General features: G+C 36.2%; 2 protein-coding genes across 3 annotated transcripts; one reads left to right on the forward strand and one right to left on the reverse strand.

Annotated features, from left to right (window-relative positions):
* Positions 1-4,734: 4,734 nt before the first annotated feature.
* On the reverse strand, positions 4,735-33,019 carry LOC121416244 (E3 ubiquitin-protein ligase RNF115-like). 2 transcript variants are annotated; one of them, XM_041609752.1, is made up of 9 exons: positions 32,835-33,019; positions 14,912-14,991; positions 14,467-14,536; positions 12,381-12,649; positions 11,619-11,684; positions 9,395-9,470; positions 8,810-8,903; positions 6,084-6,199; positions 4,735-5,386 (listed from the first exon to the last, which is right to left on the reverse strand). In XM_041609752.1, the coding sequence occupies exons 1-9, from the start codon at positions 32,907-32,909 to the stop codon at positions 5,303-5,305; spliced, it is 930 nt and encodes a 309-aa protein (XP_041465686.1). In that variant the 5' UTR covers positions 32,910-33,019; the 3' UTR covers positions 4,735-5,302. The 2 variants fall into 2 exon arrangements, with proteins under 2 accessions (XP_041465686.1, XP_041465687.1); XM_041609753.1 differs by lacking the exon at positions 32,835-33,019 and adding an exon at positions 17,352-17,412.
* A 4,871-nt stretch (positions 33,020-37,890) lies between these two features.
* Positions 37,891-71,626, forward strand: LOC121416245 (tyrosine-protein kinase CSK-like). Its single transcript, XM_041609755.1, has 11 exons — positions 37,891-38,117; positions 47,158-47,271; positions 59,167-59,410; positions 61,236-61,407; positions 62,202-62,267; positions 64,900-65,002; positions 65,663-65,753; positions 66,524-66,597; positions 67,271-67,469; positions 68,074-68,160; positions 70,379-71,626. Exons 2-11 carry the CDS (start codon positions 47,255-47,257, stop codon positions 70,556-70,558), a joined length of 1,233 nt encoding a protein of 410 aa, XP_041465689.1. The 5' UTR covers positions 37,891-38,117; positions 47,158-47,254; the 3' UTR covers positions 70,559-71,626.
* Positions 71,627-72,089: the final 463 nt, after the last annotated feature.

Genomic DNA, 72,089 nt, shown 5'->3' on the forward strand with positions numbered 1-72,089 from the left:
CATCTGCTTAGACAAATATTTCTTTGTACTTGCAATCCTTGAGCATATTCTTGATTGTCATGAAGGTTTAAATCAATTCAATAGGATGATGATCAATTAATGGTTGTGGGTGACATGGACCTAATGGTTCTTTAGAAAACATTAAAACTAATATGATAATATTCATTATCAATTTGACAGTCAGCTGATTTTACACTCAATTCTGTATAAATAACAATTTTATCATGGATCTCCATTAAGATATAAATATACAAACTACAGGAATAAGAACTGATGAAATGGGTTTATTCCTGAGATGTTTACTAGCATTCCACACCTGTACTCAACATCATTAGTTCATATTGTGGATAATGGTAAATCTAACTCTAAATGTCCCATACAAATTGCCGCTATGAGAATCAGGAGTATTATACCAATCAGTGACAGTGTCATGTAAAGGGTCAATACAATTGCATAACCAAAGAAACAAAGGTTCGTAAGATCAACAATGGTAAGATAGCATTTTAAATTTGCCATGTCGTCTGCTTATCTAAATTCCTTAATAAATAACATTCAAATTGATGAGATATCTATTTGGCTTGCCATACATTCCAGCAATTTGTAACATTTTACCATGAATACGGAACACTTTGTTGCTTTTTGTAGGTCATTTTGATACCTTGATGCTTTCAAGCATCATCGTCTATTTATTGTACATGCCAACATCCTGCTTCCAGGAAGAGCTTTACTCTTTTAGTACAGATGGCAAATTAACCTGAACATGCAAAGGACACATCTATGAAACAGTGCATTCATTCTAAAAACAAACTTCCAGGAGATCAAATGAATTGCTTACATCATGCTGTACATTCCGTGTACAAACTTAAATGTTTGTAGGCTTCAGATGTTCAATGCAGTCATGAAGGAACGTTCAATATCAAAATACATTCACTGCAATGAAAATATGAGAAATACAAGCAAAAAATAATTCAACTGTATTTCATTCTTAAAATGAGAAACAGCTCATTTGATATTGACATAGCTAAGGTTCCTTCATGACAGATCAACTTGCATCCATCAAAGCTGCATTCTACTAAATAGGAGTATCTCAGTACGAGAAACAATACCCTTTTATTCTTAGTTATTCTACATTTAGCCATCCCAATGATGAACTAAGCATTACAAGCTACTACAGTGTAAAATAAAGAGGGGGCCACTTCATCAAGACATAATTATACCTACTATGGAAACCTTGCTTTTAATTGGCTATTGAGTCCCTTTACCATGGTAATAACTAATAATTACCACAAAGGTAATTTCATGAAAAGGGCATAAGTGTTACAAATTTGATGCATTAGGCCCGAGTTTGCTATTTTTCATCAGAGGGAAAAAGATTCAGTCTACAGTGTTAATTCACCCTTTGCATCATATGGACATAAAAACTGGAAAAGAATATTTTGATACAAAGAAAAAGAAATCAACAAGCTACAAACTACAATACAGCTTAAACCCGTAAAAGGTTTCTTGTTTATTTAAAGTTACACACATTTTTGGCATGATTTTAAACATACCCTTTGCTAATGTTATAAGTCACCCGTATGATACCAACATACTACAGGTATATGAATCTATTTCAATACAACTCAAACAAAGGGAACGTAAAGAAGAAAAAAGCTGAAATATGGCAAACATGTATCATATCTACAGTTATTATGGCCGACATGACTTATTATCATAAATAGAATACTATATTTGTCTTTGGGGTTATAGATACCAGCCACATACCAATTCATTTGTTTGACATCATATTAAGTTTTATGACCTCTTACAATGCAGCCTTTTCATATTTCATTTTACATGTAGTTCTGATATCGATGTTTTATATAATCTATATATAAAAATAATTGTACTATAGCGAATCATTTATGCAAACATCGACTGTTTTGAGGGGCATAATTGAAACCAGTTGCACTAAAATCATCGAGTCAGAAGTATATTCTAAACACTCCACTATAACATATAGTTTCATTCTTCATATAATGATCTATCAGCGGAACAAGGGCCCAAATTGAGACAATTTTTTTAGACTGGAATATGGAAAGCAGGTGGGTTTTTAAATCTTTTTTTTTCTACCAACTCTATTATCATTCTGTTATGAATTTCATAACTTCAGTTATATGGACATAAAATTGACTTTAATTTCTATTATGTATGTAATCGGGTGGACATAAGGTTGTCCTCCACATAAATGTCTATGAAATAGCTTCTAGTGCCTGTTTGCATGCTTGAGTACCCATCTTAAGGTTGCATGGTTCCACTGCATTAGGCAAATTCTGTTTCATGAAGTGATCTTTGTGTTAAGTACCATACCATGGGTGCTCATGTATGCAAACAGGGTATATTTGTATATTCATATTTACATGTAGGTATTATTTTGATATATTTTTTTGTGATATACTTTTTCTCATGCACTTCTGTTATGACAATTATGTGGGTTTTTTTAGATTAAAATGACAAGACCATAAAAAGAATTGAATTGAATAACTTGAGAGGTAGTCAATGATGTAAGCATTCATTCTGACCTGTTGTGATAAAGCTCAGTAATCACCCCATTTATAAAAATAATGGAACTTAATGCATATCACTCTTCAAGTTACTAAAATTGTCTTCAGCCAAATGGCTAGGCTCTTAATATCAAAGGCATTTTATTATGATGGCATGGGCATGCTATACAGCAAAACCTGCAAAACTTCAGATGAAGTTTATTTAATGCAAACTTTTATTAAGAAAATCTGTTTGGACCGTTTTGTCGTCTTGCACCCTACCCCCCTCCAACTCCTATTTTTTTCAATTGCCTTTATCCTATTGTCTTCAAACACTAAATATTGGTAAGCTTCGTTTCTAAACAGGGTCTTATATTACTAATATAGGTATCTCACATTTCACTGTCACTGGATTGCATCTGGATTCATTTCATCTTGAACTAGACCAAAGAATTCACACTATAAAGAGACTCTTTACACAAAGGCCTAGAACATATACATGGGTTGATATCTTCTCTGCTATACCATAGACTCTAGTGTTAAATCAGAAAAATAAAATAATTCAAATACAGTACATTACTCTTGTATTTATAAGCTCATGTCACATTTGAATCATAGTCTTTCATCCATACTTACTATATGCATTCTCCCTGATGTGATATGACACTATAATTTATAACAGACTGAATATTTAACCTCTGTAAATGAATATAATACATGGTGAATAAATACAGCAAGCAAACAAGTATTGTAATGTAATTTCATACAGTAAACATCATCCTTGGATATCAATTAACAAGCTGGTTTTGGTTCTTGCAACTGCATCTCTGTCCATTCATAGAATTAAAAATAAAAGCCAAGTGTGGTAACAATCTTAACAGTGAGTTCAAACAGAATACAGTAAAAGGAAGGTAAAAATATAAGCCAATTTTTTGAAGAAAATGTGTCATTGCTAAGAAAAAGAAAAAAAAGTGTGGAATTCCAGTCAGATGTATAGTCTTTTCCCGCAACATGTAAGTGATCTTCTGTGTGATCAATTTTCAGCTTAGATTTCATGATTTCAGAGTTAGATTGAAGTTTATGAGCCAGATCTAGATCGACCTTGATTTCAAAGACTTTCTCATGAACAGGTCAGGTGACTGCCTGTGTGTCATGTGACTGTCTCATAGCGTGCATGTAAGGCAAACCTTTGCACCAATTCTCTACATGTGTTCAATAATAGATTTACCAGATAAGTTTGGGAGGGGAAAGGGGGTCACTTATTTTCAGCATCATGGTTTGTAGTTGCTTTTCTTTCCTACCATTTTTCCCACACGTCATCTGCCTACCTCACATATTCCATCCCCAATTACCACATATATTGATAAAATATGTCAAGCAATAATATCGACAATCAGAAACAAACCATGAAAGTTATGTACAGGATCTGTATGAACCCTTATACTGTAAAATCCCTGTGAACTGAGCCTTTGGCTCATGACTCTAAATATAATTGCAACTTTAATACTTAACCATTGAAGCAAAAATAAAATTCCTAAATGCAGTGGCGAATGTCTGGCTTTCAAGTCAGACCAATAAACTTAAAATCATTCTATCAAGGTCATCTAATGGAAACATTGGTCAGTCAATACAAACAGTTGACCATTGAGGACAGGTTTGATGATACACATATCCTTTATCATAGGAGAAAAAGATACAGAGCCACAAGATATTCTAGGTGGGTTTTATGTTGGTCAACAGGTGAAAATAAAGACTGTGGTGCTTTACGCACCACAGGCCTATACCTACATCATAGTGTGTGAAAAAACTTAAATGGGCACAATATCTGTGATTACTGCTGCCTCTATTGAGGTATCCAGCATTATTTAGAAATAATACACTGCAGTTAAACTTGCAAACAAGAGTAGATGGATAGTGGTTCGGAACATTTCAAAGACTTGGCAAGAACAAACTTGAATACACATATCTGATTTTTTATTCAAATCCTGGAAAGGTGTTTCACAAAGATTAAAGTGTGACTATTCAAAACCTGCACTTTATAAATTCACAGTTGAATGGTGTAATGACGCAAAATTAACTTTGCTCAGAGGACATGCGCTACTGTGTATAAATTAATGAGAATGCACATAAATATCATGTGCAATTTGACATTAAGCAGGATACTAAGTTCCACTATAAATCTTTGTGAAAAAACCCTTAAAACTAGCTTGTATTCATCTAGCCTGCCTATTCTTATCACAAAGACAAATTGTGTTGAACTACATGTACCATCAAATACAACTGCACATGGCCTATCCAGTCATAAACATGTATGTATCTCACTGTAAAAACAGAACAATGACGATTACCCCAATATTCAAAATGTTTGAATTAAAGAATCAATGTAGTGCGCAAACTTGAATAATAGTAAAATGAACAGGAAATAGTTATTGGGTGTATTTCTGATTTTGCAGTACTACTGGCAATGAAGGATAACAACATTTGCTCATTAGCTAGGTCTCACAAATTCCATAAAGATAATGACTTCACCAAGAATTATGCCTTGAATATTCATTAAAAAAATGAATCCATTCGGTCACTAGGTTCCTCTCTATTGCACCTTTTGGATGTCAATATCTGCATACATGTAGTCATTCTCATGAAATCCACTCTTCAGAACACTTCGCCTTCCATCACGCACTGGTTGCAAGTACTATATATATATTTATATAATATTTTCAATGAGAAATATCCTATTAAAATTTCAAAAAAGGGATATATACATGCAGTCTTCAATGTTTTTATCTCACATTAGAACTCGATGCAGAATCATTCGCTACTGATTCACCGTTGATAGGTTTTCTGCATACAGGACATGTGTTGTGCTGCAAAGAGATAAACAGAATCAAACTTGATCACTGTAGAGAGAGTAGGAGGACAATAACAATGTTGTGAATTTATTTTGTTTATAATAAACCCAAATTATAAGACCCATATAAATGAAAAGGTAGTAAATGCATACGTAGAAGGATGGTTGTTAGAATAGTTGTGTTCAAACACCATGTATTTATCACCTTATAAATTTGGTGCCGAAACTCTCCACTTACTTTTTTATTTCATTTTCAATTTATACTGAAAAAAATTTATGTTGTTTCATTTACATGCAAGGGAACAAGGACATAGCTATGTTTTACTATTTTCATCATTATTCATTGTATATAAACCAAAGTTAAAAGGACCCTATACGTCTAATTGAAATGTCTGTGCCATAATTAATAAACTGATCTACAAGAATAACATGAGACAATCACGGTTGACTCCCTCCCTCTTTTCAGCTTTGCTCTTCTCCAGATATAACTTTTCCATTATCTGTCATCGCCTTACATGTACTTTATAACAATCTCTTTATACACTCTATATTCAAGATCTTGAAAAATTAAACTGAACTTCTCCATTCATAATTAGTGCTCTATGTTTGTATCAGTCTACAGAATGATTTTAAACCCAAGGATTTCCACTTTTCTTCGAGAAAGGGAAAGAAGAAGAGAAGAGATGGATAATTTCAGTATTTTATATACATACCATTTCTAGCCATGTTTTTATACACTTTGGATGAAAGAAATGAGAGCATGGTAAACGTTTGGCCTTTTCATCACATTTAAAGGCTTCCATACAAACTGGACAATCTGCTGATTGTTCTGTTCACAGAGAGAGAGAGAGAAAGGGAAAAAATCAATTAATTATACTAAAAAGCTTGAATACATGATTTTTTAAGGCCCCAATCATGAGAATTCCCATGCTACAACATTTCAAATTTAAAGTTTAACATCACTCTTGAAACAGAAATCATCAAATTGTAAAATACTTGCTGTAACTTTAATTTTCCATGCTATCAATTTGAGCTACATTGCGTTTGTTTGCTACAGGTCAGATGTTAATTACCACCCTTTTCTGTTTCCACCAAATCTCCTTAGATTTATTAATATTCACACTTATATTTTGTAACATAATGCTTTATATAAGATGGGTTGTATGAGAGAAGGCTTCTGGGGAGCGTTTCATGAAAGGACTTGTCAGACGTTTTATCCGACAAGTCCCATTTTATCCGACAGTTACCATAGTAACATTGCTTATCAGCCAATCAAAATCAAGGAAAGATGTCAGATCTGACAACATGTCGGAAAAAATGTTGATGAAACGGTACACCGATTGGTCATTTGCCCTCTTTTTTCAATAACAAAATCCTGTATATGGCCATGATCGTGGCATATACCAGCAATTGCTGCACGGTAGCTTGTGTACAAAACCGCATCGATACCTTGGAGAAAATGATTCTGCAATATTTTTTCATTAAAATAAATAAATTTTGCGTAAACATGAAAAAAAATCAAATTTTCCCTGCATTAACAATTTTAACATATAATTAATCTATGAAAAAGGAACAAAAAATATTGAAAGCGAAAGCAAATCCCACAAGCGCATGATATCTAGGGCAGCTGCAGTGCGCAGCTAGCCAGCAGGCCACAAGCGTATTACACCTTCCATTTTATACTGAGCGCAATTAATTGAATCGCCGTGCACATAACTACAATGCATAGTACATGGCGCTAATTGTCATTCAATATATTAAAAGCAATATCATTCTTATACATAAATTTCTCTTGTGCGTTTATATCTGAACTGTACGCAAGATATTTGAAATCTATGGACACTCATATTGTGGTATATTGAACTCCTAAGCATGCACTATATGTATAATAGAATACAGGTTTAGTCTTACTTTATTCATGTCTGTTTCTGCAGTTATATGAGTATTTACTTTGTATTTCTATAAATAGCCTAAATTTACATCAGTGTCTCTGCTTATTGGGCTACCCAACATAAAAATGAATGATTGAAAAAAAAACAAAGAAAGGAAAGAACAAAAGAATGAATCATTGAATTAGGAACCCATTCTCATTACACTTTCTAAAACTCACTTCACGTATAGCGATCTTGTTGCTATGGGAACGCTCTCGGTGGAGTGACACGTTTCATGCGAAATTCAAATGCGCAGCATAGGCATTCTACGCATAGTGTGTGGAGTAGCACGCTCAAAATGTGCGAAGATCGCTTCCCGAAGAACGGTTGAATTCTCGCTTACGCTAGAGCCAGTTTAACGAGGCAAAGCGATCTTGAAAAGTACACCGTCAGGTGGTTTTCTGAACCGGTATGGAAGATCATTTCCAAGATCTCTTCGACCATTCTCATTACATGTTAAACTAGTTTTTAGGGAAGGTAGTGAGAACAGTGTCTAAGTTAGAACATTAATAAACCATGATCTAAAAGATGTGACTGTCACAGCATTCTCAGAGAGGCTTATTCAGTCAAGCCTGACACCACCATATCACCAACATGTTGAACTGAGTGTCTTTCAAGAAGAGTGATATTGGTTAAAATTGCCAAAACTCAGTTCCAGATGTCTTTTGAAACAGCAATTTTTTTTCCCCTTTTATGTAGACTGACCAATATTTTGATTCCAAAGTCCATATTTTGACTGTGATATTGGACCTTCAATTATTTCACAACATCACAAAATTTGCCTTGCTTTAATCTTCCCAAAATTTAAGACAGTTAATACTGAAAGTCATACTCTCCATAACAATAAACAGGATGTGCCCAATTAGAATGCAAACATTCACAGGGCAATTTGATGACCCCTTTTCACGAAATTCTATTCAATTTTAATCTTCTTTTTGTAATCATTGAATAGTGGGAGTCAGAGACTCAGAATGCTTCTATAGATGGCTAAATCCCACCACTCAGCTATCAAAAGTATGATTGTTTGGCAGTGAACAGTCTTTTCTTAGTACAGTGATAATGAGTTGTAATTCATTATAAAACTGTGAATGCAGGGCTAGAATTAATCCTTGGCCTTGGCTTGGATACCCTATTGACTGGTCTCAATGCCCCTCTAATTTTTACAGAATGTTGACTTTCCCTTTAAGATATTGATATGGTAAGGCCTGATCATCCTCTCTTCTCAACCCTTACAGAACATGATCAAAATGGTCTCAAAATAAGTGATAGGAAAGAGTAATGAATTATCAGCAGAAAGGACATTGAAGTTACAAAAAAAAGAAACACCACCCCTACTAACTAATTATCTATTTCTGGTGACTTTGGGGTGGTTGTGTGGTTTATGGATTCATTAAAATAAAATAGCATATTACTAATGCTGACAAGTTGATAGTTTTGATGATTCCTTATGTAAGTCTACTAATATTCTGATGAGACCAGAATGAATCAAATGGGAAAATTCTATTTACCAATATGAATGTTGTTTATTGTTATTTCTTCTAGTCGAGTGATGTCATCATGTGAGGCAGGGGGTGGACCATGGCCTTCTGCATTATTTAATAACTGAAAAAAAAAGGGGAGAAATATTCAATAATAATATCTGCAAAATAAAGCCTTTGAAGGATGCAATGATGCATTTATTGCAGGAAAAGTAAAATACTGTCAGAAACAGAAATAATTCAACATTCACAGGAATGATTTTTAGAGTTAGAAAGAAACCGAAGGAAAAGAAATTTATCAGTGTTAAAAGCAGGCCTAGATCTCTTAAAGTGACAGATACTCAAAAGAGGTAATCACGCCCGAATCAACTAACACTGAACCCTTTCTACACAATTTGATTTCATTGTAATACATATTTTTCATCGACCCAAGAACAATGCATCTTGGGAAAGGGGTTTAATGTGTTAAGAGTAGTGAAACTACATGTATAAACAAAGCAGACTTGGCTCTCAAATGAATTCAAAAACGTGTTTTCCCCCAAGCTGATAATTTTGCCCAAAATAGAAATGAAATGGGTAACTTATTGAATCGCATATAAAGATGAGGGGTATTACCTGTGTTATAATAGCATCTAAACCACCTTCGCCCCAAGCATAATCCCTTGGACTACCGTGCATGTTGAACATCTGACTGTAAACAAAACATATAATCACTTCATTAATACAAGTGATGTCTGGATTGTTACTTGAAGGTCAAGTCCACCCCAGATATTAAATGTTTATTTGAAAAATAAAGAAAAATAAAACTAGCATATTGCTGAAAATTTCATACAAATCGCATGTAAAGTATTAAAGTTATGACATTTGAAAGTTATGCTTATTTTCACAAAACAGTGATATGCACAATTCAGTGACATGCAAATTAGACAGCTGATGTCTTTCAGTCACTATTTTGTTTGTTTTTTATCGTTTGAATGATACAATATTTCATTTTTTACATATTTGACAATAAGGACCAACTTGACTGAATCATATAGCAATGCTAATTCCACATATTCAGGGAGGAATGAATTATTGTATCATTAACGAGGAGAAATTAGGATATTTCATATAATACAATAAAAGCATTAGTGAGTGGAGGACAGCGTCATTCTCCTCATTTGCATACCGACCACGGTGTGCATATAACCGTTTTGTGAAATTAAGCATAACTTTCTAATTTTACATCAGATTTTGATGAAATTTTCAGTGTTATGCTTGTTGGATTTTTCTCTTTTTATTCAAACCAAGTCTCTGTTGGGCTGGACTTGTCCTTTAATTAGTGCATTGAATTTATTTTCAGCAAGGTACTCTAATTTCCACTTATCATCAAGCAGTTCATCAAGGAATTAATTCCCAATTTGATTGGGCACCAAAGTAAAATTACACAAAGAGGCAATATCAATGTTTTGTCCCATGACCACCATACTATTTTGTTAGTGCACAGTGGTGAACCCGTCCAAAATCTTGTGTCTGATCTAGCTGGACCTGCTAAACTATCTCATGCAATGTTGACACTTATGATCAATGGCAAGTCTATTGTGGTTATTAAAATCAATCATAAGTCTTGCAATTAATTACAAATTTACACTTCATTGCTTCTCCAGCTTCTTGCAACAAGGTTGAACTGTGTGCTATATCTAAATTGATTTATCAGTTGTAAAATTGTAACAGAAATTTGTAAAATTGATTGCAAATATTTCTTTCAACACCTTAATAGATTTATTGCTAAGAGTATCTCTTTATGAGACAAGGCATTAATCTGTGACTTCTGGACCCCCGTCTTACAAAGAGTTCACATCTCAGTCAACATCTGTTATGCATGTTTGTTCAAAACATTTTCCAGACATGATGGATATTCATGTATTCATTGTTTTCTTGAAAATCCACTGTGCTTCTCTTTGCATACAAAGGACACTGCAAACTTTTTGTAGAAAAAAATTATGACACTGATGGATTTCCATAGAGTTCCAACTGATCAGATCGATCGTAACTCTTTGCAAGACGGGCCCCTGAAATAAAGATCATCCTTGCACCCATACCCAGTTTCATAAAGGTTACCATTATGGTAACTTTTCAAAGCAATGGTAACTTGCATGGAATCTTTGACTTTGACTCTTAGCTGTTGATCAGCATTACCATGGTAGTTACCATTGGATAGCAAAGTTACCATAATAGTAACTTTTATGCAACTGTGCCCAGATGTACGCTTGAACATGTTGAATGCTAGGTCTTTATGTGGTTCATTTTGGCAAGGGTAATGATTGTCAACATCACAATGTGAGTGACCTTTATCAATATCATTGTTATCATTATTTTAAATGTTCTAAAGCATCAGAGCCAGTCTTACAAAGATTCAAGATTTCAAGTTCATTGTCATGTATAAATAAAAAAATACACAAAGAATACCGATGGATCTGGGCCTGTTCATAAAGGACTTGCAACTATTGCAACTTTGCCATTATGGCAACTACCGTGGAAACCTTGATCGTGATTGGCTGCTGACCCCTGTTACAATGGTAGTTGCCATAATGGCAAAGTAACAACAGTTGCAAGTCCTTTATGAAACGGGCCCCTGATCACTCACATCTATGGAATGCAAGCAACACCAACACCTAGAACACGCATGTCAGTTCACAGTTTCCTCAATCCGATGAATACTTGCACAAGCAACATAAGAATCGGTGTGCAATTCATTGTTTTAAAAGGGATATGATTTCCTACACCAAAAATGTGACAATGGTGGATTTGCATAGTGAGAGTGATCATAAAAACTCTTTGTAAGATGATTGGTACTCACACTGGGAAATGAACACCACCAGGTCCTGGAGGAGGGGGAGCCAGTCCTAGAAACTGCTGTAGAAAACTAAAAAAAAGGAACAAATTTGAGAAATATAATTAATCACACAAGTTACAGTGTCATAATCATCAATAACCATTTCAAGTTCATGCAAAATATCAAAGAGGTCATTTTTTTTCTTATCATTACATTTTTTTCTTCATTTTTTTTCTATCACATGAAGAGATGGTAAGATTTCTATTTGACATCACAATGACCTTGCTTGTACAAGATTTGTACAGATAAGCATATTTACCAGCAGTAAAACAGTGACTCAAGTGCAATTTTTAAAGGAAACCTTCATAGTGTATTCTTCCTTTATAGCTAAATGATTTCAGATGCAGTATATATAACAATCACCTATTGATTTTGGCTGACAAGGGAAACAATCACTTCCCTGGAGACCTAGATGTAAATGCGATCTTTCCTCAGCATTGCTTGGAAAAATAGCTCTCCAGCTTGCCCCAAAAGTGACAATTCACATCACATTCTCAACGGTGATTATTTGCATATTACTTTTAACCCAAATAAGCCATTTTTTCACATGAAATGATAATGCAAATCTCTCTAAATAATGTTTGCAGGTAGAAACAGTGAAGGCCGGAATACCCGCTGCAACAATCTGATACAACACCTTCACTTCAACCACAACTTTAGCCCAGAGTTTAAATGAAGCCCAAGTTCAGAATACAGGCAAGGAAGTTGGATCTGTTGGATACTAACGCTATCATATCAGGTGGAGGAGCACCCCTAGGTCCCCCATGAATCCTTAACATTGTCCTACTGCCAGGTGAATGCATAGCAAACGTTCTATTGCTATCAGATACTCCAGGATTCCTACTGGACTGGTTAGATGAAGGTCCTCCTCCCGATGATGATGAGGAGGAAGAGGACGATGAAGGAGATGATGATGACGACGATGATGGACTTCCCAAGTTTGTTCTTCTTGATGAATTGTTTCCTGGTGTATCACTCATCATGTCGCTGAATAGCTGTCAATTCAAGATTAAAATAAAATGCATTAATATTTATATTAATACATACGATTATATAACAAACTTTCCATTAGAACCTTACATGTACAAATATTTGAGGAATAAAAAAAAAGTTTTGGGCCTAATTAGAGTAAACTTTTATTTTTTTAAACAATAGTGTAATATGTGATAAGACATATCTCACACATTCAATAACATATCAATACATAATCAATTCTTAATCAAAGCTTTTACAGGAAGTATAACAGGAAACTATATGTTTACCAATTACAACTTTCTCAAGAAAGTATTGAATTCTTCTTCCAGCTAAACTTCTGTTGAACACACATTTTATGGGTTTCTTATTCATTACATTTCATGTTCTCCCTATAAGGTCAACTCCCCAATTCAGAGTAAAGTTATGACATACATGTTCTTTCGGTCAAGCGTCCAAGGTTGACCAACACCTGTTTGGCTGTAAAGAGTCTTGAACAGACCAATATAAAAGGGATTCACTTCTGAACCCAAATCAGATTGCAGTATAAAGAATAATTCAGAGCTGCCAACCAGAAAAACAACATTTCAGTATTTTCAAAGCTGATAATCAGTATTTCGGTGAGGAAATCAGTATTTTCAAAGAATACCACAGGACCACATGTAAAGCTGAAACTTAAGAAATCAGTATTTTACATGAAACAATCAGTATTCTTCTCATTTTTCAGTACTAAATACTGAAAATCAGTACTACTTGGCAGCTCTGGAATATACCATTCACAAATCTAACTCCAATCTTTATTCAATAAAGAGAATGATTTAGAGAAAGAGCTACAGAAGAGTTTACTTTGTATACTTCATCAGTTTACAGAGCCTACTTTATATTCTTCAGAGTACAGTCACCATCAGACTTACTCATGTATTTATCATCATCATCAATTTATCATCTTCAATAAATATATATGAACTCTACATCTTGCATTGATTCATCTCATTTAAGTCTGGTTGGAAGCAAGAGTGCAGCGACAACATAACAATAGCATATTTAATGGCAAGTTTTTTGTGCAATGAGCAATTATGCAGTAACTGCAAATACAATTATTCCGCTGTATGTATAGAATATTTATTTTCTAAATATTCTTTTGAGTATTGTTTGTGGCAGATCTTGGGGCGAATCTTAAAAAGACAGTCGCTCCAAAGGCTTTTAATCTGGGGAATGTTAAGAGTGATTTGGGATGTCAGGAGGGCAAAATCACCCGTCTCTCATGTATTTAATAATTTATACACTAATATGCTTTTCACACTGCATTTCCTTAACCCCATACTATCCTTCACCCGGACTATCCTTAATCCCATGCTATCTTTTCAATTCATACTGTCTTTCTTAACCCCATACTATCTGCTCAGCCGGGGTTAATGCCTTAACCCCGGACTATCCCTCAGCTCATGAATATTGATGATTTTACCATACAGAGCGTGATTAACGTGCAATTCGACTTCTGTGATTGGCTAATGCTTAGACCCACTTTCCTTAGCCCTGTTTCGTTTTCACACTGCATCTCTTAGCACCGCAATTGCTATAACCACAATAAGCCGGCTAACCCTGCATCTTTGCAGGGCCAGATAGTACCATACTATTTACCATGCTAGCCCACTTTGCTAAAACGTAGTGCGAAAACGAAGTGGGCTAAGCTTAACCCCAGGAAATTGGTGGGGCTAAGACCCCCCCTTAGCCCCACCAATTTCCCCAGGTTAAGGGAAAAGAGTGCAGTGCAGTGTCAAGATGTTTTCCAACCACCATCATAAAGGATCTGTCCATAGTGATTTGAAGACTGACTTACTGTTGAAAAGACCAAAGTTTGTAAGGGATCGTCTCCTTCGAAGGAAAGCCTTCGTTCATCACTTGAATGGCTGCACGAGGAAAATACAGAAATGATTTATTATCACAACAAAAGGACACCTTGTGGCGTTAATTTTGACATACTTCTAATCATTACAATTTTTTAACAAATCCATGTAAATATATGCATATTTTTACCAATACATTATACCACAGTGCATATTAAACAGATGTGACGATAAAGCCATTTTGTAATTAGCTCTAGAGCAACTTTTTCAAAAGCCCATTCCATTTTTTTCACAGTTTTTTCACAGTTTAGACTAATTTAAATGTTTCTACAGCAAATGAATTCAAAAGGATTACAAATAAAGCTCCAAAACTTTCATTGCCAGTAATCAAGAAAGCATTAGGCCTATGTTTTTAGTGCAGGAATGAACTTGACAAACCTTGATCCGTCTGAGTGGTCAGTGCTGTCACTATCTAATGCTTCAATGAATCCTCCGTTGCACTGTGGACATACATAATCCTGCAGAAAAAAATAAAGAAAATAATACACAGGGTTGAAGGAAAGTGGTGGTTTATATTTACAGTACCTTCGAACTGCGAATGCTTGGAAAGCAAGCAATCAGAGGAACTGAAGGATTAAAAACACAGACTGGAGTGAAATTTGACAAATGGGAGATATACATGTAGCTGAGTACATGGCCCTCAGAAGCAGGGGTGAAGCATCCCCCAAAATTTGCCTTGGGTGATGTGTGTACACCCCCAGTAGCATGAATAATTTTCTAGTCAAACTCTCTAAACTCTGTGTAGAACCTTGGTGAACCTTGTGTAGCTCTCAGATGGAACAAAAATAATCAAAATCAATCAACAGATAAATAAGTAATTTTTGTGATTTTTGAAAATATATGAATAAATTATGAGTTTCAAAAATTCTGTGTTGAAATTTTGTATCACCACCTACAATGTAGAGCTACATGTATCATATAAAGCAAACAATATTGAAATTGATCAACAAATGAAAGAGAATTTTTTTGTGTGATTTATGAATAAATTTTGCATAAATTAGTATATACTTTATATACAAAATTTCAAAATTTTGTGTACAAGTTTGGTTCTAAGCCTTATGCAGCTCTACCAGATGGGAAAAAAAATCAATATCGGTCAACAAATATAGAAGAGGCATTTCAGTGATTTATGAATAAATTTTGCATAAATTAACATTTATAATTTTCTACTGAAAATTTCAAAATTCTGTGTACATGTAGAAGTTTGGTGAACCTCATGAAGTTTCACCAGATGGAAGAAAAAAAAAATCAAAATCGGTCAACAATTGAAGAAGAAGCATCATCATTTTATGTGAATTTTTAACAATGCGCATAAATTGGCATACAAATTTTCATAGTCAAAGGTTTAAAATTCTGTGTAGAAATTTGGTGAACCTCATAAAGTGCTACCAGACGGAAGCCAAAAAACATCAAAATTGGTCAAGAAATAACGAGGGAGAAACATTTCTTTGTGAATTTTGAAAAATGTGCATAAATTAACACATTTAATGAGTTTCAAAATTCTGTAGAGAATTTTTTAATTCCCCACCTAATGCTATCATATAAAGCAAACAGATTTGAAATCAGACTTGAAAAGAAGAAGCATTTTGAAATTCGGTCAACAAATAAAGAGACATTTTCTGTGATTTATGAATTTTGCATAAATTAGCATAAATAACTTTCTACTCCAAACTTCGAAATTCTGTGTAAAAAATTTGGTGAACCTCATGAAGCTCAACCAGATGGAAGAAAAAAAAATCAAAATCGGTCAACAAATAAAGAAGCATTTTATGTAAATTTTTTAAAATATGCATAAATTAGCATAAAAATTGTTCTAGTCAAAATTTCAAAATTCTGTGTAGAAGTTTGGTGAACCTCACGAAGCTCTACCAGATGGAAGCAAAAAATTTGAATAGAGAATTTTTTTAATTCCCCACCTAATGCTATCATATAAAGCAAACAGATTTGAAATCAGACTTGAAAAGAAGAAGCATTTTGAAATTCGGTCAACAAATAAAGAAACATTTTTTGTGAATTTTGAAAAATATGCATAAATTAGCATATTTAATGAGTTTCAAAGTTCTGTGTAGAAGTTTTGAATCCCCACCTAGTGCTATCATATAAAACAAATAAAATTAAAATCGGACTTGAAATGATGAAGTATTTTGAAATTGTGGACGGATGACAGACAACGGACGCCACGCCACGGCATAAGCTCATCTGGCCCTTCGGGTGGGATGAGCTAAAAACCAAAAAGCTGCAAGGAGCTTAAAAGGGGTTATCCCAGTTACAGAATACGATTGCGGATACATAAAAAAAACATACAAAGAAGCACAATTATAATGTAATAATCTGAATGCAGATAGAATAGGAATTTTAGGAAAGCTGCCCCAAATAAACAGGAAATTAAATATGGTAACAATAAAACCTAAAAATTTCATGAATTCAAGTTTGCAAAAATAGATGTGATTTCTCTACATGATAGTGAATATTAAAATATTCATGTACATGTATGTACATGTATATCAAATATTGTGTAGGCATATATATGTAAAATGCATGGACTATAGATCCATACATTAATTTAGTTTACACAGTAGGCCTACATGTTCATGTGTACATGTACATGTACATGTATGTGCTAAATACAATATGGCAGATACATGTACTATCTGAGTTCCATGTATTCTTTTTATGTAAAAACTCACACAAGTCACAAAGTATCACGGAAAAGATTGAGACATGTATCTGAATAAAACTCCTTAAACATTATCTAAGAAATTGTTGCAATCATGAGTACAATATAAGTTTACACTTTGTTACTTACATGTATATGTACCGTGAGTCTTCTTGTCAATGAGGAAATGCAATAAAATGCATGCAATGTATACATGTACATGTACACTCCCTACTTTCAATACAAACTTTAATCACAAAGGAATAGACACTACGTATAATGGGAATTCCCCTACTGATTGTACATGCATGATGTAATTCCTATTCAAACATGTGGGGAATTTGACAGTGCCCATTGCAATGCAAGTGCACTCATATAGTTAATGTAGTCCAATGGCCAAATGCAGTCAAGGTCAAGCCTTGAAATAAGTGGGCGCTGAGCGCAAATTCGCGCTCATAACGCCATCAATTGCGCCCATGAAGCCCCAAAATCATCAAAGTTTGACAACCGGGCGCAAATATTTTCCAGGTAATTGCGCCCGCCGTGAGTGAGCAGTGAAGCCATATCATACATGTAATTTAAATATCTGTAAAGCCAAAATCAAATAAATTTCAATTTACGATAAACACAGTTTAAAATTGCCAAGTGCGTCTTTTTTTCTGTACCATAAAAAGTGAGCTACGTCCGTCTTTTTTTTTCCTGTAATACATGTGCGCGCGTTCTTCCGGTAGCGGTTTTTCTATACTTCACCATGTGCAATTTCTAATGCACACATTTCCAGTCGGGATATCACAATTCTGTGATATAGTAATTCGAATTGCACAGGAGATAAATCCCTGTTCACAGCACATACGATGTGCAAGTCTTTTATCCTCACAGTCGCCGACCTTGCTTGTCAAAACGGAGCCTTAATAATCCAAAATAACTTAGCTTATAGTTGTGAATTGTAGCTTTTTAATTTCTTTCCTGGAGAGGGGTAAATATCAGACAATAAATAATCTAACAAGGCTCCATCTAAAAAAAATAGGAGGACGCCGCGTGCACTTGAGTGTGGTGTTAGCAAGCCAGTTTTGAGCTCATGTCTGCCAGAGCTCTGGGTGAGAATTCTATCAGTAATGGCCTAAGTGATGGTGATTTTCCGTTTGAGATAGAGTTTAGATTTCATGTTAATTTTTGAAAACTGTCAAAAAATTTATGATTTCTTCATTGTGATGAATATTTAAGTTATTAATGAATACATTTTCACCGAATTCAGACTCTCCCAGAATGAAAGGCATTTTCTGTGGAGATCTGCGTTTTCAAATAACTTGTGAAAAACTTAAGGTACGTGAACCTACAATGCATGTACATAGCCTGTGGCTATGTGCTGGAATTTGAATAGACTGAGTTATTCATTGATTTCGTTTAATTTCTTTAACATAATTTATATGCAATCCAAGTGCACCTCACAGTCACAATCACACACAAACACTCACCCACTCCCATGATTCAAACCATAAAAAAAACCGTTAAAATTATTTTTTTTTTCTAAATGTATTATTTAATCTGAATTCTCTCTTTCTCCATCTCTCTCTCTTTTTTTAATTTTTATTTTATTCATTTATTTAGTTTTTTTTTTTTGGGGGGGTTCATTGATCATGGTTCATTAAAGACGAAAAATAAATAAGCCCATGTGTGTGTGGTTGTAAAGGGGATGTGGAGTGAGGGTGTCAAAACACTTAAACATTTAAATCTGATTTCTTGAATGTTTGAATAAGCCTAATACTTAGCATATGCTATTCATTTACTAATTAAAAAATTGCAGGAGCTGCGCTTACTATAAACAAATTTGCGGTGTGGTTCACCGTTATATATATATTTTTTTAAATTGCCCCTGGTTCCAGAAAATTGCCCCCGGTTCCTGTAAAAAGCCCGTGAGCCGGGGGCAATTTAAAAAAAAAATTGCTCCCGGCTCACAGGTGCTTATTTCAAGGCTTGCTCAACGTACATGTATGAAGTCATAACAAAGAACCCTAAACAGAGCCATAAAACAAAAGTGCATCTAATTTCCTTTAAAGAGAAATGCCAGTAGTTGCAGTAAACACTGATTTCATGAGAAAGTCTGTAAAACCAGGCTTAATTGTCAGTATATCATCGAGGATCTAGATCTGGTACAGTTACATAAATTGAACTTTGTGAAATCTTGAAATCTACGCTGAAAAATGTTCACACTGAAGATCACTAACACAGATAGGCACACGTGGGACAGTGTATTATTATTGCTGGAATAAAGACACGACGGAAGTGACCGAATCCGCTCTTATTTGGCTTATTTCTCAGCAATTACACAATTTCTTCCAGAATCCTTTGGCACATATTTTTTATTCATACAAACAGACACCTGGGTGGTCATTATATTAGATTCTGTGAAAAGTCATTTTGAGATCGTTACCAATACTGGAATTTATCTTTTAAAAAAGGGTTGGGCACAATTACAGGGTAATAATTCCATTCTTCTGGATAATAGTAAAATTTGTAATTGACTTTTTGAAAAGGAATTGTAATTGAAATTTTTTGGGGAAAAAAGGTGACTGACTACAATTACTTTTTTATTTACTTTTCATAACATTAAATTCCTTTACAATAAACTTACTTCGTATTGTATTTTATTTAAGCCTGAGTCGAATCGATTTTAAAATCGGTGTTCGATCGATGTCATCGAACACCGGTGCAGATTTTGCAAAATCGGTGCATCGAAAAAAAAAAAAATATGTCGGCCGGCCGATTCGTTTGGTTTACACAATCAATCATCAAAATAATATCAGTAATGTCCAACTTTACTACTACTTACTTGATTTCTATTGCCCCCAAAATGAAAGTATGTAATTATGATGCTATTCACCATTAATTTGAAGTTTATTTCGATCATAGTTCGAGTCTTACTTGTCTGCTCGTGCCGAGATAATTTATGCACGATGAATTCATGAATGGAAGTCATGGCCATCGATCGTGCATGCGCAGTACTGTTCTTTAATCAAACCAGAAAATGGCCGGAAATTGACGCGATCAACGTAAAATAAATCTTGCTTTCATGAACAATAATAATCATGACCATAGAACATTATTTAATCGTAATATTTAACAATAATTTGCATATGATAATCATTAATATGAATTTAGAGCTTGATGTGAAACGTTTGTATTTCGTTTCAATTTTCAATGGCGGACATCTCATGACGATCGACTTGACTTCGAGCTAGTGCACTTGTCTAAAAAAAATAATCATCACATCAGGATTGATTCTCGAACATTGTCTACATGCAAAAACTCTGTTCAAGTTTGTAATATCACCATATAATAACATTTTACATGGCAAAACAGAGAAAATTGCGTTTGATTTTTTCCCCCATCAATTTGAAGCTAGTTTGTGCCCAACTTTGGGCTCTGATTTCATGAATGGGAAAATATGTCATACGTCATCAAACACGCATGCGCATTGTGCTTATTTTCTCGGAGCTTGGAGGAGACGTCCAGAGATGGAATACAATAGAAATAATCCGGTCAATATTAATTCTTCCATATGAACACAACATACTTTGCTGACATCGTCAATATTCTTAGTATGACCATAAAATCTCGTTAAATCGTAATAATTTAGATGAATTTAGGGCTCGATTCGAAACATTCGTATTTATTTTGATCGCTTGCTCAATTGCGTCTAAAAAAATGGATTGTCATTATCAGGATTAATTCTCGAACATCGTCATAACTCATATTCCACAATCTTTCCTCACAATCGTTATATCAGCATTGAATAGCAATTCAAATGACCATCTAGAGAAAATTACGTATTTATTCCCATAAATTTATTTGGAGCTCATTTTGGATCCAACTACACAATCTCAGGCAAGTTACAGCGCTCTCCGTTGATTGCACTTGTTTGCTGGCACTGACGTCAAGCACGCCTGTCGTTTCGGGAGAGTGAGTGTACGGAGCTAGCTGCGGACGGGGCTGGTGAAAGGACTACGAATGCTAGTTGACCGAAAATCATTCGGATCGACTCTGCGTGATTCATGTCTTTATTATTGTTTCATTTTAAACTTATATGTTGTCATCTGCAAATATCATTGTTGAAGATATTTTGGGAAGAATTCTGCTTTGGTCCCCGGCCTTTTTTTGTGTGTTTTGTGATCATGGAAAATACAAACGAACTTTGCTGTCATCTGCTTGTGCAACGCTCACGATCACCCGGCCAACGCCAGCGCATACCATCAGTGCGTAGTGCATATGCAAAGCGCATCGCATCGACGCAAAAACAAAAGATTAAATTTCCCCGCCTTCAATATTCGATGCATCGATGTTCGATCGAATTAGAGCTGTCGAACACCGGTTTTCAAAATAATCGATATGACTCAGGCTTAATTTTATTCATATAAAAATTGAACTAGTCTTACATGTACAGCAGACTTGAAAGTAGATTGTGGTACACATGTCCATGTAATGAAGTCACAACTCTAATCCCTCAAAATTGTATTACCAATAGGATACAAAATGAATTAAGTACAATTTTTTGTGTATGAAAATGGAAAATGTACAGAACGACACATACATGTAATACATATTGTCACGAAATGGGTTTTATTTCGTGTGTAGAAAATTAGTTGTGGTTGATTTATGTTTTTGTCATAGCTGGCGATAATACAGGCCTCGAAATAGAATTTTTGGGGGGCAAGGCCACTTTTTCACTGAGCCAGGCAGCAGAGGGCACCAAGGCCATACAGAGGGGCACCAAGGCCACTTTTTAAGGGGCATGTAATAAATTATTTGTTGGTGTTACAGTTTCGCGGCATGGGGGGGGGGCTTTCCATAGTCGATGTTATACATCAGATTCATTACCAAACCACATTATTTACTTAAGAAAAAATGAACTTTAATAGTCTGACAACACTCAATGTATAAGGTTTTAAAAGAAAGTTTCATTACACAATTCTAAACATGTACTTGTACGGATATATCGGAGGGAGGGGGGTGTTTCATAAAGCTGTTCGTAAGTTACGAACGACTTTACGCACGACTGGTGATACCTTCTTGAGCTACATGTAATTAAATGTGAATCTGATTAGCACCCAAGAAAGTATCACCAGTCTTAACTGACGAACAGCTTTATGAAACACTCCCATTCAAAGTACTGTACTTACTGTACAAAGTACTGTACGCTCGCCAGGACAGTACAGCGCGCGCGACATTTGTGTAGTACACATACGGAGCTCGCGCTCGTCCATTCTTATGCTGCAGCTTACATAGCATATGTAAAGCGCGCTAGCGGCCGGCTGGCCAGCTGTGTATAGCTAGCTCATCATTCGGCGCGGCTTCGGACTAGACTGCATACATGCACTGGACGTCGCTGGTAAAGCTAAGGTATTGAATACTTTTTGAGATTGGAGAAAAGTTTTCCTCGCTCAGAAAAAAAGGTGCAGACTTTCAAAAGGGGCACATTATATATCAGAAAAAGGGCACATTTATGAGAAAAAGGGCACCACGGCCATATAAAAAAGGGCACATTTTTAGTGGCCGTAACTTTTAGCAAAAAGAAGAAGGGCATGACGGCCAGTAATGGGGGCATCGACGGCCATGGCCGTCGATGGCCGTCGATTATTTCGAGGCCTGTAATACATGCATGTTTTTGATGACCTAGATACATGTAGGAACATGCATGTTTTTAACAGTTTTTGTGGAATAACTATTTCCTGGAGATGTTTAACTGGTTAATTTGGTTATCACTAGCTTGAACTAAATAAATGCTTTAATTTGATATGTCACTGATGCATATCCGATTTCGGAGAGCAAAGTTACATGTATAGTTGATTTAAGATTGTACCAGAGGCTAACTAGGAGTGGGCTATACATGGGCCGAAAATACTTTTTGTCACTTTATTATGGTAATACTAGTTTTTAATTATTCCTTGTAATGTACATGTACATGTATTTCAACTTGAAATGACAATATTTTTTGTCTCGGGTCCGAGGAAAAAGTGTGCCGGGCCAAAATCCAAAATGGCCGCCAAAATCACCCAAAATCACAGTTTTAGCCATAACCTCTTTATTTGGTGGTCTTTTTCTCTGGTTTTGGTGTCTATTCATATGTTTTGGGGGCAGGCAATTTGTTTTACCTGAAATGAGTACTTAAAAACCATTATTTGTAGAGTTAAAATGTAATTTTACCTAAATTTATACATTTTTAGACCTGTTTTACAGCCAAAAGGTAGGTTTCATCGTCTTCTGGTTCTTGGATATTGGACGATACGAGTTTTTTGCCAAGATTATATCAATCAACCTTTAATTAGCGAAAAAACAAAGAATTTGACCTTTATTGAAACTAGATTTTAACACATTTTCAATCATTTCTGGCGAATGAAATTTCGAATGTGGTCGGTAGAATATTGTTGTTCATTATTGTATGCCAGATGAGTGCCTGGCTGCCCGCACATGCCCAGTCGAGAAAATTTGAGTCATATTTCAGGACATATTGCATAGTTTATTTTCGCATGCCTCCGAATTATGTACTACACATATAACCAGACCAGATGCGGCGAAAAAGTAATCATCATCATAATAGCATATTTCCCTTTATATATGACCTATAGCTGCGGAGTCACGTTGGAATCATTTGTCTACACAATTGCAAGAGATGTTGAGCAAAGTGCATGCCTGTCATACTTTCTGCTGGCGGCTTCGAAGCTTGTTCAAAAGGATTTTGTTTGCTGTTACTCCATCTCATTTAAACCTCCTTGGTTAGACCACCAAGTAAAAACAAGCCTCCAAATGAAGAAGATATGGCTAAAAATCTGAGGTAAGTACATGTATGTACACGTACATGATGCTTATGTGCAATTTTTGTTTATCATCGGGTTTAATACATCATGTACAGTGTACATGACTAACAAGCAACATCAGCTAACAAGCAATCAAATTCACAAGTCACAATCTAATTCTAAACCTCAGGAGCTCACTACTATGACACTATATGTCAGGACTTGTTACATGTATGTCATGGTGGTCAATGCATGAATGTGCAGTGTACAGTAGTATGTACAGTGCATCGTATACTGTACAGCCCCTATGGATAAATGACATTTCATTTTATTTGATAAGATGTAGGCCATATTTCGCAAATACACGCCAACCCAATTTAGAGGAATAAAAGCAATATAGCTATAAAGCTGCTTACTACTGGTCAACTAGTATTGTCTGATATCCAAGAACCACAAGACGATGAAACCTAATTTTGGGCTGAAAAAAGGGTCTAAAAATTTGTAAATTTAAAGGACAAGTCCGACCCGACAAAGACTTGATTTTAATAAAATGAGAAAAATTCAACAAGCATAACACTGAAAATTTCATCAAAATCGGATGTAAAATAAGAAAGTTATGGCATCTTAAAGTTTCACTTATTTTCAACAAAATAGTTATATGAACGAGCCAGTTACATCCAAATGAGAGAGTTGATGACATCACTCACTCACTATTTCTTTTGTATTTTATGATATGAAATATTTTTATTTTCTCGTCATTGTCATGTGAAATGAATTTTCATTCCTCCCTGAACACGTGGAATTCCATTATTTTAACATTTTTGTGCTTCAGGCAAGGAGGTCCTAATCGTCAAATTTGTAAAAATTGAAATATTGTATAATTCAAACAATAACAAACAAAAGAAATAGTGAGTGACATCGACTCTCTCATTTGGATGCAACTGGCTCGTTCATATAACTATTATGTTGAAAATAAGCGAAACTTTGAAATGTCATAACTTTCTTATTTTACATCCGATTTTGATGAAATTTTCAGCATTGTGCTTGTCTAATTTTTCTCTATTGATTCAAATCAACATTTTTCTGAGGTGGACTTGACCTTTAAGTAAAATCACAACTTAACTCTACAAATAATGGTTTAAAAGTATTAATTTTAGGAAAAACAAATTGCCTGCCCCCCAAAAAAACATGATTAGACACCAAAACCAGAGAAAAAGACCATGAAATAAAGAAGTTGTGGCCAAAACTGTGATGGGGGGGGGGGGGTTGGGGCGGCCATTTTGGATTTTGGCCTGGCACACTTTTTTCTCGGACCCGACACAAATAATATTGTCATTTCATGTTGAGATAAGGTAAAAGGAATACAAAAATACTGTTGTCACAGTAAAACAAAAAATCACCCATTTATAGCCCAAAATGTATTTATAATTAATGCACAAGTATGTTAAGTTTGTCAACTTGTGAAGCTTTGCTGTTGAAATGCGGTGCCCACGGGGTAAATTGCACGTAAAGTATGCAGATTGATATGAATTCGCTATCAAATAAATAAAGCTGGATGTGATCGAAATGATTTATATGATCGTTCGCATGTCTTTCCATGGGGAAACCTAGGATGGATTTCTAGTCCTAGGCAACGACTGTGGTTAGATGTATGTTGGGTCTTTTGCATGCCGGCAAGAAACTATACCAGGGCTTGCTCTTTTGGTAGTCTGGTTGGTCTGGAAGCGGACGGTTTGGAGTCTTGAGCAGACCGCTGGTGGTCTGGAGCAGACGGGTTGGTCTGAAGCGGATGGTCTGGAGCAGACAACGGTGGAAACTACAAGTGGAGTAGAGCCAATGGGTATGGTCGTGAGAGCCTGACTGCAGAAGGACCCATACATATGGTCGAAGAACCACACGTAGTTTCCGGTACTAAACAGATGTCAGTGGTTGCAGTACAGACTCAGACGTGGTCGCGGTACTGAACAGACGTGGTCGCGGTACTGAACAGACGTGGTTGCAGTGCTGAACAGATGTTGTTGCAGTACGATATCAGACGGGGTCGCCGTACTGAACAGAGGTGGTTGCAGTACGGAATCAGGCATGGTTGCTGTACTGAACAGACCTGGTTGCAGTACGGAATCAGATGTGCATGATTGCTGTACTGAATTCAGACATGGTTGCAGCACGGAGCAGACGTGGTTGCTGTACTGAACAGACCTGGTTACTGGTCTGAAGCAGACAGAAGGAAGTCTGGAGCAGACGACGGAGGAAATTACACACTGTACATGTATGTAGAGCAGAGCCAATGGGTATGGTCATGGGAGCTTGACTACAGAGAAACCCTTACCTATGGTCGAGAGATTTTAAATTACAGGAATCAGATGCATATGGTCGAGAGAGCTAAACTACACAAGCTAGATGCATATGGTCGGGTGAGCTGTTTGAGCTGACAACAAAGAGTGTAGCTGTCTGGAGGTTGCCTGGTGGTGGTACTGGCAGGATCAAGGCTTGTGCAATAGGAGGATTTCGTACTAAAAAAAGGTCTCCAAGCTCGTCGGGGGGCAGTCTGCCCCCCCCCCCCGTAGGTACGCTAGTGCCTGTTTTGATAGTAGTTACAATGTCTGAGTTGATAGTAAATATCGTCTTTTTTGGCTAATCCACTTCTTTGAAAATTTTGGTATTCTACATCATTTAATTGTGTTCACATAGATTGTTACACATTTTTTAATTTATGGATGCTTCTAACTTTCGTATCAATTTATTTTCATTTTGTGCAGGCGTCTCCCGACCCAGAAAATGTAGGGCACTCGTTAGAACTCCGTCACATGAGTAGGGACAGTGATTTTCCGTTTCAAAAAAATGCCTTTTCCGTTTCAGAAAATCTCAAATTCCGTTTCAGCATGTCAGAAAACGGAAATTCCGTTTCCCCATAGACTTTGTACACACGGAAAAGTGACAATTCCGTTTCCACATTGAATAGCAAAATTACACGTAGATCTACACTTGCACTGGTCAAAATTGTATCTGCTACTGTACCAACAACACAATAGAATCCGTTCTAATCGGATCTATGCGGGTGTATATAATATTTTTACAAAGATATTTAGCATGCATACATCCTCACCTTTCACATTATTAGCATTATTTCACGGTGAAATGATATTTCATCGATAATTTTGGGGTTTTTTTGACATCGTTATCATCAGTCAACGGCGTTTGCCAATCCGCCATCTTGGATTTTAAGACCACGATATCGTGCTGTTACATCTTCAAACGTAGAGGGCAGCAAAACACGACCGTGTAGTTGAAACGATATACATGTATGTGTACAGTGCAGTGAAGCCCAAATTAACCCGGCCGGCCGGGTACGGGTGCGGGGTACAATCGAGTGTGCTGATATGTCGAGTGTAGTCACGATGTGAGAATTATCATGATTGTAGCGAAGTGAGATCGTGTTTTCTGGGGTTTTGTGGCCATTTGATATTCTCATTTTGTTGTGATTTTGAAGTAATTTGTGTTGCTATTCTGTGTATTTTGAGGGAAAATATGTTTTCCGTGATTTTCCGTTTGAAATGCTACTTTCTGTTTCAAAAGGCACTTTCCGTGAATTCCGTCCGTTTTCCGCAATCGCGGAAAATCACTGTCCCTACATGAGCATCTTATTTTCTTGATGACCCTGTTTAGTGTTGTAGGCCTATTTTTTATTCAAAGTGTTCATCTCATTTTTATTTTGAATGATTAATGTCTTTCCGTATTGCATGGAATTTTAAAAAACGAATGTGAAATGAATTTTGCATTTGTTAAACTTCTAAGATATTTTTCTTTTCATACTTTTTGGTTTTGCAATATGCGTTTTGATATTTTTTTTTCATTTTGTAGCAGGCATTGAATAACAATTTTAATTAATTTTCTAGTTTCCTTGATGTATTTGAGTGTTTTCAATCAGAATTGACATTTTGTTGTTCGTAAAGGGATGGTCCAGGCTAGAGATACATCTATAAATAAGAGTAAAATTCACAGAGCAAAATGCTGAAAACTTTATCAAAACCAGATAACTTTGAAACAGAGAGTCATGGGTTCGAGTCCCAGCCATGGCGTAATTTTCTTCAACAAGAAACTCATCCACATGGTGCTGCACTTAACCCAGGTGAGGTGAATGGGTACCTGGCAGGAAAAAATTCATTGAATGAGCGCCTATAGGCAGCTCAGCTATATAAAGCCGGTGTAATAAAAGCAGGGCCCGCTGGTAGAACAGTTTTCGAAACTGAAGTGGCTAAATATGCCAATATTACTATTATTATTATTACAACAAAAAATGAAGTTGTAGAATTTTTACGATTTGCATTATTTCACCTAATGAATATTCATTAGGTGGGCCGATGTCATATCCCACTTGTTCTTTTGTATTTTATGCCCCTGCAGATGAAGTGTTGCCCCTGTCCGTCCGCCCGTCGTTTGTGTAATTGGGAACGCAACAGTAGATGCCTCCTAGGAACAAAAGATAATCATCTGTGCTGAAACCCATGCCTCTATCCTGTACATGTATTTTCATCAGACAATCACAAATCTGACTTTTACCAATTTTAAAGAATAAGCGATTATGTCCTCGTTTACGTTAACAAAAGAACCGTAAGGCGGTATTCACTCAATGAAGAGTCATTGAAATCAAAGGCTTCCAGATCAACGGACAAAGGGAGAGACACAATTACGTAATGAATACATGTAGGTGTGCAAAGGCAAATGCAAAAAGAAAAAAAATATACAGATGAAGGATCATCTATCACCTCAACATGCTGCATGGCATTACACCAAACAGAAAGTGTCAATTTTTTTACGTTTATTTTTTTCATTTTATTTTGTTTTTGCCTCCGAAGAAGATTCTGCTAGGATCGAAAGCCTACATGTAGGCCCCTTTTGACTCTCTTGTTTATTTTTTTTGTATGAAATAATTCATGTGAAAAATAATTATTGTAAGTTTCACTTCGGTTGTAACTCTAATCGCACATACATGTACATTGACTAGATACAATGCAGTATAACCATACCCAAATATTAAAGATGCCTGAACAGGTCAATGTAATTTCATTGGATATACGATATTTGACCCCGTAAATGCTCCAGAAATGTTATAGTACAATATCATGCAAGAACCTATCACTCATTATCGACATTAATCAAATGAATGACATTGTTGATAGTATTCTGCCCTGTATTTGCCTTTTTCTTTCGTTGTTTTTACCAGGATTAATTCTACAGTGCATGGTGTGTGCATTAAAGGGGAAATTCACTCAGACAAAAGTTTATTACAATTATACAATAATGCTTAAAATGGATTGCGGCATATATCCATCAGAGTTTTTTAAAGCTAACATAATTTCATCTGTTTTAATTTCGATGCCACAATAGCAACATGAAAATTAAGCCTGTAATGTGTTTGCTTTCCTAATAGAATGGATTGAATTGAAATAAATATGTACCAGAATTATGAGATTGAGAAATGCATTTTTTTTCTAAAGATAGGGTAATGACGGGTGAATGAAGAAGAGAGAGGGAAAACGGGGAGATTGTGGATTATATAAAGATTAACAACAATTTTAAATACATGTACCTAGTCCCAGACAGTACCCGATATTGCAGCTAAACCAGGAGTTTGATAACACTGACATCAACAAACGGATAAAGTAATGCACATCAAATCTTTTGTATGACATTGTGTTACTCATTTTAAATAGATGATAAATATGTTCAGAATTATTTTGTTTGAAAAAAACCCAGACAGAATGGAATAAATTGAAATTAATATGTATCAGAATTGTGAGAAGAAAACAAGTTTTTTTTCCGGGAGATTTTTAAGATAGGGTCAACCAGTGATAGAGCCTGGAGGACACCTCGAGAATCACCAGACCTCAACCCCATCGAGCAAGTTTGGCACGAAATGAAGCATTTCCTGAGAAAGGCGAGCATGAGATGTGTGCGGGTTTTGATAATTATTTTTTTGCAGAGGGTACATTGTACCATTTGTGATAGGTCCATGATTGTACATCTGCCCTGCCACATCGAGTTGAAGGTTGGAGGCAGATCTTGTATTAACACTATGTTTTTCGGATACTAATTTAAAGTTATCATTCAAGAAATCGGACGATAGATTATATCAATGTACATAGGAAATGGGGATAGGAGAAACATTCCAGTTTTTTAATAATTGATCAGACGGGGTGAGGACGTTAGCTTTGAGTACTATCCTGGTATGTAGCATGTTTCTGAAGTTTTATTATTGGATTCATTTGTGTGTTAAATCGTAAACCCCATATGATATAGAATGAATGGGGGAATAGATTAGAGAGAGAGAGAAGGGGGAATTAAATTTCATATGCACTAATAAAGAGGGGATTGAGACAGATGAAGAACGCTGATAATCCGTGGGAGATGAGTCGGGGATGGACGGGAGATATAGGGGAATCCCCCGGTGTGTAGCTGAATACTTTGTTTGGGCCTACTAAAATATATATTTTGTTTATTAAGAAATCAATGTTTAAAATTGCAATATTTACGCACAATGCCCTCTCACGATCACACACATTTAAGATTTTATTTCTAATATACTGATTGTTATGAAATATATAAGCGTCACGTACTCACGTAACTAGGTTGCATTAACAATGGATCCAAGATGGCGAAGACAACAAATGTGAGTAAACTCTCTTCTACTTTTATTTCTTCATCCCATTTCTGCGATTTTTTATTCCTTTCAGTAATTTTGTTTTTACCAAACGTTGCTAACCGATATTTCTACCCATGTACAGAAGTGTTAACGTCAGATTCAAATTATAAGGCGCAGTTTGATGCATTTGTATAGTTGCATTTTCCCTTCCGACGTGGGACCCTATAGCTACCCGCGCCAGGCGTTAGGGGGTAAAGGTACGATAGTACTATGATTTTTACCCCCGAACGCTTCCAGGCTACCCCTGGCCTGGATTAACACACAGGCAGACAGGGCCTAACAGTCACAGAGAACAAGGTTATATCATTACCCTTTTTCATAGACAGGAATAACCGTCGTTTCTGGGGATTTATTCAACAATTTCTGACATTTTACTACAATCCCCATTCACCGACGGCAATGTGTCAGTACGAACCTTCATGTGTAATCTGGTCCGACAATTCGGCGGACGGGTTTTGTCCAGATTTGTTACTTCTTTTAGATTCTAAATGACATCATATTATCTTGGACGAAGGTCCACTATTTTCGTTAGACTCTAATCTTTCTATTGATACCATATACACTTTATAATATTTTGAAAATATACGTTACCGATGAGTTATTCCCCGAGTTATTCCTTATTTTTTGACTTTCTGCCGGAGAGGAAAATATGGCAGCCGTCAACGAGTTGTGCTTTTATCAAGGCTTTCCGATTAAATTTTCAATACCTTGGCCAATCAATGCGAGCGACAAGTTCCGAACGCACGCACATCAATATGTCCAAGCGCAGCGCAAAGCAGCGGCACAAATCGCGATAGGTAGCGACTGGTAAATACGTCTGTAATGATGATGACGTCATCCAAGATGGCAACTTACGTTGACCAACGAAAGGATCGAAGATGACGATGTTTCGATCATCATTTCAAAAGAATTAGCGGTAGGCCTAACTGAGGTCTAAGCCTAAGGTACGATATTTCTGAATTTTATTTTTAAACATTTTTTCGTAAATATGGATGTGATTTCTTTTTCATAATATGACATTTTATGTGCAAAAAAAACGATCGGAAAATCGGGTTCCAGCTGTTAGATCTAACGTTACTGCTAAAATACGTTGTCTGTAGCCACGGACCCCCAACCTCTTCAGTCCTAGGCCTATTGGCATGATTGGTGAGTAAGCCAACGCAGGTCGCAGTTCAGCGGAACAACAGAGACTGAAGCTTTTGGTCTACCTTTTTCATAGAATGAGTGCAAAAATACAGAGAATCTTTTGGTCTACATGTAGGTCCTAATAACATTTAGGCCTACAAACATGATAAATACAGCCACACGCGTGTGTCTTTACCATCCAGCCACACGCGTGTGGTTATATCCAGAACACCTATCTGTGGATACCGCCACACGCCGCCAGTAAAACACGTATGTAGGTCTGACCGTCTATATCACGATCAAAATAACCTCATTTCTTCATTAAATTCTTACATTCTAAACCCCTTTGATATCCTTAGATCGTTTCAATTTCATTCTCACCGTCTTCTCTCCTTGCTTTTCTTGTCTTGTTACAAACGGTCGTCTGTTTAACAGCAAATTTCTCTTTTTCTACTTGTGTCGATTCTGGCTTCCTTCGCGGTGGCAGACCCATACAGCGTTAGCGCAGCGCAGTAGTAGACATACACAGTTTGGGTAAACCCAAACTGTGTATGTCTAGCTACTACTGCGCTGCGCTAACGCTGTATGATCGACACAAGTAGAAAAAGAGAATTTGCTGTTAAACAGAAAACTGTTTGTTACAAGACAAGAAAAGCAAGGAGAGAAGACGGTGAGAATGAAATTGAAACGATCTAAGGATATCAAAGGGGTTTAGAATGTAAGAATTTAATGAAGAAATGAGGTTATTTTGATCGTGATATAGACGGTCAGACCTACATACGGTACGTGTTTTACTGTTATTACTGGCGGCGTGTGGCGGTATCCACAGATAGGTGTTCTGGATATAACCACACGCGTGTGGCTGGATGGTAAAGACACATGCGTGTGGCTGTATACACTGCATAATAAATATGCTCGGCCTATGGCTATGGCTTGACATAATTAGGCCTAGGGCTAGGCTGCTTATTCAGTATTCAATTGAACATGTTGAAATGAGACTGAGAGCGAAGTTGGGTGTTTACTTACCGGCAAAACAGGACGAATTTCTGCACTGCATTTATGACAGAAAAATCGAGGGTGTTCTACTGAAGCTTCAGCCATCTTATAATTACTAAATCTGTTTCTTTAAAAACATGAAAATTTAATAAACTCTAACTCTAAAGCAAGTCGCCGGGTGCGAGAAAGTCCGTTCCTATGCTTATGAGACAATTACGTACAACTAGAACTCGGCCAAAATAATATCAGCCTACAAATATTCGACCATGCATTCTCGATTTCAGGAGATCCACTTCTTCGATAAGAATGAAGTAGGATCATCCATACTACTACTCAGGGGCCGCGGAAGCGGGGGGGGGGGTGGGGCTGCAGCTCCCCTCCCCCACTTTTTTCCAAAACCGTGTACAAAACGCAAAAATTACCATCGATTGTGAGTTTTTTAATGGTTAGCCCCGGCCCCCCGGGCCCCCGCTTTGAAAACCGTTCCGCTGCCTCTGCCATACTTATACTACCAATAATAATAATAGTAATAATGCTAACAATAAAAGTAATAATAAAACAGGAAATTTTGAATGATCGCTTCAACAAATTAAGGGCTGCAGCAGCTAGTCTTGAAAATTCTAGACAATTATTTAAATAGGGCCTCACCTGCACCGGCTGCATTCTTTAATTTGTCAAAGAAAATGATTTGAAGAAAATCAGTGAAGTAAAATTAGTATTTAAGAGAATTGAATTGAAAAATTTTGTCAAAAACTGATAGTAACCGCCCTCAAAGAAAATTAATTTGAATTAAAAGAAAGAAAAATTCGGACACAGTAATGCTGAAAACTTTAGGCCTATATCGGATACATGGGGATGTATCATACAAAACCCGAACCAAAATGTTATGAAAGTTAATTAGGCCCATACCGGCGGTATATAGGCCTATATCATTTTTAATTTTCCTGTTCAGTCATTTTCCGAAAAATAAGTAGTGCAACTTACTGTTGGCGAGCATTTTGGGGGACTCTGGGCGGATCGAGAGCGGCCGGGGGGGGGGGGCGGATCGGCCTATGATAGTTTGGGGAGGCCAATTAACCATAGCCAACTCTATGAAAACGAACAAAGTGTGCAATAGGTCTTGGCCCCTAAGGCATTGTGTCTAATTCAGTGTTGCGCTCCAAAATAAATTTCCCGAAATTGGATTCCAAATTTCCTGAAATTTTCAAGTTTGATTTTTAACGAAAATCGGGCAATAATACAACGAGTGTAAATTGTTCCAGGTGGCAAAAATCAGGGAATTTAGAAAAAAAAATTGTCCCCGCTCTCTTTAAAAATAGGAACAACATGCATTACAAAATGCGAGCGCGGAGCGCGAGCTAAAAATTTTGAGCTACGTATGGAGGTTGAAATCATGTAAATATAACATGAATATTAATAGTTGCTATATTTAATTGTTGTTTCATTGTAATTTTCGGATTTCCCGGAATTTCCTGGAATTTTTTCATTTCCCGGAAATTACCTGGAAAACGTCTGGATTTCCCGGAATTCGGGTAATATCCTTCAAAGTGGAAACACAGGTCTAACACTGTCTAATTCCGCGAACTTATTATTTTTTTCTTTACTTATTTCATTATTATATAGTTTAAGTTGATCCTGGGGGCGAAGCTACGCCCCCCCCCCATTTGCGGCGTGAAAAAAATGAAAAGAAAGAAAAGGGAAAGGGGAGAAAAGAGGAGGAATAAAACTGAATGAGATAATGGGGAGGGGAGTGGAAAATAGACAAAACCTTTCAGGTCATTAAAAATATAATTTGCTTAATTCCAGTACAGCGACTCCGAGCAACATGCCGCTTAACGGAGATAATTAATATTCTGCTCAAAACATGAGGCTTATAATATCCCATTGTCCATTGAATATATAGGCCCTACACATTTTTTTATTCTGCTCGGCCGGAATTCGAGTTTTCATTATGATAGTTGTGTTTTGGTCAGCGGATCGATTGCACGGGGTCGTGATTAGTGGGATACGCCAACAAACCCTGAAAACTGAAATGCCCTCTTTTAGTTTAAGACTTTTAGGTCAGTAGATTTGTTCGAACTATACCCTTCCTTAGCTCGGTCACGCCCATTATAAAATATAATATTATAAAGTATTAAATCAACAATGATATTCATAAAAAATGTAAGCCTTATTTGCAATATAATTATGTTGAACACAAGTTGCACCCCATGATAGGCCTATATTGTTTTGATACAAGGCTTCCCATTAACATGATTAATACCATACTCGTTCTCACTCTAAATTCCTTTAGCCCGGAGCAGTCAATCAGTCATCACGCGTTTAAAATCATCTGTTCCTCGCGGATATCGAATTCACTCCCTTCCAATATATTTCCAGCACCAATGTTACTGCATTTAAAACCAAACTCGAAAGTTCATTCATAATTTACATAATTATGCCAAATAATCTCATAATTAATTTTCACACTATTTTCCTGAACCCCCCCCCCCCCGCTCCTTTCCCTGTAGATTTAATGTCTCTGCTGTTTTTAAAGGCCATGATGGTCCAGGCTGGAAATATTTATATATCTCAATAAAGAGAGTACTTCCCAGATCAAAATGATGAAGATTTGATCAAAATCGGATAACAAATAACAAAGTTACTGAATTTTAAAGATTTGCATTATTCCGGTGAAACAGTTCTCGGCATGTCTTTATGAATATTCCTTAGATGGACTGATGATGTCACATTCCACTTGTTCTTTGTATTTTACAATAGGAAATTAAGTTTATTAAAAAAATTCTACCAAGAACTAACAAAATCGGATCGACAACTAATTAAGTGATTTATTTATTTATCATAATGGAGACACATCATTTACACATTTGTATGAAAACATTTTTTTAACTCATTGATGTAAGCTCACATAATATCTCACTAATGAAAATGCGAGAGCGGAGATAGGGCCCATAGGGTGGCAATGGGCACCAGATTTGTGCTGTAGACATGTGTCAAAAAAGTCAATAGGTGTTTGCCGGGGGGGGGGGGTGAAATATTTTTTCACCTATATTATCCCCGCTCGGCCGCTCAAAGTTGATTTATTTTTTTGTTTCTTTGAAGGGGTTTTCCCAGTGTCATTATGAGCCAACAATTTTGAGGGGGCTCGATATGGCGTAAAATTAATAAGAAGTTGCGAGCGAAGCGAGCAAGAAAATCTTTTGACATTTTTATTACAAAACTCCAAGTTCATGATAGATTTTGACATGATATATGGAAAATAGTATTATATTTTACCCTTATCCTGTGGAGCGTTGTGGCCCAGTGGATTAGTCTCCGGACTTTGAAACAGAGGGTCGTGGGTTCAAATCCCAGCCATGGCGTAATTTCCTTCAGCAAGAAATTCATCCACTGTGTGCTGCACTCGACCCAGGTGATGTAAATGGGTACCGGCAGGAAGTAATTCCTCAAAAAGCTGCGTGCGCCTTAATCGGTTGCCTATAGCTTAGCCGGGGTAATAATAATAGCAGTGCCTTTTTAAAGCGCCATGAGCACCGCAAGGTGGACCTGTGCGCTATATAAGTAGCCACCATTATTATTATTATTATCCCTTTCCTTTTCTCTTTTTTTCGTGGTCGTGATTTTTTTTTTTTTGGGGGGGGGGGGCAAAACGCCCATTTCCTAACAGACATTTCTTACCTTACATAAAATAAATGTGTATCGATTTCATTAGTACTCTTTAAATAGTGTGAGCGCGAGGTGAACAATTTTGAAATCAAGTTCATGTATTTTGTCCTGAAAATTGAACATTCTGGGCAATGTTTGTGGACCTGAACAAGATGCGTATGTAACAAGATAATTACTGCGAGCATGAATATTTCAATGATTAAATAATGTGAGCTCGATTTTTTTTTTTCAATCATTAACCTTTCTTGATTTCTATTTATTTCCCCCCTTTTATCTCTCTCGTTCTTTCCCCCATATTTCTTTTTTTGAGGGAGGGAGGGGGGGGGGATTTTTTTAGTCCAAAACAGAGTCAGTCTTTTCTCCCCGGTGTCTCCCTACACAATTAATACTCTCTGTTTAATAATACACTGTTAGAAAATTTATCCTTAAAATAAAAGAAGTTCCTGCAGCAGAGTCTCGAGATCATCTGTAATCTTATTGAATTGCGTAATCTTACAGGAATTTGGTATTTGGTGTATGGAATCTTACAAATTTCCTTGAATAAAACACCCTTTTCCCCTTTTTTTAACAGACCTGTTATGTTAAATTGCAGAAAAATTCCTGTTTTATGAATTTACAGAATGATTCTGTTATTGCTTTCTGCAAAATCTTCTGTTTATTTTCTGTAAAATCACGGGTTTTTTAACAGTGTAGGCCGACGTTGACCTCTGATTGACAATCAAAATGTTTTAGACTTCCGGGTATAAACTGATAAGGAAGAGAGAGAGGGGGGGGGGGGGGGAGGGTCCTGGGGTCCCGAGCCCCCTGATAACATAATTCCGATGAGAAGAATGCAATAAAATTAACTCTGAATCTGGTAAGTGGGCCAAGTATGAGCATGCTTCGTCTTGCATTTATGTTGGATCTACTTTATTCAATTAAGTGGCGTATGCAGCATTTTTGAAGGGGGCCGCGAGGGCGCCAATTAAGCTTAGAGAAACTGAAATAAACTCCCCGTCCAAAATAGGTCTTCACCACCGTCTTAGGTCGTTTCGTACCCCCAACAAAATCTGACAAGACAAGAAAAAAATGAAAAAAAAATAAATAAATAAATGAAACAAAGGGTCAACATTTTCTTAGGGGGGGGGGGGGGTTGGGTGTGAAAAATTAATTTAAGGAGGGGGGAGGCTGAACCATTGTTCCACCCCCTTACGCTACTGATTCAATTCAATTACCCAGGACCATACCACTATACCAGTCAGCTAGACAGTAGAGGGGCATGAAAGGGGGATGGGCGGGGAACAAGCTGCCCAGTGTGTACTAAGGAAAAGGGAAAAGGGGGAAAATAATACTACCACTCCAGAGGCCGCTCTATGATCTGACACTCAGAGATACCGCTCCGAGTGTACGTAGACGAGTCGAGTAGTACGCTACGAGAGCTGAGAGAGCGAAACTGTGAAACCGGAAGTTTAGGTTAATATTAATATCGAAGCTAGTAAGAGCAACATTGGGAAAGGCAGGCAGAATTTTACTTCTTCAATCAACTGAACTAAAATTAGTTGTTTCTTCATAATTTGGCATCGTTGATCAACCGGGTTTTCCAGTTTGACTTTACCTGCTTTTCCACTAGACTAGTAGAAGAACCATGCATTTAGCTGGCAATTACTGGTAAGTTTGTGTAGGATATTTACGCCTTACGGTACGTTAGTTGCCTTGATTTTGGACTGGCATTGCAAAGTCTGCACGTCTATTATTAACTTAGCAGTAGCACTGCACTGCGTATGTCACTGAATGTGAGACCCCATCAAAAGTTTACTAAACTATCTCCTGTCTTTAGTGGTACAAGTTAAGTGAAAATATTTTAACGTGTAGATCTAATGGGAAGTGATTTTAACTTATAAGCAAGCTGCAATCTTAAAATGAGTTGTGGATGTGGTCTTCCAAAAAATGAAGCCAAGGGCAAGGCCCAAGGCCAAGCCAAAACCAGTTCAGTTACTTGGTCGGAATGGATCTATTCTATCTACTACTAGTACTACTAGGTAGAGTCTATATATAGATCTCGGTATACTATAGTCCTGAAACTTGAAAGGATGAAAATAAATTGAGCCTGAGGGTTATTGAGGGAAATCGGCATTATCCGCTCATTTACCATGTTTACGAACGAGGTTGTATAGCCAATATAACCTCGTTCTCAGCAGTAGGCCTGTAGCATGGACAAACAAAACATTGACTATTTTCCTCCCCATCCCTTGCCCCAAATATCACGACCTTATCGAACTAGATCAAGTGTGATACTTGACATACCTTTATATTAGAAAGATCATCTAATTGCTGAAAATCATATGAAAAATGATTAAAAACACACTGATTTTTCCACCTCCGGTAACCATCACTACTCTTGGTTCGTTCAATGGTGTTTGATTGTGACTAATTGAAAAAAACAAAATATCACAAAGCCATAGAGGTTCATCCACCGGAATGGACGAAACAATACTCGTGAATGCATTCTGGTTAACATACCTCGATAGCCTGGACAGATTGGCAATTTTATTTCGTCTAGATGAACGTGTTTAAAAAATAAAAAAGTCCAAATGGCTATTTTTTTTGCTTATCTATGTTTCTAGTAGTAAGTATATCCAGAGCATCATTTGTCTGCCTTCTTCTTCCCTTACCCTTTCTTTTTTTCTTCCCAGCGTAATTGAGTTTCTTTTGATTTTTTATTTCTTCCTTTTTTCTCAGTCTTTGTTCTTTGTTTCTTTAATTCTTTATTTCTTTAGGGGGAATTCTCCCCTCCTACTGAAATCTAAGGGGTATTGTATGTGTACCCCCCCCTCCGCCGCCTGTGACATCAATAATTCTTGTGTTAAAAAAAAAAATAGTGATAAAAATATTGAGTGTCAGGTGAGAAAAAGACTACAGTCACTGGATCACGGAGCTTCCCAATATCATGCTTCACCGGAAACAGGTAGGAGCTTATTTTATCCAGCTCTGTGGTCGAGAATAATGAAAAATTTCCTGATTATTTTACATGATTTTGAAAACATTCTCACAATCAAGGACGATATTTCACTCATTGGACATTGGAATCCTGTTTTATAAGTAGAACTAATCTACGTTTGGGTCAACACAAGAATTGGTAAGTCAGACTCTTACTTTGCGTGTTCCTTCTGAAAAAAAAGGAAGCTGGAGGCTGCACTGGTCTCAGAACAGTCCCACCCCGTACCTTTTCCTGTATGGCGAATGGTCGGTGTGCAGCAGTGGCATTATCCTGGTTTAAATCACCAGTCCATTCACTGCCGTTTATTTCGTCAGCGCTGGTAACTTCTCTCATCTCCCATTGACTTTGTACACAATGAGTGTACTCACACCGACACACGAGAAGAGACGTGACTAATTTCACGATAAGGCCGGGAAATCTTGATGGCTTACCTTTAGAATCCAATGTCATGTGTGTGGTAGGCAGCCTAGCTCGGTCGGTTAGAGCGCATGTTTCGGAACGTAGATCTCAACGTGAGGGGTTTGAGTCCTGACACGTGTCTAATAAAAAATCTGATGCTATATAGCGTTGTGTGTAAGCGTGCCTTGCCACTGTATTCAGTGCAGGTGTGAATGCAGTTAGAAAACACTCTGTCCACTGGAAAGGACGCAAATGTTGGTCCAGTGTATTCGAGAGTCGCAACCTATGCACGTTAAAACCAATACACTATTCGTCAAAGAGCAGGGTGTTCATCCGGTATATTGCACCTTCCGGTCCCGGCAAAATTCATGTCAAGACAATATTGACATTCATATGCCATAAAAACAAAACTTTGGTTGCAAAATGACTAATTTCTCTGGTAATTCCGTTACCATAGCACATATCCGTCATTCACATCTGAACGTGTGAGGGAATTTCTAAAAATCTTGGTTCAGTATATAGCACTAGTGGCCATGCATAGTATTAGGTTCAGAAAATGTGAAAATATTGAGATATCTGGATGCTGTGAGCAAAAATAACAGCAAAATTTCTCTGATTTGTAATTACGTTACCATGGAATTGCCCAGAACAGTATTCGTAACTGAAGTGGCTACCCTTGGTAAATACCGGTATACTGTTATATATTTCCATTTTGGAACTACAGGTAGTCTTAGTGGTTGTTGTTTATAGACACTAAGGAAAGGGTGGACACTGGTCCACCGCCATTGGTCTTCGCCAAAGAATTAGGCCCCCCACAAGTAATGACTTTTAATACATACACATGTACAGTAGCCCTAGTATTAAATTAATATTTTTGCTCATGCAACTTCCTTGCATACTTGATGCAATTCAATAGAAATACTTGAATGCATGCACAAAGGTTATCATGGGAAAATGCCGTAAAATTCAGCAAGGTGAAAATGAGGTGATCTTGGCACAGATCTGCATGTAGGTCCTACATATACCCTCTCTTTTTATCAGTCTTCTTTCTTCCTTTTCCTAAGTTTCATTGTCTTCGCACCCCCTCCCCCTTCTAGTGCCCTATCCAAATATGGGCAAGTCCAAGATATTGTGCACCTGATGTATGGGACATTCATAGATTTTCAACATTTAACTTTAATATGTTTTTATGAAATCATAATTGTATCCCCCGACCAGAGTTCGGAGGATACCGGTACTATGGATTTGGCCTCGTCGCGCTGCTGCCGCATCCGCCACAGAGATTTCCTTGTGAGCGATCTACCAGCTGCATTTGTTCTCCGATCATCTTCAAATGTAGCATGAAGGTCCATTTACATGTAGCAAAGCTGTCTATTGGTTTTGGTGTGGGCGGAGACATCGTTGACATGGTAACAAGAGTTTTTGTGGAAATAGCAGAGATTTCCTTGTGAGTGCTCTACTGACTGCATTTCTTCTCTGATCATCTTCAAATGTGGCATGAAGGTCCATTATGGTAAAGCAAAGCCGCGTCTTGATTTTGGTGTGGGCGGAGACTTCGTTGCCATGGTAACGAGAGTTTTTTTAGGAATTAGCAAAGATGTTCTTGTGAGTGCTCTACCAGCTGCATTTGTTCTCCGATCATTTTCAAATGTGGCATGAAGGTCCATTAAGCAAATCTGCCTATTGGTTTTGGTGTGGGCAGAGACATCATTGCCATGGTAACAAGAGTTTTTGCGGAAATAGCAGAGATTTCCTTGTGAGTGCTCTACTGGCTGCATTTCTTCTCCAATTATCTTCAAATTTGTCATGAAGGTCCATTATGGTAAAGCAAAGCCGCCTAATGATTCTGGAGTGGGTGGAGACGTGGTTGCCATTGTAACCATATTTTAGTGGAACATTTTGTAAAACCTGTAGCTTCTGCTTTTTTTCCAGTTTGTCATTACAGTTGTCACACAGAAGCAACATTAGAAAGTGAAGATGCCTATCATTTTTGATGGGGGTCTTAGGGTTAGGTTTAAAAAATATATCCAGATTACTCTATAATTTTATTCCTCAACAGGTGATATTGGACAATACTTTAGGTTCTGCAGAGTCACGCTGCTGCGTCATATTATTGTCATCAAATTTGGTACCCATAGGCAAAATGTGGGCAGGGTCATTGACGCCATGATAATTGTATTTATTTGTCAAATTCTGTGTTAGCTCTGTATATCGCAATGATGGATGACGCGGTGGGTTCGGGGGATACATGTGCTCGGCCGCGCGACCCGCCGAGCATCTCGAGTTATTCCATTGTTTCATACACGTTTATATAATAATACTATGAATGTCTCCCTTATGTTGCATTAATGAATCTAATGTCAATCCGATATTTTTTAGTTCTTGGAGGAAAAAAATTGAATAAACCTAATTTCAAATTGATACAAATCAACAAGTGGGGATATGGTATTGTCAATTTGCTGTGTCTCTTTACAGAGTGTATAGGGACATACTGTCTCAATCAAAGGATTATTATTGTTTAGCGTCACCTGTGCGTAGGAGGTTAATACTTTACCTGATTGGGGGAATGGAGCTGGACCACTGTACACTGGGTTTCCCCCTACTCTTTAGAGCATTGGGTTCTTTTAAAGGTTGGGACTGTCCTTTACACGGGGCCTCTATTTAACATCCTACCCCAAGGAACGGATTGTTTTCCAATGTGGCATAGCTCGCATAGATCTATAGAACAAGGGAGAGACGTAGATAGAGAATTAAGAATCCATTGCATTTGTCGTACAGCAGTTCATCCCAAATTTGCAAATGTCAATCTCTTTCTACGTATTCATGATGTACATGTAAGTTGGCCTAGTGGTACGACTCTGGGTAATGTTATGGTTTTTCTTGGTGATATCTCTCAAAGGGAACCATTTTCACAACACAGTGATCTCTCGCTCCAGGGGTAAGCCGTACAGGTAGTTGGCAACTGGTAGTAAGTGTTGACGTGAATATTTTGACGAGTGTCCATTTGCCCCTTGCTGACACTGTAACCTCAGACAACCGATTCTTTGCTCATTTACATGTATGTAGAAGTCTCAAACATCTGCAGAAGTACAGTACATCTCTTTGATTGACTGGTCCCGTTATCAATGGCTGTAATAGAACACAGAGATAGATTGGTGATCTGAACATTTATACCGCTGTCTTGGCTGGCGAAATCCATGTTGAGAATCAGTACGCCTATGGCTGCTAGATGTACATGTATGCTAGAAAACACATGTACATGTAATGTAGAAATCACCTTGAAAATGCATCAATATCAACTCAAAACAGTCACAAATCCATGGCTAGATGTAACTTCACACACATGACATAATCCAACATAGTAAAACTCAGTATTAAAAATTAGAATACTATAGAGCAAATAAATCGAGATGCAAGAGAAAATTGTATATGTGGGCTATAGCAATAAAGCGCCCTCTATTGAATACACCTTTTGCATGATGTGAAAGCTATAATGAGTAATAGCCTATTAATAATAGGCTATTAAATTGCAATTAGGTGATCTATAAACTGTGGTGAAGAGTTTGTGGATGGTGTCAAGTTTCTTTTTATCTTGACAACCAGTATCAAAGATATGTCATTTATTCCTTGCTTGTCACTGTATGGAACTTTATATAATTATGAATTCCTACATGTAGAGAATATCCTGAGTAATTAAAAAAAATCTGGTGAATCTAGATTTTAAAAGTAGAATGACCCTTATTAGGTTAAAAAACTCAACTTAGAATTTGGTAGAACTTTTACTGTTACATGTGTCATGATTACAATGATAATAGACATGCATATTACCCATTCATGTAGCATAATCTAGAGGGTAAGTCCGAGAATTTGCGTGGTTGGGACTGAGCTTACTGTTAGCGCTCTGTTAGGTTAACGTTTCTTTGCGGTCGGCACTGAAAAAGAGCGTGAAGGGACTTTGATTAGATTTAATACCATCATGAAATAACAGAGTTTTTTTACTTTTAAAAATCATCTATTGCAGGCGCAATAGATTAGTCGTTAGAATGGGGATAAATTTTTGGGATTTCCTGACCCAGGTTTGTTTCCCACTTGGTGCGCTAGCGCCCCTTGATAAGGCATAATTTATCCTCATTAAGTCCCTCAGAGAGGACCTAGAGCCATAGAGCTATTACAGAAGGAGGACTGACTCTCTGGAACGCTTTGCCCCATGTGCTGCACCGCTAATCCCCTCACAGCAGGGTGGTCCATCACTGCACTTTCTCACTTCAGACCCAATGGGTAATATTAATATAAATAAAATTTACAGATCATAATCAATTAAATTATAATAAAAGTTAGGTCTAGATAGATCTATCTCTTCAAATGCGTCAGTTCGAATATTTTTCAAAAATGGTCCGGAGCCCCACCTTTAGAAAAAGATTTTAATTTCCCCAAATGACAATGAAATACATAAATATTATTATAAACATTTGGGACCCCATTTTCATTGTCAAATTCTTCAATTACTCTGTCATCCTCATTGATGTCACTATCTATATCCTTCTTTGTCATACATGTATATCGAGGATATCCTTGTCTCAATGTGCACCAGACGTTCTTTTGAAATTTTGTTGATCTCACTATGACTGATTAAAAAGAGAAGCTATTGTAAAGGGAAACAATGGAGCATGCTCCAAGATTGATTTGTTTACAATAGCTTTCAATCAATATGAATATGACAAACTGTACAAGTTATTTATTTTACATTTCCCATGAAACATTCAGTAGCTAAAGTATGTCAATTATGTTATTGTATTCATTTTATATTTCTTAAAGGAAACAACTTTTGACACCTCTAATGTTGGTAAAAAATCTCTACCTCCATTTGATATGACTGGAGAGTAAATTAGCTGTTTCAACAATGTTTTTTCATGAATTTCTTTGCATGTATTTCTATTATTTTTATCGTTTTCAATATTTTTCCTTTTTCGCCTTGGTATTCTTTTCCTTCTGTACAGTCTTTAGAAGCTCCAGAAAAGGTGATCACATATTCTGGCTCTCTTGAAATTTGTTTGTCTCCATTCACTTTGTATACAGACATTGTGTACAAATGTCCCATATGTAACATCTTGTCCCATTCATATTAACTGAATATTAGCTGTGAATATATTTAAAAAAAATTTAATACAAAATTGACAAGACTTGATTCTTGAAATTTGGGGCTAATGAATTGAGAAGAACTGGTTGGTCTACATACAGTACAGTAGTATGAAAAAGAGTGAAGGGAAATGCTTGGGAGCTGCTGGCAAGGTGTGAGGAGGGTCATAATGGTCAAACATATGTAGCCATACTAACATTATACGAGTATCACCCCCTCCCCCTTCCAAGAAGAAAATTTTTGTTTAGTTTTTTGCATTGTACAATAGTACAGTGATACTCAGTTTCCAATTACTGTTTAGTGTAGGGCAAGTCCAAGAATTTGCGCGCGTTACGTATGGGACATTTCAGAGGCTTTAATGACCTGAAAAATAGTATTGAATGACTTTGATTATATTGAATACCCTTATGATGGTAGACATCTAGAGGAGAAGAATAATCATGCAAAAAATTGTGAAATATGACCTTGACCTTTTAGAGAGAAAAGATGTGCTGTTACGTATGGGACGCAGAAAAAAGACAATTTTTAGAACATTTTTTCAAGTCGAGAATTCTCTGAAAGTATTTCATTCGACAACTTGTAAATTAGTGTGATAGAAGTCAAAAACACTCATATATCTAAGGCAAGTTTCATGTCATAAGCCAAAACCCTCTCATTATTCATGTTCCGTATGGGACATTTTGTCCCCATAGAGAATGTACACAATTTTCCCCAAATTAAAATAATTTGGAAATAACGAGAGTTTTTTTTTCTTTTAAATGTTCTATTGAGACACATTTGATATGATTGAAAAGGAAATTAGCCATTTTAGCAATTTTTGTTCTTGTTTTTCATGGTTTCTTGAATTTCTTATGTATTTCTATTGTTTTTATTTTTTCATGTTTTTGCATTTTCACATTTTTTTCGCTGTGATTGTTTTCATTAATCAGTATTCATAACAAATCAGTCTTTAAAGACTGAAGAAAAGGTAAATAATCACTTTTTAGAGCGTTCTTGAAATTTGTTTCTCCATTCACTTTGTACACAAATCTCCCCATTGACATTGTGTGTAAATGTCCCATACGTAACATGTTGCCCCATACGTAACAATTTTTGAATTAATTTTTAATTAAGAAGTAAACTATATTTTTGAAACTTTTTGTGGTATAACATTCTCATACAAACTAGAATTTCCCAGAGATGCAACCATACAAGTATTGTATTATGAGAAATAACTTTAAAAAACATCCTCAATATGTTACGTATAGGACATTCCATCCTTGGACAAGACCTAATTTGCATATTTAATTAGATGACACCACTTTTTCCCCCAAAAGTAATAAGATGTTAGGGGGTCCATGTCCCACCTATGAATAAATCTCACAATTTTTGTTTTGATTTTCTATGAGTTTTTATAATTGTCCCATATGTAACGCCCATTTAACCAATTTTGCAAATTGGGTGCCCCAAATTAGCATGAATATGCATATTATCAATTTTTTCTTAATGAAATTAAAAAATTCAACATTTGGGCTTTCTTACCCCACCAAAGATAACTTCTTAATTAAAGATGAAATTTTGCCTTCCAGGGTGACCTTTTCTTGGACTTGCCCTGTATATACATGTAAGAACCAAGTAAAAAGCTGTAATGTACCCCTGTATCAGGAAAAGAAATGCAGTGTGGTAGCCTACAAAGTACTCAAAATTTCATTTCAAACTTGTTTTTGACATTACGTTGGATCATTTCACTTCATTCACTCTGCATTGTGTATGAATGTACTTTCAGGTACATGTACATGCATAGAGATTCACATTTCATTGCCTGTCTAGTATAATTTACAATGTCTGAAAAAGCAATGGCAGCAAAAATAAGCCTAGCCTAGTAAAAAAAAATGACTCAACACAAAAGCAAAGTAGTTGGTTGCTTCACATGAAATAGATCATCACTCAATCCATGTACAGCTCAAACCCATAATTCATCCTAATTTATAATTTAAGTGAAAAATCCGGAGACACATAGTACGTCCCTTGCTGCCAGCTTTATGACTGCTCTCAGCTCGGAGTCTCCCCTTTTCCTCTGACGAAGTACAGAGTGAATCAGAAATCCCTATGATTATTTGGAACTGACTGCTGAGTTATGATTCATTCATTTTAATCCTGGCACTGTTTATGTCTTCTCTTTCCAATCCATGCAGGTCTACATTGCAGCATACAAACACCACGTTGTAGCAAGCTATACATTCGTCCATGTCAACTAATTTGTCTTGTCCTGAGTACATGTAGGCGATCATCATGGCACAAGATATGCCGTAAGTGTTTCATTCAGTCTCTTCATAGTATTCAGGGGAAAAACCCTTTCAATTTCATGAGAAAAAAATGTTCTGGTATTTAAATTGAAATTATGAAAATAAAAAGATGAACTTGTGTATTTTATGCTATTGTTTGTGATAATGAATTAGCAACCGGTTAAACACTATGGGATTTTCTATAGGACATTTCCTGTTTTATATTTGCATGATTTCAGCACGAAAACCTTTTGTTAATTATTAGTCTCTATAGATAGTTTCCTGTCTTGAAGTGTTGAATCCAATGACCGGGGTAATAATATGCTGTAAAGCGCTTTGGGCCATTCTGGGAAAAGCGCTATATAAAAATTGGCTATTATTATTGTTTGAATGCACTGACTGTGGGCACATCGCCTAGTGGTTCTGATTCTCATCTTGCAAATAGAGGGTCTCTGGTTCAAATCCTAGTCATGATGTGTTTCCCTTCTTCAGCAAGAAATTTATTCACGCATATGCTGCACTCGACCCAGGTGAGATGAATTGGTTTCTGGAAGGATTGATTTCTTGAATGCACTGAGCGCCATTGAAAAGTGGTAGCTTGTTCCAAGCTAAAGCTGGGGTAGTGATAGCAGCTTTTTATCCTCGGACAAATAGCATTTCTATCATTATCATTATTATTGTTATATTATTAGGTGGTCTGTCATTTATGACAGATCACCTCTTAATTTCGTCAGAATTTTCTTATTTATTTATTTATTTTTACGGATTTTTCTTGTCGCCAAGTTATCTCAAAATAGACTTGATCAATTTCATTGAATTTCATGTCATCTATAGGATCTGTCATGGACACGTGCAGTGAAGCTTTTCAAGGTCATCAGGTCATGATGACGTCATCTAGGCGCCATTTTGTAAAATCACATTATCAATCACATCTCCATTATCAATTATCAAAAATCAATCAAATTAACATCACACTAAGTTCAGGTCAAGGGTCATCAGGTCATGTCATCAAAGGTCACCTGGAGGTCACGACGCGCGCGTACGCGCGCGTCAAAATTTAAAAATGCTCAAAATCACTTTTTGACCAAACGAGAGTACGTTTCAGGTCATTTTAAGCATTTCAAAAATTTGCGCGCGCGCACGCATGCGTGCGCGTTTCCGCGCATAACGCCTTAACGCAACTCAGAAACACCGTTTTTTTTACATCGTTTCATTGATAATAAAATTCTGAACAATTCGATACCTTGATCAACCTTCTACGACCATTAATGACGAAATTAACACCCGTTAAAGTCTGCAGCACGTGTGCGCGCGAGCTCTCACTATAGGCCATATATGGGCAAAAACATGCCTATTGAAAATTCACTGTAGCTCTTTAAATAGTCCGTTGACCCCCAATTTTTTTTTCATATATCGATAGAGTATGAGTTGTAGATTTGATTTCATGTCATCAATGTCCCTAAATTATATCGTGACGTCATCAAAATGGCGCCTAAACTAAAAATTTCATTTTTTCAAAAATGACGTCATCAAATTTATGCAAATTTGGTTGTAACTTCTCGAATATAGATCGTTTTTCGCCCAGATTTCGATATGTTGTAGTTTAGAATGTACTCTTTTTCCTTAGTAAACATGAATATTCGTTTTGAGAAACGCATCATTGCGTAAAACAGCGATGAAAAGAGGCATGTCATTTTTCCTCATTTTGCGTGTAATCTCTATGGGACATGACTTTTTCTCAAAACCAGATTCGACATTCCTCTATTTCGTGAGCCATATCTCCATTTTTTCTTGTCAGTTTTCCTTAAACTTTTAGTATGTTGTAGCTGAGATTCTAAGCTTTCGGAAGTGTGCCCTTTATTTTTTGATCAGATGCCGGGATCATGCCCGTATTTCACTTGCAAAATTGGACTTGTAATTCTCAAAATTGCTTACGTGTATTCTCTATGGGGAATATCGTGGCTTTGACTGCTTTCTAAAGGGCGCGGGTTCGAGTCCTGGGGTGAACAAGATGATTTTTTTTTCAGTTTTTTTTTTCTTTTTGCCACTTCTTACATGATCCTTTATGATATTTAAAAGGTATAAATGTTTAAATTTAGCAAGATAAAACAGATTATAATTGATTTTTTTCATATCACATGTGTTTTGCGTGTAATCTCTATGGGACATGACTTTTTCTCAAAACTAGATTCGACATTCCTCTATTTCGTGAGCCATATCTCCATTTTTTCTTGTCAGTTTTCTTTAGGCTTTTAGTATGTTGTAGCTGAGATTCTAAGCTTTCGCAGGTGTGCCCTTCATTTTTTGATCAGATGCCGGGATCATGCCCGTATTTCACTTGCAAAATTGGACTTGTAATTCTCAAAATTGCTTACGTGTATTCTCTATGGGGAATATCGTGGCTTTGACTGCTTTCTAAAGGGCGCGGGTTCGAGTCCTGGGGTGAACAAGATGATTTTTTTTTCAGTTTTTTTTTTCTTTTTGCCACTTCTTACATGATCCTTTATGATATTTAAAAGGTATAAATGTTTAAATTTAGCAAGATAAAACAGATTATAATTGATTTTTTTCATATCACATGTGTTTTGCGTGTAATCTGTATGGGATATGACTTTCTCAAAACTAGATTCGACATTCCTCTATTTCGTGAGCCAAATCTCCATTGTTTCTTGTCAGTTTTCCCTGAGCTTTTAGTATGTTGTAGCCGAGATTCTAAGCTTTCGAAAATGTGCTCTTCATTTTTGATCAGATGCCGGGATCATGCTCGTATTTCGCTTGCAAAATTGGAATTCTCAAAATTGCTTACGTGTATTCTCTATGGGGAATATCGTGGCTCAATGGATAACGCATTTGAATCGCTTTCACAGGGGCGCAGGTTCGAGTCCTGTGGTAAACAAGATTTTTTTTTCATTTTTTTTCTTTTTACCACCTCGTCCATGATCCTTCGTGATAATTTAATGGTATAAAATTTAAAATTTCGCAAGATAAAACAGATTATAATTACTTTGTTTCATATCACATGTATTGTCATACATGAAAGAGACCCTTTTAACAGTGCTTTATCATCTCCCGTCTTTCACAAGTATTCCATCCATAATGAATATTCCGTCGTCATCATGAAGATCATATTGATCTGCAGTCTGTCTATCTACCTACTCTGTATATGTATCTGTCTATCTCTCTGTCTAATATAACATATTTATCTGTTTAGATATGTATATCTATCTATCGTTCTATATATCCATCAATCTATCTGCCTGTCTCTATCTTTCCATATGTATGTCTGTCTGGCTATCTATCTATATCAATCTATTTGTCTCTATCTATCTATTTATCTATCTATATGTCTGTCTGTCTATCTATGTTTTATTAATATAACCACCTATCATTTATCTCTCAATCGATCACTTGATCCATCCATCGCTCCATCCACCACTCCATCCATCTATATATATAATCATCTATCTTGTATGTATCTGATTGAAGCTGTATGTTTGACGATTGTCATCATCACATCAATAATCACATTTAGCAATGGTCAAAACTTATTCTTAGGATGTCTACGATCAAGATTATCAATGATATCTATATGATTTATTTCATACATCAGCCGACACGGAATGACAAATCATGACAGACCACCTAATTCGTCCGCATGACGAATTAAATTCTAGTTATCATTATTATTGTTATTATCATCAATAGTAGTATTATTATTAGTAGTAGAGGTAGTAGTAGTATCATCATCATTACCATCAGCATCATCATCATCATCACCATCTTTATCATCATCATCATCGTCGTCATTATCATCATCATCACCGTCATCATCACCATCATCGTCATTACTATCACCATCACCATCATCATTACCATCATAATCATCATCACCATCATCTTCATCATCACCATCATCACCATCATCATCATCATCATTATCATCATCATCATATTATAATCACCAGCATCATCATCATCATCATCCATCATCATCATCTCCATCATAATCACCATCATTATCTATCTTCATCATCACGATCATCACCATCATCACTACCACATCACTATCATCATCATCACCATCATCATCATCATCATCTTGTAATCACCATCATCATCATCATCCATCATCATTACCATCATAATCACCATCATTATCCATCATTATCATAATCATAATCATCATCATCATCATCTTCATCATCATCATTACACGTGTACATGTAGCTCCATGGTAGTAGGTACTGTTTTCCCCACTCTTCAAATTTTGAAAAGGGAAATATTTTTTATGCAAAACATTTCATGAATCTTTAATTTTTCACCAAAAAACAAAAGGCTATATGTATAGTTTCATTTTATTCAATTACTGAGATTATTATTTTGAATTTTTCTTAAAAAACAAGACATTAAGGTATCCCCAAATTCATTAAAATAGTACATTATAATTATTCATTATTTTAATGAATTACTGAAAAATGTCCTTGATTTTTTATGAAAATGTGAGATTTGACACAGGATAAAAGTTGTGCCACTATAAATTTCATCAGTGCTTTAACATAGAATTACCAAGAAAAACAAATTCCGGGGGGGGGGGGGGGGGGGCACGGTGGGCACCAACCCTCAAATCATTGCCCCTTTATTTTTAGTACATGTACATGTACACTAGTGTGACACCATTACTAGTGGACTTTGACTGTCTCTGTGGTCTTTGGCCGACCATATTTACCCATAGAGGTAGAGTTTCCCTAGATGTATCCATAAAAGAATCATTTTCATACATGCATATATGTTTAATGCTGCTTTTCTCATCATACTGTAGAGGAAGTGTATCAGTTACCCTTTCCTTGTTGTGCTATTTGTAAGGAGATATATACTTCAAACTATTAAACAATACCTAATACATGTACAAGGAGAGTACTCTTCAAATAAAGGCATGTCCAATTGAAGTGTCAAATTTCACAAATAGAATGCACGCATATTGATACAGAGCTACATACTGTAGGCTTCATCATAAAATATTTCCTTTCTCACGATACATATTTTACTTCATTGTTTATTCAAGTAGTAGGATTACAAATATCCAGTCTTACTGGGAAAAGGGAAAAGATGTTTAGGGGGCCGTTTCATAAAGCTGTTTTTGTCTCACCTGCGAAGCAAAGTGAGACTATAGGCGCCGCTTTTCCGACGGCGACGGCGTCAACATCAAATCTTAACCTGAGGTTAAGTTTTTGAAATGACGTCATAACTTAGAAAGTATATGGACCTAGTTAATAAAACTTGGCCATAAGGTTAATCAAGTATTACTGAACATTCTGTTAGAGTTTCATGTCACATGACCAAGGTCAAAGGTCATTTAGGGTCAATGAACTTAGACCATGTTGGAGGAATCAACATCGAAATCTTAACCTGAGGTTAAGTTTTTGAAATGTCATCATAACTTAGAAAATATATGAACCTAGTTCATGAAACTTGGACATAAGGTTAATCAAGTATCACTGAACATCCTGCATGAGTTTCACGTCACATGACCAAGGTCAAAGGTCATTTAGGGTCAATGAACTTTGGCCGAATTGGGGATATCTGTTGAATTCCCATCATAACTTTGAACGTTTATGGATCTGATTCATGAAACTTGGACATAATAGTAATCAAGCATCACTGAAAATTTTGTGCAAGTTTCAGGTCTCATGATTAAGGTCAAAGGTCATTTAGGGTCAATGAACTTTGGCCGAATCGGAGTATCTGTTGAATTACCATCATAACTTTGAAAGTTTATTGGTCTAGTTCATTAAACTTGGACATTAGAGTAATCAAGTATCACTGAACATCCTGTGCGCATTTCAGGTCACATGACCAAGGTCAAAGGTCAATGAACTTTGGCCGAATTGGGTGTATCTGTTGAATTACCATCATAACTTTGAAAGTTTATGGATCTGATTCATGAAATTTGTACAGAAGAGTAATCAAGTATCACTGAACATCCTGTTCGAGTTTCAGGTCACATGATCAAGGTCAAAGGTCATGTAAGGTCAATGAACTTTGGCAATGTTGGGGTTTTTTGTTAAATAACCATCATATCTCTGTAAGTTTGTTGGTCTAGTTCATAAAAAGTGGACATAAGAGTAACCATGTATCACTGAACATCTTGTGCGAGTTAGAGTAGTATTCAAAGTCAGCACTGCTGCTATATTGAACCGCGTGATGCAGGTGAGACAGCCAGAGGCATTCCACTTGTTGTAAGGTAAGAGCGACTTTAAGAATGACTGGAGTGGTGATACTTTCTTGCTGTAAATGATATGTTTTGGTCATTGGTGATTGTTAATCATGTAAGGTTTATTACTTCACCAGTCGTTCTTTATTTGTACATGTACGTACAATAGTCACTATTAATAAGAACAGCTTTATGAGACGGCCCCTGGGCCTTTATGTACATTACATACATACTGTACTGCATGCAACAAATTTTTGTTTTAAAGCATATATGGCCATCCAGACCTGATATACATGTATACGATAAAACTTCATCCATGACTGTTGTGATAAATTATATTTTTGAAATTAATGCAAAGCAGACTTTGAACACCTATTGAATTGTGTGTACACTGTAAATGTATAATGGCCAGAAGTGGAAGAGCTCTCAATTACTAGCAATGGATCAAGAAGGGAAAATCCCTTGTTTCTAAAATCTATTGTGGAAAATATTTAGTTACACACCATACAGTTTAAACAGACCTACATTGTAATTTTACTGTTATTTTCATTATCACACACAAAAAATGTTTCCTGCATAGTCTACGTGGAAATGAATCCACATCTTTCATTATTCATTTATATCTGATCCACAACGTAATTTTTTTCTTCAGATATATAGGGTCTGCTGTACAGTAAGGGAGACCGGGGTTAGCTTTTTGACAAAAATGGCTGTAAAATCCAAATAGATTTAATCAATATATAAATATGTGTATGTATCTAAGGGCTTCAAATGTACATGTACTCCATAAAAAATTTACCTCTATTACATACATATGGTTACTGAAAAAATCCACCTTGAACAAGATCATCGCAAACGTTCCAAGTCCAACTTTAATACCCCAATACGGGGAAAATTTGAACATGGTATTGGGTGAGTTGGAACACTGCATGGTCAATTAAGAATTAATAGTACAAAACTGTAATATTATATACATGTACATGGTTTTGGCCTATTTGCTTTATTTTTTTCAAGTTCAAAATATTTAAGTGTGGATTTGTGTCACTTGAACTTTATACAGCCACTCACACAAGCAGACTGTGTAGTAGAATTCTGCATATTTGGGTGCGTTTGATTTTACATGCAATTTAGTGTATTATCAGCAATTTCATGTACTTCAGCATCAAATTTACATGATAAAAATGAATTAATACTAAATAGGTTCATTATTGCGGATTGAAATAATCGCTAGAGGGTATTCATTTGTCTCGCAATCTACTATGGTCAACAAGGAAATTCGTGATCACTCTCGCAAAAAGTGTTCACTGGCTTTCTAGGAAATTCGTGATCACTCTCGCAAAAAGTGTTCACTAGCTTACAAGTTCACGAGCTTTCGAGTGCTGCTGCAACTCTTTATCAAGTGACAAGGATTGTCCGATATCGTACTGTATTTATACTAATCTCCAAGACCGTACGCACAAGCGCGAGAACAATAGGTGGGCACTGATCCGTTGTGTGATTGGTCAGGAGTTATGCAAATTATATGCAAATACGCCGTGGGTCGGCAATATGCAAAAGAGACCAAAATTGGCGGGCTCGCTAGTTTCCCGTGGGCGGGGGTTGACTGGCTGAGCGGTCCCTCGATCGGGGCCGGGAACGATCGGGTAGGCGTGCACTGCCAGGTAAGGGGGTATTGTGCTGTCGGATGGTTCGCATCCAGAAATCGGGGATGTCGATCCCGCTGTCTCTGTTGAAGTTGTTAGGACAAAGACGTATACTAATAGCCTCCTTAATCCTGCGTGTATACCAATGTCTTTCTTTGGCAATGCAATGTACACCCTCCCAATCTGGGTGGTGTTGCTTCTCCCAAGCATGTTCTGCCACCGCGGATGTGTCGGTTCGCTGTAACCGAACATCGCGCTTGTGTTCAGAAATGCGTTCAATTATCGGTCGGGCTGTCTCTCCGATGTAAGACCCGTCACATCCCTGGCAAGGAATGTTGTATACTACGCCATCATGTCTGTGATCAGGGATAGGGTCTTTGGGGCGTACAAGCTGTTTGCGTAAGGTGGTGTCCGAGCGGAAAACCGTTCGGATACCGTGACCTTCTAATCGGCGTTTAAGTTGTTGTGAAAGGCCATCTATGTATGGCAAGACTGTACAAGTCTTGAAAACCTTCTGATCCCTTGGTGTTTGTTTTTTCTTGAAAGTGTTCCTAGAAAGCCAGTGAACACTTTTTGCGAGAGTGATCACGAATTTCCTTGTTGACCATAGTAGATTGCGAGACAAATGAATACCCTCTAGCGATTAAAAATGAATTGTTTATATTTTTTTAATTATGCAAATAAGCATATGAAATTTTCCCTAAATTTGTTTTTTTTTATGTTTTTGCTTTAACTCTATTTATTGAGCTAGTAGAATGCTAATTTTTGGTGAGAGTATCAATTTTCACATAAATAACAAATATCCACCAAAAATTGCAAAAAAATATTTCTTATTTTTTTGTATTTTTTGGGGTATTTTTTTTGTATTTCTTTGTTTTTAAAAATTGCATAAAAAATATCTATTTGAACCAACAAAAGTAAAAAAAAAATAATCATACATTTTATGACTCTTGGTTGAAAAACACAATTTGCATTGAACTTGTACATGGAATCGCGTTTTTGAGCTATTTTGGGTCTGACATGCACGTACAAAATGCTGCAAATTTGGTCTAAAATGATGCGCAAAACTTGAAAGTAAAAAGTCAGCGAGCAGTGTAGTAAAAAAAAAATTCGCAATGGCGTAGTGACAAATTTCTCAAGGGGGGTCAATTTGAGTTAAGATAGGGGTAATCCAGGCTGAAAATAATACGGTTTGAAGTTTGAAGAAATTTCAGACAAAATATTGCTAACCGCTCAATGATGTTTAAAGTTAACAGATTTTGATGAAATTTTCAGCATTTTGGTCTGTGAATCTCATTGAGGTATGATAATTTCAGCCTGGAGGACCCATTTAATGATTCAAACTTGAAATAATGTTGGGCGTTTTTAGACCTACATGTACTGTACATGTACATGTGCATGCAGTTTGCTTTGGTTTGGTTTCAGCATGAGATTAGGAAAGGATTTAAATTGATTAATTTTTGTCAGTTTAGACATGCTGTCCAAAACAAAGTTATTTTTAGTCTAAAGGAGTTAAAAGCTGATCCACCATAAACTGGTGACCATAAAAACCCTCAATATGATTCAAGACAATTTCCTTCTATTTGTGTTTGAGCAATATGTGAGATAAACCATCTAGGAGGTTTTTAAAATCAATATATTCCTTTTGACACAAATATCACATCCACTGACAAAGTACATTGTATCATACAATGTGTATCATATATTGTGCATACTCTTCAGTACTATTCAGCATGTCAAAAAAGTGATCATTGACATTGCCATATATCTTCTTTTTTTTTTAGAATTTGAATGTCACAGGATCATATTGGGCAAGCTTATGCAACAGCTCCATGTGAAAGTGATAAAGCTCATCCTAATGAAAAATGGGAAAAGTCATTGTACAATAAAAGTTTATCATGAGGTATTAATGAGAATGGCTTATTTTGACGTCCCATGACAAAGGACACTGGAATTTTTTTTTAATAATGAGGAAAATGTGTTTGAAAATGCCTGTTGACTTGCTTTTGAGACAAGAAATTTGGGGCTATGGGATTCTTTCATTTTGGTTGAGCATACAGAAAATATTTCAATTCAAGAAAAAAAGATGTTTTTTCTCATAGGACAGCAAATTTATTATCATCATATTTCAATTTATTCCCTTCTCTGTTTTTATGCCCCCACAGAAGAAGTCTGGAGGGGCATTAAGTGTTGCTTTACATTGCTGTACACATACGTGACCAAAAAGACGCATTTAAAGGGGTGTTTTTTTCAGTTTTGGATGCGGGCCACACCTGGTCTCTTTAAGGGTATCAAAAACACAGATCTTAAAAAAAGGTGGTTTTGAAAGACTGGTCAGTGGTCGATCACAGGGTCAAATGTATAGGGTACATGTTTTTCCCACAGCTTTTTTTTATAAAGACTAGCCAAACGTGTTTAGGGTATGTTTTTTCCCCAAGCTGTTTCCGAGGGTCTTTTTCCTCGTTTCTGAAAAGTGTTTGGGTTCATTCTTTGTAGTATTTTAACCCTTACTGCACTGGGGTCTGGGAGGCATGCAATTCCCATGAATATAGTTTTTGTCTAAGTTTTAATTGTTAGCAAGTAAAAAAAAACTTGTTTTTAGGGGTCATTATTCTCATGACAAATAAGGGCCAAAATGTGTATAAAAATGAAGCCTGAGAAAAGCTTGTTTAATGGGTTATTTTGCACACAGAGAAAAACTAGTTTAAGGGGTGTTTAGAAATAATTTGGTCACACATGTGTACAGCAATACATTTTACTGGCCCCCCCCCCCCCCCCCCGCGGTTTAAGTACTGGTATCAAAAAGCTGCGAGCTTTGAAAAAAAATTTATTGACCTGGCAATGGCAGAAAATGTTTCTTGTCAATGTACGTCCAACAAATCTTTGGCTCGTTGCAAATTGTAGAAGCATTGTGGTGTATGATGTTATTCTGATTCTCAGCGGCCCTGGTAATAAGAGGGATGTGTTTGAATCCCATTTCAGCACTACGTATTGTATATGTAGTATAATTTTGTACATGTATGTAAGTCAGAGTTAGAGTACATGTAGAAAGGTCGGGTACATGTAGGCGGTACATGTAAATTGGTCTAGTCAAATCTTGAGGATTTAACTATTTCCTCAGTATTTACCAAATGACTCCTTGAATTGGCACACACATTGAATGGAGCAAAGACATGCAAGATACAACTTGGATGTGTTGGTATTTTGTTGCCATGGTAATGGCATAGTATGGCAACAAATTAGAAAAATCCTGCAGTTAACTGCTTCCTGCATTATTCACCCTAGATGCTTGCAAGACTTGGCACACATTCATGTCTAGACACGTGCAACACGTGGTAGGGCCTACACGTGTGATTTATAAAAAAATAGTTTATTGATATATGATAAAACAGAAACAGTATGCTTTTTTATATTTGCAGTGTACAGAGTGTATGTTCATTATGTACATTCATATAATAGTACCTTCAGTGATAAAGGCTTAGATTTCCACCTCAGATATATGTTGATTTGAAGAAATAGAGAAAATCAAACTAGCACAACGCTGAAAATTTCATCAAAATCAGATTGTTAAGTTTTGCTTATTTTTCATCAAACAGTGATATATGCACAACTCAGTGACATGCAAATGAGACAGTCGATGATGTCCCTCACTCACTATTTCTTTTGATTTGTATTGTTTGACATTATTTTATTTTTTACATATTTGACAATTGAAACAATGCTATTTCTTCATGTTCAGGGAGGAATTAGTCATTGTTTCACTTTTAATACAAAGAGTAGAAAATTAGAATATTTTGTATTTGAATTTCATATAGAAACACAAAAGCAATAGTGAGTAGATGACATCATCAGTCTCCTCATTTGCATAGCGACCAGGATGTGCATATAACTATTTTGTGAAATTAAGTTAAACTTTAAAACGTCATGACTTTCTTATTTTTACATCTGATTTTGATGAAATTTTCAATGTTATGCTTGTTGGAGTTTTCTCTTTTTATTCGAATCAATTTTGTATTTGGGTTGGATTCCCGTTCAAGTTTTGTTTTCTTCTCATCTTCCCTGTAGGTTATGGTTACATGGGAAGATTAGTAGAGAGAAGGCTGAGAGTCTCCTGAAACCTTGGCAAGATGGATTTTACCTGATCAGAGAGAGTACCCATTACCCTGGAGACTATACGCTATGTGTATGTATCTCAGGAAGGGTTGAACACTATCATATCATCACTACACAGAATGACAACTCACCGGGAAAGAAATCATTAACCATAGATGAAGAGGTTTTCTTTCCTAACCTGCATGCTTTGATAAAGGTGAGTTCACAACTCTTTCCTGCTCATTTTTTTTACCAAAGTATCGAAATAATTCAAATACCAGTTGCGTCTTTTCTCATTTTAGTAATGCTTTGATAAAGGTGAGTTCACACCTCTTTCCTGCTCATTTTTTTTACCAAAGTATCGAAATAATTCAAATACCAGTTGCGTCTTTTCTCATTTTAGTAAATGTCAAACCTAAACTCAGAGAGGGACATGCACGTGGTTACACTTCGTTATTCTGAAGGTTCGTCATTCCGAAACACGTAAATTGCCTATACCTTGATGTTTGTTAATACAAAAACGTAATAGGGTTCGTTAATCCGAACAATTGTGGCGTTATTCTGAAGGTTCGATAATCCGAAAAATGAATAAGGTTCGATGTTCCAAAGGTTCTTTAGTCCGAAAACGAAATAAGGTTTGTCAATCATTTCGTTTTCGGACTAATGAACCTTCGGAATTATGGACCTCATTTCGCTTTCGGACTTACGAACCTTCGGAATTACGAACCTCAATTCGTTTTTGGACTAACGAACCTTCGGAGTTGCGAACCTTCGGAAATACGAACCTTCGGAATATCCGAACCTTCGGAATAACGAAGCTTCGGAATTATGAATGTATGCGCATGCACGTGATGGACCGTTGAATGGAAACACAGTTTGTAGGGATAGATAATTCAATATCACTTTAAATGACCTTCAAGTAGTCAAAACAATTTTGGCTCTCTCTTCCCATCTCTCTGTCTCTTTCTCTCTCTCTTTACTTTCCTGGGGTTGTTTTACCAAGAATTGTAGTGTGACAAAAAAAATTCACTTAATTGCAATTTTAATATCACATCACCGTATTTGTCTGATTACGATCTCATTGGACATGTGTGTTGAATGATTGTGTTGCGCAACATGAGTAATAAGCCAGTTCATGGTTGTAATCTGTCCATGAGCAGAAAAAAGGTAATTTGAGATAAACCATGAAGGTGGCTTTCAAATTCACTGACATAGGCATTTGTGATTTGATGATTATTCATGTATTCCTTTCAAAATATTCATTTTATCACATCCAAGCTAAAGAGTAATAAATAGAGCCTTCATAATCACTGGTATTTGACAGTAGCCTAAACAATAGTCAAATGGGCCAAAGGCAGACAATAAAACAGATTTCCAAACTTTATCCCTGATGTACTATTCTAGTCACCTGGTCTATACAATGCCTTTTTCTATTAAAGAATTTTAATACTCTACTGGTAAAGCTTACGCAACATCTACATTTGAAAATGATAGTGCTTATCCTAATGAAAAATCACAAAGGTTATTGAAGAAAAGTTGACCATGAGCTAACGATAAACTGGCTTATTCTTGTGCAGCACTCCCAGGCCAGAGCTCTTTCAAGTTTTGATTAATTGAAAAAAACATCAGTCCTGTGAACCACATCATCAATCTGTTTTAACCATGTTTGCTCAAATCAAAACTCCCATTCCAATTATGAAACACCCAGGATAATTGAACTGAAAGCTGAATCCAGTCTTCTTTTGTCTTCACTAACACTTATCATACTATACTATGGTCTTGAAGTGGACATCTTTTAAACACTTCAAAACCACACTCGACACCTTTAGTTTCAATGGGAGTTTTATTGCAACTCTTTTAAAAGGAATGCTCATTGATGTTCTTTCACATTCTAGTACCTTTTCATGTCTGATCAAGTCCGAAGTCTTTTACTCCACTATCTGATGCTTTTAAATTGGAAAATATGTACACGTACAGCTCTAAAGAGCAGATTTTACCATTTGAATTCATCAGTGTATCCTATACTATTTATTTTTTAATAGCATTATACAGAAGATGCGGATGGTTTAGTGTGCAATTTAAAGAAAGCTGTGGAAAGAAAGCGAGATATGAACATTATGGATGGCCATCAGCAACAGAGGGGGCCTCATCACACTGCAGATGGGTCTTTCAAGAAAGATGGAGATAAGAATGACATGAAAAATCTAATGTCAGGTAATAATCATCTTGAGATGTTTTTGATCACTGTGGTAGCTGATTGGTGGCAGTGTTCATGAATAAAATAGATTGTGATATTTGTAGTGATGGTGGTTGTCATGGGGGATCAAAGATGTTGAGGACAATGATGATATTGATGGTGATAGTGATGATGATGATGCAGCTGTTAACTACAAGTACAATTTCACCAAAGCTGTCCTTTTTACCTTTGAATCAAAGCTCCCACTGGATATCAACGCTACGCTATTTTAAGTGACTTTGATATATATCACAAAAATCCATAATACCCGCTCCAGTGCTCTCCTGGCCTGATGAGTCACTATCATTCAGTCTTCAAGATACATGTACGTCACATGCAGGTTGGACCCAACGATCTCCGAACCAAGTGGAGGGATGAGAACAGAGAAAGAGAGATGATGATGGTGATGAAAAAATATGATGTTGATGGTAATGTCCTTCATGCTATAGTCCTTGAAATGATGATGAAGTCCTCCCAGAGGCAACACTAGTGCTGTTCATAGAAATACAGGTGATAACAAATAGATTTTTGTGTGATTTTTTCTTTCGCACTGAGCTAGGCAAGAATAGATTCATGGGATTTTCAATTTGAAGTGAATTAAAAACAGGCATATAATGAGCAGTTTATGGATCTTCAATTTGCGCTGGTCTCAATTGAAATTAAACCTGCAAAAATTAATGTACTACAAGTAGTCCTATGCATTGACTATATTTACCAACAAGTTGTTCTACATGAATGGTACTCTGTACATATATTTGTTTTGTTTTCCTAGGTCCATGGGCTGTCAATAAGAATGAACTCAAACTAGGAGAAGAAATTGGCCATGGATTCTTTGGAGGTAAGGTGAAACCACTTGTATCAAACATACCTTAATTGTCATCCTTGACAAATTAGCTCTCAGTGGATCAATTTCCACCATGTCAGAAAGTTTCAAAATAACCAGGGGGTGTTTCACAAAGGTTCAAGTATGACTTAAGTCGCACTTAAATGCAGATGCGTACTTGATTTGCAACGCGCAGTCTTATTGATAAATATGCAGTAGTGTACGTCCCCATGACACGATCTGACCAATGCAGTCAAGCCTTTCATACCGTACGCAACTCGGTATTTAAGTGTGACTCAAAGTCATGCTTAAATCTTTGTGAAACACCCCCCAGGTGGGTGTTTTATAAAGCTGTTCATAGAGTTAGGCAAAACTTTACGCACAATTCGAACACGTTCTTACATGTAGGTCATACTTGTAGATGAATTATATAGGGATATCACATGCATGTAGCACAAGAAAAGATCACTAGTCGTGTGGAAAGTCATTCGTATCTTACGAACAGCTTTATGAAACACCCACCAGGGTTTCCACCATTGGCACCTGTCCACTATAAATACAAGTAAATCCAAGTTCAATTTGAAAATTGAATGAATTGAAACTGGAAATGGCAAATGATGAGACTTTTGGATAAATTTGATTAAGAATAAAAGGGCCAGCAAAGAGGAAGAAGGAAGTGGTGCAGGAGACTTTAAAGGGGTGGTCCAGGCTGAAAGTATTTATAGCTTAGTAAATAGAGTAGAACTCACTGAGCAAAGTGCCGAAAATTTCGTCAAAATCGGACAACAAATAGCAAAGTTATTGAATTTTAAAGTTTAGTAATATTTTGTAAAAACAGTCCTCATGAATATTCATGAGGTGGGCTGATGATGTCACGTCTCCACTTGTTCTTTTGTATTTTATTATATGAAATTAGGTTTATTCAATTTTTTTCCTCCAAGAACTAGAAAAATTGGATTGACAACTGATTTAGTGCATTAGATATTTATTGCTGCAACTTATTTCATTATAAGGGAGACATATTATTCACACAAGTATGAAATAATGAAAAAATTATGATTTTATGTAATAACATAAGAAAACGGAAAGTGGAGATGTGACATCATCAGCTCGCCTAATGAATATTCATGACGACTGTTTTCACAAAATATTGCGAAACTGTAAACTTCAATAACTTTATTATTTGTTATCCGACTTTGATGAAATTTTCTGTGTTTTGCTCAGTGAAGTCTACTTGTGTATTAAGATATAAATATTTTCAGCCTGGACCACCCCTTTAAGTATCCAAGAATATAGTGAGTAAAATCTTGTGTAACTTTACAAACAGCTTCATAAAACACCCATCTGGTTTCAAATTCTCAGTCCCTGATTTAGGAATACCGGTATATGTAGCTGTTTTACATGTACCCACAGGGTGTTTCAAAAAGCCGTTTGTAATTTAAGAGTGACTTTAAGAATGACAGGGGATCCTTTCTTGTTGTATATGATATTCACCATTATTTATTGATGATTATTTAGCGCATAAGAAAGGACCACCAGTTGTTCTTACGGTCACTCTTAACTTACAAACAGCTTTTTGAAACACCCTGTGGGTACATGTAAAAGAGCTATTCCTGAATCAGGGATTAAAGATTTGAGACCAGATGGGTGTTTCATAAAGCTGTTTGTAAAGTTATGCAAGATTTTACTCACGACTGGAACATATTCGTGGATACTAAAGTCAGCTCCATCAAGTCAGATATATCATGTAGCACAAGAATGGATCACCAGTTGTGCGTAAAGCCAATCCTAACTTATGAACAGCTTAAAGGTAAAAGACAGTATTTGCAGCAAACAATTATTTCAAGAGAAAGTCTTTTAGTCAAGGTTAATTGTCAAAATATTATCATACATCAAGATCTGGTACATTAATGTAAACTTATCTTTGTAAAATCATGAAATCTCCGCTCAAAATCGATAATTCTGATGATCACTAAAACAGAAAAGCATATGTGGGACAGTGTATTAATATTGCTTTGAAAAATACCTGACATTTGATGGAATTCCATTCCATGCTTTCTTTGCTTATTTTTCAGCAATTACGCATCTTCTTCCAGAGCTATTCGGCACATATTTTTTATTCATACATGCAATCACTTTGGTAGAATCATTGGATTCTGTTCGAATTCATTTTGAGATCTTTACCACAACTGGTATTTATCTTTAATGAAACTCCCACCCGGATTATTACTATTACTGCTGATTGAAGAAAAAAACTGCATTTGAGATGCCACTTGTTTAGAGATTGAAATCCTTCAAACCAGAGATTACTTCCTCCCATCAACATTGCAACCAAGATGTTATATGTCACACCTGTACAACTCCCCCATCACTCTTGTACTTGTTTTATCAATTTCTGTCTATAGATTAAAAATCCTTGTTTTGGGAGGACATGTAATACAGATTAAAACAAAAGTTTACATAATCATTCGAATGTTTATAACTTCCCTATTTGTCAAACTTTTTCTCAATCAGTCATTAATCTTATTTTCTCATTTTATTCTATTATCACACAAGCTTATTCATTCCTAATTTCTGATTCATCCATAGTTTATACATTTGTAAGCCATGTCAATTTTCATCTGAATTGATAATCTTTTCCTTTCAGCTGTAAAGGTGGGAGAGTACAAGAATAAGAAGGTAGCAGTGAAAGTGATATCAGGAGATAATGAAGCAGCACAATCTATAGTAGCAGAAGCTTCAATTATGACGTGAGTAGTATGCCTAGGGGCAGTTTCATAAAGCTGAACATTGCTAAGTTAAGAGCGACTTTAAGAACGACTGGTGACCCTTCTTATGCGTTAAATAATCACCAATGAACATATTAATGGTGAATATCATTTACCACTAGAAAGGATCACCAGCCGTTCTTTAAGTCGCTCTTTACTTATTAACAGCTTTTAAAACACCCACTTGTTGATGTCCTCCAGCTTTTATCAAATGATGCCCAGTATGTTTAAAATTTTTAAAGGATTGATTCACATTATTGATAAAAATTTTATAGACAAGTTTATCAGCTGTGTTTGGTCTTTTGTTTGCTATGTTTTTGCTCTAGGTCTTAAAATATATATTGATATCCAAAAGAAACAGTGGAAAAATAAGGTAATACAACAATATTATTTTGATGTATTTTCACCAACATAGTGCCAGCTTAGTACTTTGCGTGAAACTCTCAAATCTGTGAGCTTTGATAATTGTCTTTATTATGCTTTTTATTGGCCTGAATGCTATGACGTTATCTAATGTCAACATCAAATCCAAGCACCATAGATATCTAAATTATAAACCTGTCATTAAAGCTTTTGGTATATCAGTTCATCTTATCCATTATGCATTGCTCTCTCCCCCTCTCTTTCTCTCTCTTTCACCAGGCAACTGAGGCATCCAAACTTGGTTGCTCTAATTGGAGTCATCCCAGACCAACCAAACTCAATATCCATTGTGCTAGAATTCATGGCAAAGGTTGGTTTGCTACTCGTTGATCGGTAGATTTCTTCTTGAAATTCTTAATTCTTTTCCAAAATTCAAATAATAACATTGACTATGATTAGCAAGTAGTTATTTTGACTTTCTCCGTGCATATGCCTTTCTTGTTTAAAAAAAGCTATGGAATAGTCTGTTGATTGATAACAGAAACTCTCAGTCAGTAAGGCTGCACTCGCTGCAGTCACATTTCCCCTGCGGTGACCGTACGGCGAGTAAAAAAAGCTGTTTTTATTCAAACCACCTAAATAGCTGGGTCAAAAATGTTAAAAAGCCTGTTTTGACTCCCCGTATTTCTGCCGCAGGGAAAATATGACTGCGCCATTAATATCTCTAAATTCAAATTAAAAACAGAATACAGGGCCCTCTGGGAGACCAGCGTATGACTCTGCAGAGGCTACACTGTTTAAAATATATAATAATGATAATAATAACAACAACAATATTATTATTATTATCACTATTATTATTTGTTTGGCGTAACCTGTGCCTGGGAGGCGAAAAGCGAACTGAATCACTATGACCCGCAGGTCTCTTCTCCCGATATAACTGATTGGGGGAATGCAAGTGGACCACTACACCGGGGTCTCCCCCTTCTCTTATACGAATAGTGTTCTGTTTAGAATAGAGATTATTATTACTTGGCAGAAATAAGTAATTGAAAGAGCTCTTTCCAGCATAGACAATATTTCATGCTCTACCAATTCATGGAGATTGTTATCATTCATTGTTTATCTTCTTTTTATCAGGGAAACCTCTTAGACTATGTGAGATCAAGAGGGAGGACTGTTATCACAAAGAAACTTCAGCTTAAGTTTTCAGTGTAAGTAGTTCTTTATCTTAACATTTAGGCAATGGATGTTGTTTCATAAAGCTGTTTGTAAGTGATATTCCAGTATATGGACTAATGATACCCCATTCTTGTACTAGTCAACAGAACTTCTGTTAGCTACCATTTCATGAAGATAATGTCAAAGAAAATATGAATTACATTGACGAAAAATGGTCAATAACACATTTTCAGTCTTGATAATCTAAAAATAATAAAATAGGGTAGAAATAACTCATCAGTGATTTTGTTGTAATCTCAAGTTTTCCCCTATAAAACCCATGTTCGGTAATACGATACCTTTTTCAAGTGACCAAAATATTTAATTTATAATATAAAAAGGGGTCCGATTGGAAGCTGATATCGTAAAAAGAAAAACGAATTAAGCAAAATTTTTACATATTTTATTTTGTAATTAATTTTTGTATTTATGGTGAAAGTTTGGTGAAATTTATAAGAATAATGTGTTTGATATGATTGAATTCATGTAAAGTTTTGGTGATACGATCCACTGCCATACCTTAGATTGCTATCTTTTTCAAATAAACAACCTGCCCAAACATAGGGCAATTGGTTGAATATCAGTGTTATACAAAATGTTTTTTTTTATCCTCAAAACAAGACTGTCCTATGATTCAATGCTATATTCTCTTTATATTAATTATAGAGACATAGGAGCAGGAATGTGTTACTTAGAACAGAAATCATTTGTCCATCGTGATTTAGCAGCAAGGAATATCTTGATATCTGAGGATGATGTGGCTAAAGTATCTGACTTTGGTCTAGCTCAAGATAACAGTACACAGTTAGGGACTGGAGGAAAGATACCCGTCAAATGGACGGCTCCAGAAGCTTATAGACGAAAGGTAAGTTACCACGGTGTCATTGATGATGAAGTGTTCTGTGGTTATCAAAATGTGATGGGAAATCGCTCATTCGTCTATTGCCAACTCATTGACTCATCACATGGTCTACCTTCATTTAGTCTAATGCCATTCCGTCCATCAGCATTTGGTCTAACAACCATCTGGTTCAATCATCACTTTATCTAATCACCAGTTCATCCATGAACATTTTGTCTTACTGTACATTGTAACCAGTTGATCTAATATATATTTCATTTTCATTTATTTTGCCCAATTAACACTTATTCCAATTATGGACTAAATGGCTATCGGACCAACTGGTTATTTGACAGAGTGGTGAGTGGACGAAATGCCAATTAGACCGCGTGGATGGTAAACCAAGTGATAGTAGACGTGTTGATAATTGGAAAAATTGGCATAAGACCAATAAAAAATAAACCAATGTAACTACTTGGTTTCCCTTTTGTTTTTCTTGTTCTTGTTTCATAAAGACCTGTTGAAATTACAAAAAAAATTCTATATTTCATTTAATGGCCAATCAAATTGAATGATCTTTCTAGCTATGAATTGTAATTGAAGAGTTATTTTTCCCACTTTCTCTCAGCAATTTACAACCAAATCTGATGTGTGGAGTTTTGGGATACTACTTTGGGAGTTGTTTTCATTTGGAAGAGTCCCATATCCAAGAGTGGTAAGTCACACTCACACATTGCTACTTAACACTAGAAAGACTTGGTTACTTAAAAGAGTAAGAAGGGGTGCTGTTTCAGGCAAATTTGGGCAGAGTTGGTCTCAATTGTATAAGTTGCGCAAGGCTTGAAAGAAAAAAAGCCATGGAACCATGCTCTGCCAGCTTATCGCATTACAGATTTATCTCATTAGGATAATGGCTTCCATAATATGATGAGATAGACTGCCCTTTGACATGATAAGATTTTAGATAGGGGTACGTGATCCGGGAGACGTTTCAATGGATCAATGATTTATATGATTAAATTATTAATTGCACAAAGTGATCGATGCAATCTATGACTTACACAAATGCCCAAAGATCAATTTAAAATAAAAACTAAAAAGTCTGGTTGGAGAGATAAAACAAGCAAGTTTGCCTTTTGTTGTTGTTAATGTATTAAAGTGAGACTTTAAACATATCTCTTTTTGTCCAATAACATGTAAGAACCTAACAAACCAGGCATGATTCCTTTGACACCATCTTGATTTAGATATTTGACAATTTCCTCGACAGAGAAATGTCTGCTTCTGCAACTACATATTATTTTTTTGTAATTTTTCACTATTCTTTGTTTTGAGCAAGAAGCATTTAAGGAAGTGAAACTGCTTAACAGGAAAAATTATTGTAAATATGACAACCATCCAACCACTGGAATTTATAAACAGAAACCTACACTTCTTGTATGTGGTGGTGATTGGGGGTGGTGTTTCACAAATATCTCACTTAAATTTCCCACTGGATTCGTCAGATGAGCCTCATGGGACACAGTGTATAATGAGATTATATGTTATTTAGACTTTTAGTCAGACTCAACTCTTTGTGAAACCCTGCTGCTATTGATTTTTAGAATGGTCATTTTTTGTGCAATCTTAAAATGCAGTTGATTTAAGGCAAGGTACATTTCACATGTCATCTGTAGCAGGAGCCTGATAATGGTGTGATAGCCTACCTACTACCATGGTCACATTTGCTCTATGGCGGCCGTACGGCGAGTCGACAACAGCTGTTTTGTTAATTTTAATTCAAACCACCTATATGTAGTTGGTACAAAAAAATGTTGAAACGGCTGTTTTCGACTTGCAGTACGGCCGCCATAGAGCAAATGTGACCATGGTATTAAGGAATATAATTGTTGCTATTGCATGGTTGTAAATCAGGAGAAGCCAATGGTGAATTGTTTCAGGAGCCTGCTAATTATGTGATAGCCTACCGACAGGCATATAGTTGTTGCTCTTACATGGTTGTAAATCACAAAATCAATAGTTTTGTTCATCCAATTTTCAGCCCACATATGGTGTTAAGCTACACCTGTAGGATTATAATGGTTGCTATTACATGCTTGTTTATCAAAATCAGTCAATAGATTTGTTTATTCTTCTATCTTTAGCCTACCGATAGTGTTATAGCATTTCTAGAGGGATATACATGTAATTACATAATTTTGACTGGCCTTGAGGGGAACATTAAATATGTCACCCGCAAAAGAATCATATTGGCCCAAGTCAATACACCAGACGGTGGACTGTACTGTTTCCAGAAGAAGAAGTCTTTAGACGAGGGCAATATGGGTCTTTTCAGGGCAATATATTTTGTTTCCCGAAAGAAGGGCCAGTCAATATTATTATTACCTACAGCTGTATAATGTGTAATTCAAGCTATTATTTAAAGCAATTCATATGCCTGTTTGATTATGACTACTCCTGGTTTACATGTAGGTTATTCACAAACTTGGCAAAGTAATCCTTGCTATATAAAAGCAATTGTGACGTAATACCATGTAGTCACGCATCATGCATGACACACATACACTTAACGCAAGAAAATCTTTCGCTTGAGTTTGATTAACTGTGAATGCGTATGCACTCTGGCTGCACTGTGCATTATCTACATTGCGTTCGTTCACAAACTGGTACCAACCAGATTTTTCAAATACCGAAATAAGCAATCAAAACCAATTTTGAGTGCGCAAGCGCACTAGCAGAAATATGGCCAATGTTGCCCTCTATTTTTGTACAGGATTCCTATGGGCAAAGCCCGGGGAGGGCAACATGGCAAATGTTTACCCCCGTTGGTCTCGGATTGAAAGTAGCAAGCGAAATATGACATTTATTTATCAGGTAAAATGCATTGATTAGGTGATAATAGATGATTGGTCCTTTGTTTTGTGTATCTTTAGCCTGCTGATGATGTAATGGCTTACCTTGAAGAAGGCAGTCGTATGCAGACTCCTGGAGATAATTGTAAAGATGTCCATGAACTCATGATGAAATGCTGGGAGATGCAGCCTGAGAGGAGGCCTACGTTTGCCAAGATTCAAGTACGGTTAAAGGAATTACAAGTGGCCAACCAATCATGATGCTCCTTACACTGCGTTCAATATGTATATATTGGTATTTCATTGTACGCTGGAATTGAATAATGGTCTGATGTTCATTTTGAGAAAAGGTGCCTGCTTAATTTTTTTTTTCACCCTTTAATACAGCTGTAAAAAGACAAAAAATATCCTGCCAAATTTTCTTACAAAATAATAGACTGTATCTGCCAGAATGCTCTTGGTGTCATTTCTCAAATTACTTGTAGGCATTTCATTATCCAACGATCTATCTGTTTAGTTGCAGAGCAATAACCTTGATTTTATATTTTGAGGACTTTTTTATATTCTGAAGACTTTCCTCGGAAATTGTAATTTCTTTTTGTTAGTAAAAGAGGTTAGATTTACAAGTTTAGCCTTTATTACTTTGTCATACTATGTATATTGCTTTTATAGAAACTAATGCCTCGCAAATATGGCCACAAATGACTTTTCTGTAGTTTAGTTGTAATTTAATTTTCCTGAAAATTCAACTCTTTTGGGAGAAGGGAATTCAAGAAAAATCTGTTTTTTTTTTGTCAGTATGAATTTCAAAATCATTTATTCGGTATTAAACAAGGTTACATAATCTGGAAAAGCTCTTTTGCATTTTATGTTGAAAAAGATTTCTAGTAATACTATTTTATTGTCAGAGCTCATTTGTATTGGGCTTTATTTGCTATTAAAGACATGTACATGTAAATACGGAAAATGTTTAAAATTCAGATGGTGAATATGTACTAAAATTTATGATTTTTTATGGATGACTCGCCTTTTGTTTCAGAGAAGCAATATTTTCTGTGTAAATAGGTAAAATTGGTAACAAAGCGATGTAAGAATATCTAAATATATATTCCACCAGATGAATTCACTTGATAGAATGAAAGGCAGTGATTATATTTATATGTGTTGAGTCTGATTCATAATTCATACTCATCATGCTCAATCTGCCTGAATGATAAAAACAAAACATTTCTTGGTAATGCTGCTCTCAGAAAAAGAATAATAAAAAAAATAATACTGACACATGAAGGTCTTGATTATCTCTTTTGTGCTGGTAGCAAAAGATGTTTGGTTTTTATTCAAACAGAGTTTTTTTTATTAATAGAATAATCTGAAGTCAAGATATTGTTACCTTTATATGTATTCAATATATATATCCTAGCACTTCACAATGACTCTTAATATTTCTTAATTTCCTTAAGAATAAAATTAATAATGATAATGATTATAATAGTAAAAATGTTTATATAGTTCTTAACACATTGAACAAAGACTCGAGAGCTGTGTTTATGCGACCTCATTAGTTAGAATCATTTTTCAAAACACAATTATAAATCATAGTAACTGCAGAATCAGGGTTTAATCGACCCTCTCTCCAACGCCGTTTCTCCCTCACTTCAAGCCTAACCAGTGCCCATCTTAGTGCGCAGTTTGACTAAGGAGTCCGACGTATAGTTCAGCTTCTACTCGGGGATTGAATTGGAAAAGATTCACAGGTGCTGATTTTCAATACATTTGTACAATTACTATGTGA

Source organism: Lytechinus variegatus, chromosome 5 (assembly GCF_018143015.1).
Source record: "Lytechinus variegatus isolate NC3 chromosome 5, Lvar_3.0, whole genome shotgun sequence".
In the NCBI taxonomy this organism is placed as follows: Eukaryota; Metazoa; Echinodermata; class Echinoidea; order Temnopleuroida; family Toxopneustidae; genus Lytechinus; species Lytechinus variegatus.

Excerpts from the sequence above, each read along its gene's own strand:
- LOC121416245 (XM_041609755.1), top strand. Across the intron at positions 65,003-65,662 it reads GCAGAAGCTTCAATTATGAC|GCAACTGAGGCATCCAAACT; the intron begins GTGAGTAGTATG and ends CTCTTTCACCAG. Across the intron at positions 65,754-66,523 it reads TGCTAGAATTCATGGCAAAG|GGAAACCTCTTAGACTATGT; the intron begins GTTGGTTTGCTA and ends TCTTTTTATCAG.
- LOC121416244 (XM_041609752.1), bottom strand. The coding sequence starts at position 32,909 with ATGGCTGAAGCTTCAGTAGAACACCCTCGATTTTTCTGTCATAAATGC. Across the intron at positions 8,904-9,394 it reads TAGATGCTATTATAACACAG|TTATTAAATAATGCAGAAGG; the intron begins GTAATACCCCTC and ends TTTTTTTTTCAG. Across the intron at positions 6,200-8,809 it reads AATAAACAACATTCATATTG|AACAATCAGCAGATTGTCCA; the intron begins GTAAATAGAATT and ends CTCTGTGAACAG.